The sequence below is a fragment of the Nothobranchius furzeri genome, chromosome 12, assembly GCF_043380555.1.
Source record: "Nothobranchius furzeri strain GRZ-AD chromosome 12, NfurGRZ-RIMD1, whole genome shotgun sequence".
Lineage (NCBI taxonomy): Eukaryota > Metazoa > Chordata > Actinopteri > Cyprinodontiformes > Nothobranchiidae > Nothobranchius > Nothobranchius furzeri.
In genome coordinates, this window is record NC_091752.1 from 37,511,326 (window position 1) to 37,583,414 (window position 72,089).

Sequence of the window (72,089 nt, forward strand, 5' to 3'; positions counted from 1 at the left end):
TGCTCTGCTGGACAGCGTGGGCTCGTCGCTATAATTGCCCCCAGAATAGGGCCAACGGTGTAGAGTTGTCCGTTAAATACTACACATCAGAGCTAATTCTGATACTCACCAGAGAATAAATGTGCTGGGAAATTCAGGTCAGCTTTAATTTAAGTGTCTCTAAACACATTTCCAGATGGAGATTTTCCTCTTCTAGTTAAAGCAAGTCGGGCGGGTTAGGTCCTCAACAACGGCCTGGAAAACGATAGTATAATTTGTCCACTTAGGGAAGCTCCTGTTGCACTAAACCTTTGTTGGAATTAAGGCTCATAAAAGGTGGAGATCCCCAGGGGACCCTGGACTTGTATTAGAGTAGGGTTTCTAGAAAATCCCAACTCTTGACTCTGACCCCAGCATGACTTTACCACCCCCCACCCCCCACCCACCCCCACTCCCACCCCAGGGATGACCCAGTGTGGGTCCATGCAGGTACGCACTGCTTCAGGACAGAGGGTTAAGTGTCCCACAGAAAGCTCCAATTCTTCCAGTTCTATCTACACCACCGCCTAATAGTTTAACTGACCCCCCCCCCCCCCCCCCACACACACACACACACACACACACACATCCGTGGGCCTTAGCTTGACTCTGCATAGAAACACACTTTTTCCCCTTGTTTTTTTTTTTTTTTTCATTGCTGCTGACTTCAAAGTGTAGGTCTGTGACAGGCACTTACAGAGAGAGGCTGTCACTGGCAGACTTCAAAAGCTGCCATATAAAGCCACATTGTCATAACCAGTAACCTGGGCCCCTCGTTATGATGTGAAGATGATATGCCTCCTACTGGCCTCAAGCTGCCTCATAATACCCAGCATTCCTCTTTTTGTCTTTCAGTCTTTTTTTATACCCTCTGGTTTATTGAAAGGGAAATGCAAACTCGAGTTGAAGTTGAGAAGTACATTTCTGTGTAGGAGATGTACATAATTCATATATTTAACGGGTGAGTACTGCACCAGGCATTTTAGAAAAGCTACATGTGTTGATTGTTTCTTTGTTTGTCAAAGCGAGCTTTAAACACAAAAGTATGTACGGTGATTTATTATATGTGCTTTTACACTCAGCATAAATCTACAAGGTATAAGTGGCTTTCTGAATAGCCTTAGGTTGTAGAAATAGTTATTATATCCCACAGGATAGATGAGCTAACTGCTAGTTCGGGTGCAGCCAAGATCAAAGACCATGATTTCCTTACCCTGGCTTTCCATCGGACGTTTGTAGCACAGCATCCACAAAGTGTAATAGGCAGCTGATAGCCGCCATTACAGTCGATAGGTGAGTTTCATGAATCAGCGTGGTGTTGCATAGCTCCGCTGAATGTATGCTTCCGGCCTATTTTACGTGCTACGCTTCCAAAAGCTCCGCGGTTCAGATGGGGTCAGACAGGAAGTCAAACTCGAAAGCATTAAAAACATCTTGCAACTTCCAAAATAAAAGTGTCCTGTTGCTTAATTAGTACAAAAAAAAAACGTCATTACCTGTGAGACCTCTGTGGCGGGAACAACAGAAAACAACCACAGCTACTTTGGATAAGCTGCCGTCTTTCTGTTTGCTTGTTTTACGTGAAATACAGAATTCTGCGTTGATTTTGTGACAGTGTGAGATAAGCTGCTTTGAACGCATTTGCTGCCAATTTGAGTCTGAAATGCTCCCAGTGGGACGGGATGTGCTGCTAAAGTCAAAAATTGCATTTCTATTTTATTACACGCATCCAGTGAAAAGTATGTTTCAGACTTTAGGCTCAACAATTTCACACATGTTGTTTAACAGTTTGTTATAAACCTTTCATTACACTTTATTTTACATGAAATGATCTGTTTATTCACAAGTGTAAGTTCAGTAGAGGCAGATTGTAACATGTCAGGTGCATCCAGCGGTCAAAACTAACAGGGCCTCTTTAACTTTCCTGCCAAAATTACTAGGGGTGAGATGTCTAGTTAGTTTTTTGCTAAATAATGTAAAGAAAAAATAATTTTGAATCAATTGAAAAATGTTTACAATCCTTTTAATTAATGGTCATTAATAATGCAAAGTAAATACATGTAAACTGAGCTAAAGTGCAGTGCCTGTATAGTTAATGGGGAGCAGATAACAGATATACCTTTTGTTACGTGAACTAGCTGTTAGCTCATCAGTCCCAACACATGCAACACCATTTCTCCTCACAGACCATTCAAGAAGCTCTCTACAGCAGGTAAGATGGTGATTATGTGTGAAATTTACATAAAAGGCCTTTTCAAAATGTTGGAAAATCCATGTAAGCGTCTGTGCACGTGTGCAGTAAAGATGTTTGAGTTTAATGGGACCAAAATCAAACATTGTATGACTATTGGAGCACATTTAAATATGAAAAAAAAACTTAAATTTTTTTAACTTTAATATTTGGTGGAATCTCATGAAGTTTGTATGTGAGCCGTTTGAATTGACGTTTTTATTCTGAACTTCTGGTGCATTAGTCTGCAGTACATTTAATCAAGCCAATTTTATTTGGAATGTCTCACTTGTCTCTTTCTGCAGCAATGATAATAATGACATTCAAGTCCTGGATTTTGCAGGTCATTGAGATTCAGGCCACTCAGACCCTGATGAAGATGCACATGTGGACATTTCTCACAAATATTTATGTTTGTCACCATCCCTTGCCTTTCCCTCGTGCTCTGCTTCCGTCTCCTTCCGCCTCAGCACTACGTTCTCCTGTCATGGCATATTAAAAGTGGTTTACATGTGCATGTCCAATGCGATGAATATGGATGTGACCTCTTTCTTTGGCGCTTCGCCGCCTGCCTGCCCTAATGCCAGCTGCCCCCCAGGCGCAAGACACCACTTCTCAATGAGCACAGCATGCATAGGAGACAGGCCTTCACCCCCGCTGAAAACACACACACACATGCACGCACACATGCACATCCCAGACTCTCTCATGCTCTTGTTTCTTTTCTGCCGCATCTCTTCTTTGACCTTTCACAATGTGTTTTACATAAAAATAAGAGAAGATGGGAGGAGAGAGTCTGAAGAGTGAGGTAAATGGAGGAAGCTAATTTCTTATTCATATTTGTGACACCTCTAATGAAACAATGGCCTCCAGCCTTTGTCTTCACATGCAGGAGTCCAGCGCTCTGGGATACGTATATGTGCACATGTAGGTTAATATCCATGTAAAAAATATTCTGCAGGAAAAAAACAAATATTTTTGTGTGTGTATTCATGTATTAAAGGGACAATGTGGAAGTTTAACAACCAATACATGTATAAAAATGTAAAATGTCTTCCTCGTACATTCCCCTGCAATGCCCTGTTCATGTAGAATGATCACTGGCATTTTTACTGTCATTGAATTCAAGTTTATTTATATGGCGCCAAATCACGACAAGAGTCATCTCAAGGCACTCCACATAGTAAACATTCCAATACAGTTCAGTTTATTAAGCCAATCAGAAAAAAGTTTCCTATCTCCTGCAATACTGAGATTTTTGTTATTAGAGAATAACAGAAGATGTTTTCAAAAGAAGTTAAGGCTTTTTTGTTTACACAACATTAAATTTTGCACAATGAATTGCAATTGTGACTGAGATAACAGCTTTTATAGTTTTTGTTTGTTATGGAAGTGTTGTGATATGATTTTTAATTCTTGGATATATTTATTTATTCCTCTGTGTAAACTCTCTGTATTAACTTATTTATATTACTATTCACATAAACAGTGAAGTGTGTGGTAACTTAATTTTATATTAATGCTAGTATGATTTGTGGAGTGTCTGGGGTTTGTTGTTGTTGTTGTGTGTGAGTGTGTGTGTGGGGAAAGTGGTGTTTGTAAAATATTTGTAATGAAAATAGAAGAAATAGAAGAGACCTCAGGAAGAATAGCTCCACACTATGGTGGGAGCTAATGAGGTTCTCATTAAATACAATAATAAATAAATAAATATAAGGAACCCAGCAAATTGCATCAAGCCTAGTGTCAGTGACTTTACAGCATACTAAGCAAGCATTTAGTGACAGTGGAGAGGAAAAACTCCCTTTTAACAGGAAGAAACCTCCAGAGGATCCTGGCTCAGTATAAGCAGCCATCCTCCACGACTCACTGGGGATCGAGAAGACAGAGCAGACACATGCATACACTAACACCAACCCACCCACACATACACATCTACACACACAACATATATACCAAGTAGTGTTTCTATGGTTACAATGAGATTTCTTAGTAAATCTTCTATTAGGTGAGAGATAAACTTTATTGTATTTATCCTAGTGAATATATGATTAAACGGGTAAACTAGCAGTAGCACATCCAGCGTCAAAGAAAGTAAAATGATATTATCAGGAGAAGAAGAATGTTTAAGTGGTTAGCAACAGTGTTCAAGCCAATGGCCCCCTGCATGAGGCCACCACAGCTCAGCAGAACATCACTATAGCTCCTGGGGGAAAAAACACTTAGAGAAAAAATTAAGTTAACAGCTGAAATAGCATGAAATAATACAGTTAAATAGCAAATTGTAGAAGAAAGTAGTAGAGTGGGAATAAGACTTCTCTTAAAGTGTGGTTTATCTAGTAAACATCTGCGTGATCTTCTAGCTTCTTTTCCTTTGTTTGGCGACTTGAGCACCACTTCCACATTCCCGCTAGGCCGCGTTGTGGCACAACTTCTCCGTCCAAGTTTTTTAAGGTCGGTTTATCCTCATTCCTCAGTGGTTTCTCCTCCTGTTCCCTCCATAAGTGGTTTTTATAAACACCATGGATCTAACCCTGCTAATTTACATCCACTAACTCCAGCTGTTTCTGTAGTTTCTGATTCCTCCACCTCACTCAGTATGGCTCTATTAAATTCCCGCTCTGTTAACAATAAGACCTTCCTGCTCAATGATTTAATTCTCTCTAAAAACCTGTGTTGAGGGTCTGACCTCATGAGGAAATTATTATGCAGTGGTTTTCTCCAAAATGACTGTGCTTAAATTGCTCTGAAAAGCAAATAACCACATCAGCGCCAAGAAACTTCATTTCCCATGATGCTTTGCACACGGAAGCATTGTGATGACGTCACCGCCTAATACCAGAAACACGATCTGCGGGAGGCGGGAGCTTGGACAGCTTTCCCGCGACTTCAAAGACTATAAATCATGAATGAGACAAAGAAACCTCGTTCTTTTGCCCAGGATACCTGGCGGTAAGGACACGCTTGTCGAACGCTCCGACAACTTGAGCACGCGGAAGCTCTAATTGCCCAAGATTGAGCCACGCAACCGCTGGAAACCACTCCAACTCCATCGGGACCTGACTGGGAACGAGCGGAGCTCCATCCAGCTCTCAGAGACGCTGTAAGTTGTCAAACTCAGCACAAAAGAAACTTCGTTCTCTTTGTGTCCAGCCCGTGGAGAAACACTCGTGGAGGTAAACAATGGAGAAAGCATCAAACCGATGGATGACGCCAAACTGCGGAGAAACACGGAGAACCGTCAAATCAAAACAGTGAGGGACGCTTCACTGTTCTGGTGATCAGAAAACTCATTTCTCTCTCTCCTTTTCTTCTCCCGTTTCCTCTATAGTCCAGAATAAGCAATAAAACCGCGCTATTGCTTAAAAAGTAGCTTCGTGTCTTCCTCTTTCGTTCCCAAACACGTCCGTCAGGTCATTTTGAAAGAATAAACTGCTTATTTATCATTGTTTGAATATCTTTAAATGTTTCGGCCATGGCCAGGCTGATAAACTAAAAGATATTAACTTGTGATTAATCTTTTGTGTTGTTTCATGATCCTTTGAAATGTTTTGAGTGATTTAAGGTTAAGTTACTTATGATTCTAAGTGCCTTGGAAGTTAAAGTGCAAGTTGCCACCCACACTTTAGCCAGACAAAGGGGTCAGCCATCTTGCATACAGACTCCATTTTAGAAACACACACACATACATACACACAAAACACCTTGAACATTATTTTGAATATACATCCTTTTATTATATCACATGGTTATTATTCATTTATGCCACTGTTTATTCATTTGACAAATTGTTAATTAAACGTTATAAAATTCAGATTTTCGTCTCCAGTAGCTTTGTTGTGTCGAAGAGAAGTCTCTGCTCCGAGGATTCTACGAACTTCAAGAAAGACTGATAAGAGTTTTGGATTCAATTTTTCCCCGGTTAAAGGGGAATGGTGCCCCGTATATCTAAGAATATCTTAATTAATTAATAAATCAGTAAATATTCCCATATTTACAGAATTTATTGAAGAATCCAAAAGTAAGTTAAAGCTTACGAATTGTTCGCTCCTAATAACCCCAACACCTGGATTTTCTGTTTCTGACTGAAGTTTGGCAGCAAACATCTGATTATTCTGGTCTGATTGAACTCTGCCCGAGTGGTTATTCTTTTCTTAGCCAGCCCCGGGGTTCTGGTCATGGTGGAGGCCTAGCAGTTCTTTTCAGAGACCATCTTCCATGTAGCTGTACAACCTCTGGTCACTTTGCTTCCTTTGAACTGCAGCTGATTAAAGTCGGGCGTAAGGACCCGTTCTACTGTGCTGTGGTTTATCGTCCACCTGGTCCAAACAGTTCTTTTCTTCAGGAGTTTAGTGACTTTCTATCCTCCACTGTGAAAATGTCCAGACTGGTGATCATTGGTGATTTTAACATCCACGTTGATGATTCCTCTGATCACTTTGCCATGCATTTCTCCAGCCTTATGGACTCCTTCAGCTTTATCCAGCATGTTTCTGGCCCCACACACCAGGGGGCACACTCTAGACCTTGTTTTTACCCTGAGTCTAATTGCTGACAGTGTTTGTCCTGGGAACGTTTATATTTCAGATCACCATTGCATTTTCTTTAACTTGTCAGTTTCTGCGTCCCCACCTCCTGCTCGCCATATGGTTAGTTCTCGTTTTCTTAGCGAGAGCACAGCTAGAAATGTTTCTGCTGCTTTTGATCCACCCTGTTCCTCTGATAATGACCCAGAATTTTTTAACTTCTCAGTTTAACCAGCACTGCCTCTCCTTTCTGGTCAATATCTGTCCCGTCAGAACCAGATCAATTCCTGCAGTGAACCCTACTCCCTGGTTTAATGACAGCCTTCGCAGCCTAAAGTGCCAATACAGAAAAATTGAGCTCTTGTGGAAGCAAACCCATCTCCACGTCCATCTGCTGCACCTAAAGGATCTTCTGACATCCTTTAACTCTGCAGTCAGAGATGAGAGAGCTGCCTATTTTTCCAAGCTGGTGTCCAAGAGCAAAGGGAACCCCAAGGTGCTGTTTGACACCATCAGCAGCATCGTCTCTCCTGCCTCTCCTACAGCCTCCATCCACTCTGTAGCAGACTTTGAGAACTCTTTGTCTTTCTTTGTGGACAAAGTCAATAAGGTTAGATCTAGCATCTCTCTTCAGCCTTATCGCTGCATCTCCCATCCAACCAGACCCATCTTCCTAGAAAGCTTTGCTCCTGTTTCTTTGCCTGAGTTAACCAAACTAGTTAACTCTATGAAGATCTCTGCATGCCGCGACATCTTACCCTCATCTTTGTTTAAAAGTGCTTTTCAGTCCATCGGTCCCAGCGTGCTCTCTATAATTAATGCTTCTCTGGTTTCTGGTCAGGTCCCTGCTTACTTTAAGAATGCTGTAATCCACCCACTTCTTAAAAAACCGAGTCTTGACTTCTCCCTCCATAGCAGCTTCAGACCTATTTCTAAACTTCTGTTCATCTCCAAGATCTTGGAAAAGGTTGTGGCTAAATGACTCACAGCTGCTCTTGATGAACATAACATCTATGATTGCTTACCGTCAGGTTTTCGTAGAGCTCATTCTCATTCTACTGAAACAGCTCTTCTTAGGATCTGTAATGGCCTTCTGACTCACAGTGATGCAGGGGACTCTTCTGTTCTGGTCCTGCTGGACCTGACTGCGGCATTTGACACTGTTGACCATCACCTGCTACTGGAGAGGCTGAGAGACTGGGTAGGCCTATCAGGAACTGGTCTGGAGTGCTCCTTTTCTGTGGCCGTCTCCAAGTTTAGGTTCTCCACCACCTCCCTTACCCATGGTGTCCCACAAGGTTCTGTGCTGGGGCCTCTGCTCTTCCTCCTTTATCTGCTTCCTCTTTAGCACATCCTGAGCTCCTTCAAAGGAATCTCCTACCATCTTTATGCAGACGACATCCAACTGTACATCTCCTTTAAGCCCCATGAGATGTCTAAGCTGCAGCTGTTATACACCTGCTTACACTCTATCAAAGCCTGGATGGCTGGGAGCTTTCTACAGCTGAATGAAGATAAGACTGATATCGTCATCTGTGCCCCAGACAAGCTGGTTCCCAAAGTCAGAGACTCTCTTGGTCAGCTTGCTTCTCACACCAAACCTTATGTCAGGAATCTTGGCGTGACTTTTGACCCAGCTCTCACCCTGGAATCTCATGTCAGTTCTCTTGTTCGCCCTTCCTTCTTCCATTTCAGGAACATTGCTAAGCTGAGTCCCATTCTGTCCCGTTCTGAACTTGAGACAGTTATCCACACCTTCATCTTGCAGCGTCATGAAATGTCCTGTTTTTTACCTAAAGGTCATGCTCTGTTGCTTCTGCTCGAGTGGAGACATAGTGTCTCTGACACAGGCCTAATCTACATAAGATAGTGGCCAAGGCCTTTCATGCCTCTGCTCATCTCAACTGCTTCACCTCTTTACAGCTCAAGACAAGACGGAGAACTCTCTTGATAAATACATAATCAAACAACTTTTGTTACTGCCAATTATAACGTGAGCCCAATGTTCAATCAATCTGTGAAATGACAATGTTATTACTTGATAGTATAATTCTGTGATCAGTAGTATTTTACAAGTAATTATAATCTTGGACAGCTGCACTAGACACGTGATGACACAGAGTAATGCTAAAGTCACACGACACATTTCCTTTTGTCTGATCCAATCAGAACCTTCGTTTCTGATGCGAGGCATGATTTTCTGTGGTGTTTGTATAAGCCGTCTTTTGCATGTCAAATTCTGATTTGCCAGTAAACCAAAATATGACAATTGTAAAAACTATTCCACGTCACCCTCAGTTCAATTCAAAGCATTCTAGAGAAATTCGGACACGCCATCCGAACACCTCTTCGGCCAAAAGAACCTTGCTCAATTGTTGGCCTGTCCTCCAGAAATCCTGACCACCAACAAATCCACTACAATTTTATACACCGGCTTTATCTTACTCCTAAAAAATTGCATGCGATGAAAATTATTAGAGATCCCAATTGCAAACTCTGTTATTTGGATAATGTTGGCATGTTTAAACACATGTTTTGGGAGTGCCCCCCAGTCATGGATTTCTGGAGACAGGTTGCAGGTAGGCTGTCTGCCTTATTGGGTTGCTCGGTGCCATGCTTGGCGGGGGTACTCATCCTAAATGATTTTTCACAAATAAAGCTGAAAGTGTTGGTGCAGAGGGTGCTGTTGGCCGGGCTTAAGGCAGCAAAGAAAATGGTGGCTACACGTTGGAAACCACCACATTGCCTTTCCGTGTATGCCTGGACGACATTGTTTTTGGACATAGCATATTTGGAACTTTCTGTAGCAAGAGTGCACAGGGCTGGGAGCGCTACAGTTGAGGCCTGGAGAACTGTTATTGATCACCTCCGGACAAATTGTGAGAGTCAGTGTGCAGCAACTGAGGCTCTGGACTGATTTCTTCTTTTTTTTTTTTTTCGGGGAGGGGGGGGGGGTAAATTTTTGTCCCATATTTCTGTTTACTTGAATAAGCGGGTGCAGCTATTAATGTATTTTACATAAGTGGCATGTGACATGTCAAGCTTGTGATGGGGACAGACAAATATATGTGCATGTTATTGTTATCTTTGTTTTGTGGTTCTGATTTAAAGAAAAGTAAAAAAAAAGTTGATCAAAAAAAAAGAACCTTGCTCAATAATCTGGATAAAATCTGTTGCAAGTTACACCTGACCGGTCCCTTCAGAATAAAAGCTGAACCTCACGACCCCTTCAGGGTCTCGCTGACGCCAACAACAACCTGTCGTGACCTAGCATTCTGAGACTAGACTGGTCGGCACCGCTGCTGTTTCTACCGGCTTTGGTACCAAGGAGGGTCCTAAGGACCTCGACATTCTGGATCTAAACGGAGGCTTCCCCTGAGGTACGTAGACCGACAGATGGCATTTCATGTATTATAAATCTCCAACTAAAGTTTAGAGTGAAACATTCACTCCCACTCAGAACTAAATGCTTCTCCGGATACGAGGTTCTGATAACACCATTCCACACATATACATCATTCATATCACGTCTCTTCCCACCTAGTTCATCAGTACACAGAGTGATTAAAGTTAGTCTTGTTTAAATTGTGTAGAAATAAATTTCTTAACTATTATAAACCTGACTCTCTCTCTTTCCTTGGAGTTAATACGAAGTGTCACATAATCCCTGCAATAAAAAGTTCTGATCTTCTGGTTAAAATATTCAAAGATCCATCAGATTGATCTTTCATATTTCTATGGAATCTCACATTTTATGGTTCATAAGTAAGATGTAAGCTACCCATCATTACAAGCTCCTCACGCTTAGACTACTGTTACTCTCTTTTCATGTGTCTGAGCAAAACCTCCCTGAACCGTCTACAGTTGGTTCAGAATGCCTGTGCTCGGCTTCTGACCAAGTCCTCCAAACACACCCACATCACCCCGCTTCTCCTCCAGCTTCATTGGCTGCCAGTCAACTTCAGGGTTCTAGTCTATAGGGCCTTACATGGACAAGCACCATCTTACATTGGTGATCTTCTTAGTCCCTACACCCCCAGCAGGTCCCTTAGGTCCAGTGATCAAAGCCTACTGGTTGTGCAGCACCAGGCTAAAGACCAAAAGTGACAGATCATTTGCTGCTGTGGCCCCCAGACTCTGGAACTCTCTCCCCCTGAGCCTGAGATTAGTGGACTCAGTGGACTCCTTTAAAAAGCAGCTGAAAACTCACTTGTTCAAAGCGGCTTTTGTATGACCTTCTTCACCAGTCTCTTTATTCTGCTCTCCCCACCTGTTCCACCTTCCTCAGGATCCACTGATTTCCCTCTTTCCTATTCATTCTCTCTCTTTCTTAACATTTTTTAATCACAAATGTCTATTTTTTGCTCATTTTAAATAAATGTTTAACCATTTTCTAAATTCTTTTTTATATTTTCACATTTTTTGTTTTTGTGAAGCGCCTCGTGATTTTTATCTTGAGAGGTGCTATAGAAATGATATTTTCTCCTCCTTCTTCTTCTTCTTCGTCTTCTTCCCGTGTACGTCTGTGAGCGCGGTGCCATGCCTTTGATCTTCGGCATTGACCTTCTGAAGCGCCTTGAAGCTTTTATTGATCTGGAAAAGGGGGAACTTTGGGCGGGTGTTGAAGACCCCTTGCCCTTTGTTTTGCCTCCCTACCTTGACCTTCACTGCCTTGCGATTGGTGACCCTGAGCATGGGGAAACCACATGCTCCCTGCCATGCTCAGAGCCTCCACCATCACAACCACAGCTTCCATCAACGCCGCCCTCTGATGTTTTCTCTCACATTGAACAGGTTGTGGACCAAGCTGATGCTCTTACTGGTGAAGTTGAGCGAGACAAACTATGGCAACTTCTGTTAAAATACAAGGACTTTCTTTCAGTCGACTCCTTGGACTGTGGGCTATCCATGAGGTCAGAATTCCCACACCGCCACATGCAGCGCCGACTTTTGTGCGTCAATACAAGATTCCCTGGCGTCCCATGGACCGGTCCAGGAAATCTTTGACAGCCTCTTGGTAAAGGGTATCATTTGACCCTGCAACACCACCTACTCGGCTCCATTGTGGCCGGTAAAGAATCCTAAAGGTAAGTGGTGACTGACCATTGACTACAGAAAACTCAGCCAACAAGTTCCTTTGTCTAGGTGGCCGATGGCACGCCTGGAACAAGAACTTCCGAAGGTGAGAGATGCTAAATACTTCTCCACTCTTGACATTGCGTCTGGATTCTGGACAATCCCTGTTAGCCTTCACCTTCACCAACCGCCAGTACACCTTCACTGTGTCCTTTTGGCTATTACAACTCACCAGCAGAGTTCACAAATCCAATCCAATCCAATCCAATTTTATTTATAAAGCGCATTCAACATGGCATTACAACCAAACAAGGCCCTGTACACTAGAAATGTTAGAGAATTTAAACCGCGTTATACAATCATGTCGGACGAACACAAAGATAAATGTGACAAAGAGTCTGTGAGAATGAGTAGAGCAGGGGGTCTGAGCTATGTCCTACAACAGAACGGTTTGGATCGCCACATCAACTCTGTCTTAACCCTTTAAAGGGCCAATGTCTATTTTTAGACACTTCCACTCACATCATACTGTAAATGGTCGGTGTGCCTTTTCACAAACTCTTAGAATCACGGGACTTCACCCAAACAATTATCAGAAATCAAACTAGTCATGGTTTGTGGCATGGTGCCATTCCACCAATCAGTGTGGGTCTATAACACTCCAAACATTGGTGTGTCTGCAGAACCAAAAAACTCCTCAGTCTCCTCTTGTGTTTACGATCAGCTCTCTAAAACTAGCAATGCTAGGTTTGTGAAACTCTCACATCACAAGGTTGACTAGTGTGTTGTAAATGTTAAGCTCAGTGAAGTTGGTGAAATCCTCGCATGAAAATCCAATCTGCTATATTTGAACATGCAGCCAGAACAAGTACAAAAAAAATTATGAATATTTTTTTGTAAAATCTGTTGTTTTTTTAGAAATAATCTTGATATTTATGGTAACAATAATAATAACAAATATGAAATTGAAAATATTAAGCTGTTTTAAACTAAGATTTCTCTAGAAAACGGAAGATGACAGTTGTTGTGCCAACCAATGTCGCCATCAGTGATGATGATGAAAATGAGGAAGATGACATTGAGGCAGAACCACAATTATAAAACATTCTAAAATATTCAAAAAATCTCCATTTGATCAGAAATAGCATCTATTGTTCAATAATTTCTCAAAAAATTCCACAGTCATCTGTTTTTATACAAATACACTGTATTGTTTAATAATTGTGATATGATCTGTACTTTTGAACAGTGACATAAGTTCTCAAATTTGCTAGATTATTAAAAAGTTTCTTATAATCATCTATATTATTCAAAAAAACAGTTTATTTCACTTGTTTGTGTGTTTTATTTTGGGATTTATTTTACCAGAACAGGGACAGCATCCAAATTTGTTGACTTTGTTTTCTCAGATTGTCTGCATGAAAATGCATTTTTTTTTTTATTGGGGGTGGGGGAAGATGGCGCCAGCATGTTGGACAGCTCATCTGTCGCTCCCGTGGTTGTTATGGTTTTTCTTGTTACTGGGATGTTTTTTCTGCAATATTAGCTCACTTCTTGTGTATAGCCGTGGGGCCCTGCTGCAGCTCCGGCAACCGGCTAATTGTTTGCCACAACCTTATGTAAATGGACAAGACACATCTACGCTACTCTCGGGAGTCCCCGGATTCTTACTCCGACTGCCAAATCTACCTAAGTGGAGGAAGCATCGGAGAAGGGGTAAACAGGCTGGACGGCTGGCGAAGCTAAGATCACCATTGCTTGACGTACCGGATGCTTTGAGGGAGAATCTTGGTGCGGCTGGGCCCTGTTTGCAGCAGTGGCGTCCACCAGGCCCGGTGGTTTCCGGGTTGGTGTCGGTGGTTGGCAGCAGTTGGCTAGTCCTCTCCCAACGTCCTACACGTCTGAGGTACGGCTCGTGGAGAGGAGTCGATCCGCGGAATTTACAAGAGGTGATTTACGAGCCATCAGGGTCTTCATTATCAGATGGGAAGGATCAGGATGTCTCGGTGCCGGACACCATCAGGTTTGCCCTGGTGAATGCCAGGTCTATTATGAACAAAACTTTTATTCTGAAGGAGTTCTTTGAGACTCATGGCCTGGATTACCTATGCATTATGGAATCTTGGCTTCCCAAAGGTGAATCTGCTGCTTTTGTGGAGCTTCTACAGGATCACTGTGCCTATTTTAGTGTCCCGAGACTATCAGGATGTGGAGGAAGACTGGTGGTGATTTTTAAGTCAAAGTTTGCTTGTAAACAAGTGGCTTTTCCATCTGGGTGACTTGTTTCATCAGCACAACGTCAGGTTTCACCCTTATGCGGATAACTGTCAAATCTATTTACCTGTATCATGCAATAACTCAAGTTCTGTTAAACCACTCTTGCACTGCTTGGAGGAGGTCAAGTTATGGATGGCTCAAAATTTATTGTTCTTCAACCAGAATAAAACTGAGACTATCCTGTTCTGCCCGAAATACAAACATGGATGTGCCCAACGGATTGTCTCTCCTTCATTAGCGCCTTTTGAGAAGGCTGTGGTCACCAAACTGGGGGTGAAGTTGGATGTTGAGCTCACACTGGACACCCAGGTCAATGGAACAATCAGATCCTGCTATTTCCATCTCAGGAGAATAGCTAGGATTAAGCCACTGCTATCACGTAAACATCTGGAAACTGTCATCCATGCCTTCATTACCACCAGACTAGACTACTGTAACTCGCTTTTTGCAGGCATCAAGGAGGCCTCAATAGCGAAACTACAGAAGGTCCAAAATGCAGCAGCCAGGTTAATGACTGGCACCAGGAGATCTGAACACATCACGCCTGTCTTGGCATCCCTACACTGGCTTCCAGTCTCTTGTAGAATTTTGTTTAAAGTTCTGGTGTTTTGTTTTTAAATGTTTAAATGAGTTGGCTCCACGTTATCTGGCGGATCTAATCCATCCTTATGTTCACGAAAGGAACCTTCGGTCAGCACAACAAGGACTGTTTGTCGTTCCTAAACACAGACTACAATCTCGAGGGGGGCGTGCTTTCTCGGTGCTGGGGCCGAGGCTCTGGAATGAGCTACATACCTATATGTGTTAAACAGGCCACCACACTCGGCAAGTTTAAGAGCCAGCTGAAAACCCACTTTTATTCTTTAGCTTTTATTCAAGAAGAGTCCTGTTAACGGATGGCTTTGCACATTTTGCTGCCCCACCTAGATTTTATCTGCATGTTTTGTTGGTTTTTAAATGGTTTTATAATGTTTTTTATTTTTTTAATGTGTATTTCTGCTGTGCAGCGCTTTGTTTGGTCCTTGGGCCATGTGAAGGCGCTAAAATAAAGTTTTAGTTAGTTAGTTAGTTGGTTTAAAATTGTAACAGAAATACACTTTGGTTATGGACCGCAATACCACCCATACCATACCACCACTGCCATATAAAGAGATAGTATCACTTTGTTCATACTTACACATCAAAGCAGTTTGGGCCATTTTAATCATACAAATTAATCATTTTAACAAATGAAATAGTAATGGGGGAAAAGGGTTGATGCTTTCAGAGCAAGCCGGCGGCTTTCCTTATAGGAATGTTGGAACACTTTTTAGGCTGCTTGACTAGCGTGTCTACATCAGAGTTCATTTTTTGTCTAATGTATTAGAATTAACCATCTAAATCTGTAAATTGCAGCAGTACGGGACTGACTCAGCTGTTGTTTTAGTTTAGGGTAAGGTTTATTGTCCCTTTAAGTGAACATTCAAAAGAGATTAATGCCACTAAAACTTTATACTGTGTCTTTTAATGATTACCTAAATTTATTCTACTGAATTCAGGCCAGAAGATTTAGAGAGTAAAGAGCTAAATATATTTATTTAGAGTAATTTCACAACACATCAGCGCTTCTGTGAGGACGAGTCTATGAACGACACATTAGAGGATAATTTTTATTAATATTAGAACGTCAAACCCTCACTTGTTCTGTTTAATTGGTGTTCAGGTATCCTTTTAAGACTAATTAGACAACAGTGAAGGTGAACCTGGGTTTGGTAATTAGCACAAAGAGAAGCGTGCAGGCTAATGGTCCAACGCTCCTCTGTGGCACGTGTGATGGGATTCTGGCACATAGTGGCACAAAATCCATCCTAATGGAGAGACAGGGGTCAAAACATTTGTTCCATGATAATGTGCAAACCTTGAGCTGATTTACGACCAGAGTTGTTGTTTATATTTAGAACAAGATGTGAGTTAGTGAGCTCTGTCTGATGTAGAGAGGGGATTAGACAGTTTTGGGGGAATGCATCTACAAATTATTTTAAAATGCCCCAAAGTCTACCATAAATCAATGAAAAAGAGTGTAAAATATTAGAAATACATTTAATATTTTTTCCTTTTATATATACAGTGTCAGTTGTGGGTTTGGTGCAAATTAAGTGTATTGTTTAAATTGAGATGTGCCATTAAATGTTTTAAGTTTCTGAGTTAAAGTTCAGATCAAAGCTTTGAATTTGGACTGGTAGCTGAAACGCTAATTTAGCTAATCAGAAGAAGTGTTGCTTTTCCAAGGCACCATGTTGTTGATCGTACTTTCCCGAGAGAAAGAAAAAATCCTTATTTTTTTTTAAATCCAACGCTCTCAAATGGTGAATGAGTAGGATGTGGAGCAGAAGACAGAAGGAGGGAAATTTAACACTATAGCTATTAATGTCCTTGAACTGTGGTCTTTCCCAAGCTTGGCGAACAATATGGCCTCTATGTAGGTTCGTGACACGGACGGAACAGAGCGAGGATGCTTCAAGTTCCGTGGCACCACTAGACCAACACGGTAACATTGGCGAGCGTCTGGGGTTGAGTCATGAGTCAAGAACGTCATGCCAAACCATGAATGTGTATACATAACAAAGGGTGTTGAACTACTGCTATTCATGTGACTTGGTTCAGAACTGCTCGGGGGTTATTTTGAGGCCGGATGTTCAAGAGGGCAAAAGAAAACCTAAATTTACACAAATGTATCTTCATATTTTCATTTTTATTTACTGATGGAGGAATGCAAACAGTCTCACACACACACGGTTTTTCTGTAGTATCGTTTTTCAAATGGCTTTATTTTCTGGTGGGGTTTCTGAGTTATGAACACAGTGGGGAAAGTTCAAAACCCAAATTCCTTTGGCCGGGATTTATTTTCTTTCCCATTGATCACAGAGCAGTTGCTGACTGATTCTCAGCATAGCCAACATAGCCACTGTGTTTTCTTAGCATTTCAGACATGCAGACAGACAGGGTGAGAAGAGTGAATGGAAATTGGGAGAAAATGGGGCAGGGGAACACCATGTGGGAGTGGGAGATTTTCCTTCTGCAGATTGTCATCAGGAAACATTGACGTTTAGGTCAGAGAGAGTGGTGGCTCGTCCTTAGGGGGCGCTAGGGCGCCAGCCCACCAGTCCTCCGGGAAGAAGAAGAAGAAGGTAGGAATCACAAAATGTTTAAAATGAACATTAAAATTCTGTTAAATTAGGTAAAATAAACGATCGATACATACAGACTATAAGTGCTGTGTGTAATCTGTACAACTACAGATCGCCTCTGTCATTGCGCCCCAGAGCAGCTGTGGCTACACTGTAGCTCATGGTCAACTTTCCTCGTGGGGTCACCCATAAAGACAGTGGGAGGGTTAAAGTTGCGCACATTTTTTCGCTATGTTTTCTTTTATAAATCCCAAAGTTTGCGTGGAAAGTTGCTTACGCAGTTTTCCGACCCCGTTTTGTGCATAAGCAAGCTTTATAAAGGAGACCTCTGGTCATTAAGCCAATCAGTAAAAAGTTTCCTATATAAGGAACCCAGCAGATTGCATCGAGTCACTGACTAGTGACTAGTCTTTACAGTAGTCCTCCCACAGTAAGCAAGCATTAAAGGACAGTGGAGAGGAAAACTTCATTTTAACAGGAAGAAGCCTCCAGAGGATCCTGGCTCAGTATGTTTATGTTTATGTATTTAGCAGACACTTTTGTCCAAAGCGACTTACAAGCTATAATCGGCATGTTGCCCTTGAGACTATCAACAACAACAACAACAACCAATTTCCCGTCAATCGTAGGTGGCAGTGAGGCAGCATGATGAATCATGGAGAGGAGAGAACAAGGAGTGGACAGTAGAGAGGGGGATGGGTGCAGGGAAGGTGCTAGTTAAGAAGATGCTCTCTGAAGAGCAGGGTCTTCAGAAGTTTCTTGAAAGTCGAAAAAGAAGCCTTGTAAGAGATTCTTGTAGTGCTTGGTAGGTCATTCCACATTTGTGGAACAATGCATGAGAAGAGTCTGGATTGTCCTGAGTGTAGTGTAGGCACTGCTAGCCGACAATCCTGTGATGACCGGAGCGGCCGTACCAAGACGTAAGCCTTTGCAAGAGGATTCAGGTAGATGGGAGCCGTACCATCTCGGACTTTGTATGCTAGTGTTAGCAATTTGAATTTGATGCATGTAGCTAGCGGTAGCCAGTGGAGCTCAATGCACAGAGGGCTGACGTGTGCTCTTTTGGGCTGATTGAAGACCAGACACACCGCTGCTTTCTGAACCATTTGAAGAGGTCTCATAGTATAGACTGGGAGACCAGTTAGAAGGGCATTGCAGTAATCGAGGCAGGAGATGACAGTAGATTGCACCAGGAGCTGAGTGGCATGTTGTGTTAGGTATGGTCTGATCTTTCGTATGTTATACAGCGCAAAGCGGCATGAACGAGCAACAGAGGCAAGATGGTCTTTAAAGGTCAGGTGTTTATCAATCACAACACCCAGATTTCGAACTGCCTTTGAAGGAGCCAGAGATAGGAAGTCATTTTGGATTGAGATATTGTGCTGTATGGATGGTTTTGCTGGGATGACAAGTAGTTCCGTTTTAGAGCAGTTGAGTTGGAGATGGTGGGATTTAATCCATTTTGATATGTCAGAGAGGCAGTTTGATATTCGTGCAGAGACAGTGTGATCATCCCGTGGAAATGACAGATAGAGCTGGGCGTCGTCTGCATAGCAGTTGTAGGAGAAGCCGTGTGATCGAAAGTATAAGCAGCCATCTACCACGACTCACTGGGGATCGAGAAGACAGAGCAGAAAAAAGCATACACCAATGCCAACACATACACTAACACCAACCCAAACACACACATACACACGTGCACATACATGCACCCCCCCCCCCCACACACACACACACCACAACATATATACCAAGTAGTGTTTCTATGCTTACGTTGTGATGTCTTAATAACTGATCTATTTAGTAAGAGATAAACTATATTATCTTTATCTTAGTGAATCTATAATTAATTCAAATGGTGAACTAGTAGTAGCATGTTCCATGTCAAATAATGTTATTATCAGGAGAGGGAGAATGTTTAAGTGGTTAGCAGCAGTGTGCCAGCCGATGGCCCCCTCCATGAGGCTACCACAGCTCAGCAGAACACCATTATAGCTTCTTCTGGGTAGAAAAAACACTTAGAGAAAAAAAAGTTAACTGCTGAAGTAGCAGAAATTAATGCAGTCATCAAGGCTCCTGCAAAGGGTCAGGTGTCGTCCCGCACCAGTGCCTTGAGCCTACCAGGTGAACCTGTTGTTTCCAGTGCTGGTGGATTTATGCCAGCTGCTCTGCATTTGCTACAACAACTCAGAATTGTTGAAGGATGCCTGCAACGACATCCAGCCATCGGGTACGATGGAGCTTGATTATTAAGAGCTTTATATGTGAGAAGGAGGATCTTAAAATCTTTTTCTGAATTTAACAGGCAGCCAATGTAGGTAAGCTAAGACAGGAGAGATGTGATCTCTCTTTTTAATTCTCATCAGAATCGCAGCAATCGTTACCACATACCTACGCTATAACTGGTGCATGCGTGCTAGATCCCCCTCCAATACAGAGAATAAAAGTCTAGGGCAAAGTCTCAGCTCAGCTCAGGATGTTCTTCTGGAATCGTAAGAGCAGCTGAGTATACCTCGTGGAGTTTTTTTTTTTTTATTATGGAGAACCAGAAAATGATGGAATGTGGTGTCAGAGATTTGTAAACACTCTCTAGCAAGTAAAAGCAGCCATAAACAGTCAAGAATCAGCTCAGTGTGACATTGGAACAGAGTGGATTTTTTATAACACGGATTTTTATGACCATAAACCAGAAAAAGTAAGACTGAATTTATGCTTTCGGCTTCATGAAATGAGCTTTCTTTGATTTTCATTTAGCAGCTTATTGTTAGCATTGGGTGTTGTTGAGATAGAAAACGTGGATTCTGTGTTTAGATGAGCTTCTTCCCGTTACGCACATGTGCAGTTTGCATATAAGGGTGAACATTAAGCATGATCTTGGAACAATTTTGTTGCTGGAAGTGCTCGCGGACCTGGTCCCATTTTGGGGGGTTCAAGTTGGGTGACGCATAAGAATGGAAATTTGGCGTCCCCTAGTGGTGATATGTGATTAACACATCTGAAAACCGACAGCGAAAATAAGTCCCACAAAAAAAGATTATAATTCACCAGCCGCCACTAGTGGGAGCTTAATATTTAAAGTTTCACATTTAGCAAACCTTATATGGCAAAGTGGAATCCGACACAAATCTTCAAGAGAGCAATGTGAATGTTACCTTTACAGATCTTTTCTCACCCGGGAAAACAAGATCCAGGAACCTGGATCTTCCCAGTCTGTTGCTCCCTGACTTTGGAAAGAACTTCCTTTATTTTTACCTTGACAGTCCGGGTACCTAGGCCTTTTGCTGCTAAACATGTTCCCCAATTTGGGGACACCTGAGCTCAAAAGATGAAAAAGCAACTAAAACCCCTGTAATTTAAATCTGCTTTTACATAAATCTTAGTGTTTCCTTCATCTATATTATAAGCTGGTGTGATTTTGTTGATCTTTAGCATTTTATGATTCTATTGTGGTATTGATTTATGATCATGCAATGATTTCATGGCTTTGCCATTTATTAAAATCAGCTTTTGCATGCATATTTTATGTTTTCTTCATCCGTATAGTGACATTTTTATATTTTAATTATCTTGCATGTATTCTATATTTAGTTGGTTTGTATTAAAGATGATTTTATGATTGTGAATAAGTTTGTGATTTTTCTGAGCTCTATAAATAATCTTTACTTATTATGTGGGTAGTCTGTAGGGCATTTAACTGAAGAGATGATAAACTCACATTTAACTTGTTTTTATTAACTGGTTTGGAGTTAATAAACCAGGTAGTAAAATGTCAGTAGGTTCAACAAAGACGACCTAGATGAAAGGAAAATGGGAAAGGATGCAAATAAACTTGAATTAATTTTCACACACAAGAGAAAATAAAGACACACATTAGAAAATGACATTTTATTTGTTTTTGATCATACTACACAATACTGTATTATCATGTGAGAACAAAATGTTTTTATATCAATAAAGGACCTGCTTATGTTAAAACACATTAATGTTTTGCATTCTCTTTAAGATTATATTAGTTGTTAAAAAGAAAAAAAGAAACTAATACAAAAAGCCTGATCAACTATCTAAAGGAGTCGTACACTTCATACCTCTGCTGTTGTCTCTAGTGTAAATTAATGCCTTGTGAATTGTTTTCAGAGGAAAACTACTCTGGAACTCCTGTTTGAGGAAGCAACAGATTAACAACAGGATTTGGAGTCTTACTCATTAATTTTAACAGTAAAACATCTCACTTCTGATGCGTAAACAACAGCCACACAACTCTTCCTCTTCTTCTGTTTGCTCTTCTTTTGCAACATTGATGTTTTATTTCCACAAATAACACAAGCCTGAATGTGTTACACAATGTTATGCTAATACTAGCTTCTACTAGCTGCGACGCGCTTGGCTCTTCAAATTCAACACGACTCTTCTGGTTGAAGGCCAAGGTGAACGACGCCATCATTACAAATGTCATAGTGTGACGTCGATCTGAGTGGCTTATACTGACCCAAGCATTTCCACGTCTATTTAAATGATAAATAACACGCACTTGTAAAGCGCGTTTCAGAGTCAGAGGACTCCAAAGTATTTTACACTACAGTGTATCATTCATCCATTCACAGACACATTCACACGCTGGTGGTGATGAGCTACATTGTAGCCACAGATGCCCTGGGGCACACTGACAGAGGCAAAGCCGCCGAGCACTGGCACCACTGGTCCCTCCGACCAGGTAAAGTGTCTTGCCCAAAGACACAACAGCAGAATTCTTTGTCCGGAGCCAGGATGGGCTGTCCAGAGCCCGTTTGTGGCTAATGCAGGAACCATTTTACTATTTTCATGTTTAGCCTGCATGTATGAGTATTACTGTGTTTCCTTAAATGTAAGAGAGTTTTGGCTTGCTTCAACACCCCCTAGTGTCTGTATTAAATCACATCGTAAAACCAAACTGTTTCCTGTCCTTCTCGCTGTGCCCCTGCGTTTTAAAACCAGCCGTTATACTGACAAGTGCAATAGCATAATCGCGAGGTCTGCAGCTAATTTAAATTATTTTTCATCTCTGACTTCTGAGATGTTGTCTCTTGCTTGACCCGTCTTCAAGTCAGAAGTTCTTTTTCTGTTGTTAGCTTCATCAGGTGAAAGGTTTTTCTTTGGAGGCTCTGCCATGAGAAACCTCATACAATAGACACCAACCAACCCTCTCACTTCTATGAAGTGTAAACATGGACTGCCATAAAGCGCTGCTTGTGAAATACGTGACTTTGCAAGACTTTTGGTCATGAGTTTGAAGAGGCTCAAGTTACAAATGTGGTATTCTGGTCACATGCAGCGGAGATGGGCTGAGATTCACCCTGTAAAGAGTCATTTTCGCAACTAGTGGCTCCCAAAAATTATTTAAAAACATGAGAAATATTACTTGGAGTACATTTAAGACAAGAATAAAAGTAAATTTTCCACTTCTAATGTTGCATAAGTATTTTATTGTAAGTTTTGAATTTGGACAGCTTTTACATTGTAAAAACATCCATCGTGGTTTGAGCTCTTTGTTTTGCCATTTGTGTTTTTAGAAATGCTTTTTTATTTTCCATGTGGTTGATTGGTTTTTGATATTTTATTTAGTTGATATTTTTGCTTCACTGCCCGGATGCCCTCCCTACGGTCTTCTCACACACCTGTCTCCCATTCTTAATCAGCAAACCTGTTGCCATTCATTAATCACCACCATCCTGTTTGCTTTAACTATGTTATTGATGTGTTTTTTTATTAATCTTTTTTTTTTATCTGTCGGCAAATTTGGATCTTTCTTCAACCAACCATAACAAAAATTACCACATTATTTATAGTGGCTGATTATTGGTGGTGCACACCCCTGTTGTGTCTTTTATTTATTTAATCTTAATAGTTAATTTGCAGTTAACAAAAGAAGTTATGGCTTATTTTTAGTCAAGATGTTTGACAGACACTAAATCAGGTCCATTTACCTATCTTCTCTCAAGCCATAGATTTATATGACTTTGGAACCCTGATCTTTGGTTTCAGCATCATTTAAATTTGGTTTAGGTGGTAAATGATACATCAATTCTTGGTAGCAACCTGTTTACTGATGTTAACAAAATGCTCCCATTGATGATGAGACTGTTTGTTTAAATTATTTAGAACTATCACCCCTCTGTGAGAATCAGATGTATCCATAACCACAGATTATGATCGATATCTGTTTACTAACAAGCTAATCTTAAATCAGGATCAGTCAGATTTATTGGGGGAACAATAAAGTGTGCTACATAAAAATCCACCATGTTTGATGACCAAAACATGGCACCTAAACCGTACATTACATCTCTTTGTACAGGAAACTTAAACACACGTTTGATGAAACTCGTTTTCAATGAATCACATAAAATAAATACAGAATTTCCTGCATTTGTTCATCATGTCACTTCCTCCACCAATTAATCCTCTATTCCCTCAGCACCAGAGCCTCCATCTTCCTCCTTCAATTTCTCAATCCACTCTTTAATAAACGAGCACTGGTGGTAATTGCCCTGTCTGGGACGACGTCATTACTCATTCAGACGTCCAATAACGCTGCAGCACCCCCAACACACACATGCAAACACACATCCATGCACGGACAGGGCGGAGGCTCAGACTGCACATGCAGATCCATATCATTGATCTCCCTCCCACCCTCTCCTCTCATTCCCACATTTCATTTTTCATATTCAATGAGTGACTTGTAGATTTGGCTGCTCGATACAGATATGTCTTAATTAAGACCAGGCCTGGGTTTGCATTGACATCTGCATGGTCTGATCGAGCTGAACTGAGGGAGACAGTCACAAATAAATAGATAAAGTTCAGATTCAAGAACTAGATTTTAAGCTGGAGTGATGCTTGTTGAATTGATGACAGTTTTTCTCATGATGGTAAAGTTTAAGTGGCTTAAAAAATCTGTTTTGAGAGAAATCTCAAGCATGGAAAAGACATTTTATTAATGAGACAATGAAAGAGTTCATGTTTCAGTGTGAATATTCTTCAAGACTGAATCAGCTTTTAGGATCTTTGCTTTCACCAAACGTTCATAATTTATTATTTTCTAAACCGAGGTTGTTTTAAGGTTCTTGAGGGAAAATTCCTAAATGGGTAATCACAATGGTTCAATAGTCAAAACCACTACTTCCCAAATAGACACAACTTTAATCTGAAATCTGTGGACATCATGACTAAAAGCAGCCTGATCCAACATCATCACACAGCACCATGGCAACCAGTCCAAGCTGTATAATACAATTAACTCTTTACTGTCACTGTCTGAGTCTGATGGCCTAATTCTTACTGTAGCATTCTGTACAAACTAACAGAATTTGTTTTAAACAAGATCTTGGATATTAGGCTCTTAGACTTAGTGAAGTTAATTAACTCCGTGAAAGCCAGTGGGCTCTCCCAAGGACTTTCTCCCTTTTAAATTGATGCGTGATTCTGTGACAATGCTTAGTACCGCACTCTTAAACATTGTAAACATTAGTCTTGGCACCAGAGTATTCCGTAAGGTTTTTAAAGACGCGGTATTACAGCCGATATTAAAATTGCACTGGAATGGTTTCACTCATATTTATCAGATTGTTTGATTATTGTCCAGGCTGGGAATTGCACCTCAACCCAGTGCTCTCTGCCCTGGGGTGTGCCACAAGGCTCCATCATTGGGCCACTCCTCTTTTCAAAATATCTCCTGCCACTGGGCAAAGTCGTTGGCCTGCATGGTATCAGCTATCATATTTTTGCTGACAACTGCCAAATTTATGTGGCACTAAATGACAAAAACGCAGACTCTCGGCATGCATGGAAAGCGTAAAGGGCTGGCTAGCTGCTAATGTTCTTAAATGAAACAAATCAAAATCTGACTCCATTGTTTTTGATCCTAGAAATCTATCTTGCTCTCACTTTGCCCTTGATTCTATAACTTTAAATCACAAGTAGTGTATGACGAGTCTTGGGGTAAAATTGGATGCCAACCTCTCTTTCTCAGATAAACTCTATTGTGAGGTCCTGCTTACGTCATCTGGCTCGTCTTAGACCAATTCTGAAGCGGAGGCATTTTGAATCAGTTATTGATGCTTTCATGTCCTCCTGCTTAGACTATGCCAATGCACTCTTCACTGGTATTCCTAGCTCAGTACTAAGTTGGCTGCAGTTGCCCAGAATGCAGCAGCAAGGTTCCTGATGAACACAAATCTACGTAGCCACATCACCCTTGCTCTTGCACTCCTTCATTGGCTCCCTGTTGCATTCCGGGTACAGTTTAAGCTTTTGACTTTTGTTTTCAAAGCAATGAACAACCAAACACCAGCACACCTGTCAGACCTGCCTATGCCTTATGCTCGTACGCGTTTGTTGAGGTCAGCAGATCACCTCTTGCTTTGCACTCCACAGATGTGCTATAAATCGCGGGGTGAGTGAGCATTTGTACATGCTGCCCCCCAGCTGTGGAATGCACTACTGTACGGCAGGCTCCCTCTTTGGCGGTTTTTAAATCTTGTTTAAAACCCACTTTTGTGGGTTGGCTTTTACCTTGTGACTTGTTGGACAGTTTCCATGTCTTACTGCCTTATCTGTGCTTTTAGTGTTTTTATTTTCTGCTTCTTATTTTTAGTTATCTGGTTCAATTTTACTGTTTATCTATGCTTTGACAGTTTTATTTTTTTTTTATCTTTTGTTGTTCTTAGTTTGTTGTAGTTGTCTGTGCAGCACTTTGGTCTGCTCTTATGCAGTGTTTAAAATGTGCTATTCAAATAAAACAGTATTGTATGGTATGATCCCAACAGCTGATGAGTTGTGGTTCCTTCTGTGTCTGTAGTTTAATTCCCTGCAGCACCTGAGGGAAAACGGAGCAGCCTGGGAAAATCAGAAAGTGGGCCTGTGATTGTGTGTCTGAATTCCCCATAAAAGGACAGATTGTTTTGTTCATGGTGTGAAGAAATATTCAGATTATCTAAATTTGTTTATTCATTAACTTAAACAGTAATTTTAAACACAGCATCAGTACATGAGTCCATAAAGTAAAAACTTGATCATAGAATAAAATAGACTTTATTAATCCCACAGTGGGGGAGTTTACTACACACACAATTTCAGAAAAACAGCACATGCCAAAAAGATTGCTGCACGGCGCAAGCCTTCGTTCTGCTTTGCAGCTGATCAGATGTGACCGTAGGTTAACAAGGGCACTTTGCTGCGCAATGTCGCACTTCCGCCTCTGATGTGTTCCAGGCATAAGTGGCTACACACAAAGTGGGTGTGAGTTTTAACTGGCCTGGCACATTGAGAAACATCAAAATTAATCTTTTTGCTAATAGAAAATTCATGAAGAAATTTTAAAAGGGACATGCATGCTGGCACAAGATAGCGTTCATGCATATGCAAAATGACTCGTTGGTGGGCATGCCAGTTAAATAATAAATTAATTATGTACATGTTTAATTGATTCTTCATGCAAATGTAGAGTGTCATGGCATGGCATCGAAATTCCATTGGCTGAGCCTGTGTAAGGAAAACGCTGGAGATGTATTTCTGGAGAAGTTTTTGTCATATTGCTTGAAAGGCTCTTCACATACTAATGGCAACTAATGAATTATATGTTTTGTCAAAAAAAAAATTTATCACCTTTGAAATGCACAATCCTGGAAAAACCTCATCCAATCAACATGAACGTCCTGTTGTCAATGATTGGATCATAATCCATCCATCAAACTGTCCTCTGTTTTCTGTGTAATGGTGTCTATCCACACAGCTGTGTGTTTCTAATGTGTGTGTGTGTGTGTGTGTGTGTGTGTGTGTGTGTGTGTGTGTGTGTGTGTGTGTGTACTTGTGTGCTTCAAGTGCATGAGTGTGTCATGAACAAGTGTTTTCTACAGGCTGTTGTCTTCATTTTCTACAATTCTCTGTCTTTAGGAGGAGCTGGAAAAAAAGGGTTCAGATGCTTCAATTGATTTTTTTTCATAATGTAACTTCCTTTACCTCATAATCCACCTTAAACTGCCATTGTACTTACATTTGTAAAGTTGTTCTTTAAATAATTTTTTTTTTAAAAACTAGTTGAAATTTTTATCCCATTGCGTTTTTGCATTACTCAGAAGAGACCAATACTGACAAAAAGCAACTTTTATTTTCAGTACATTTTATTGAACGGACTTTCAACTTTAATTTGAGTAAAAATTTATACAAGTACTTGAACTTGTACTTGAATCAAAATTCATCAAACCATTTGTACTTTTTTTAGTACTCTTTCCACATCTGCAGAGCATAACAAATGTAATCATTTTGGCAGAGGTTGGTCTTGTAGGTGGCAGTATCTTCGGTAAGGCGTTTCCTGTTTTCAGTGGTGTCCTACGTGTAGCTGTTCTGTGTTTGTGGCTTGCTAAAATTAATAAAATTTCTCTATACTAGGATATCTCTGAGTAATTGTTGTCATGAGCCGGGGTGAGTACTCTTCTCACTTTTAACCATCTCTGAGTGTTTGGATGACTGGAGAGGGAGCGACAGCTGTTCCTCGTCAGCTAATCAGTGGGTCTGCTTCATAAGGAGGATGGTGAACGTGACTCGACGCCGGATGATTACTACTGACTGGTTGGCTTCACCTCTGGAAATGTAAACTGACTGTGGTTACAGGCTGTGCAGTAAAACGTGAGCTCTTTCTTACAACATTTAGCAGATTTTTTAGATTTAACTAGACATTTTTTTATTATCTTCCAAAAAAAAGTTTGGCGTTTATTGACCTCTCTGTAATGACTTAAAGATGTCACAGAGACATCATGCATTTGATAAATCAGATTTTTAGTCTTAATTATAATCAGGACTTTCTTAAACCCACCTGGTGTAAATGTTTTTGTTTTTTCTTGTCACTTTGAACCACAAATAAGAAAACTGCACTGACATGTAAAAAAAAATACATTTTCAGTTTTAAAGTTAACTCTGTTTTGGTTTTTAGACTTTTATCAACCTCGTTGTGTTTTAACACACCTTCAGTTTCGGTAAAACTTTTAACAAAGTTTTAACCAGGTGTTTTAATTTAATCAATCAATCAAAGCTTTATTTATAAAGCGCCTTCCGCAACCCTGTCAGGAAGCCCAACGCGCTGAACATGGTACAGTAGACGTACAAATATAGTGAATAAATCAAAAATAAAAGCAATTCAAAAATAAAAGCAATTCAAATTACAAAATACAAATTACAGAAAAGGTGAAACATTCTAGTACAGGACAGATTGGTAAAACAAGGGATTGAGTGAACCAATGAAAACTGTGAAAGAAATTCAACGTAAAAGAGGGCCGAATCAAACATGTTCAGGAAACGCCAAGCGGAGAAGGTGTGTTTTTGGGCGACTCTTATAGACTGGCAGAGATGGGGACAGCCTAACTGAGGGTAGCAACTGGTTCCAGAGTAACTGTGCTAGGACTGAGAAAGCCCGGTCCTCGCAAGTACGACACCTAGAACGAGGAACAGCGAGTAGGCCTTGGTCAGAGGAGCGCAGAGCGTGTGATGGGGAATGTTTGTTCAGGAGCGTGGCCAGATAGGGGGGAGCACTACCCTGGAAGAAATTGTAAACAAAGACGAGGATTTTGAATTGTGCACGATAGCAAACCGGAAGCCAGTGCAGCTGGCACACCTCCTGTCGGGGACGTAACATAAATGGGGGCTCGTCCAGGAATTCTAACCTCATCAGATCGTGAAGGAATGAAAAATCCCTTGGTGGTGGTATTTTTATGGTGTTTCATTTGTTTTAAGGTTTTAAAACAACATATGGCTGTGAATGACCGGCAGGTGCTTCTAGAGGCCCTGCCCCTGCCGGAGGATCCTCTGCTGGAAGGGCTCTCAGAGCCTACAAGCCTGATCCAGCCAAACATGAAGAGAGGAGACGTTGGATCCAGAGAGGACCCCTGCAGGCAAGCTTAGAGGCTCACCCTCTTTGGGGAGAGACCTGCTTGTTTTGTTCCGAGTGTTGCGGTGAGGAGGGTAGTGTTGGTGTCCCTTTGGGCACCATCTCAGGAGCACCCCAGGGAGTCAAGGGGATGTGCTTGTCAGAGGCATTCTTCCAGGCTCTGCTGGTTTTGTGCTTAATAGGCCCCCCTCCAATATTCTGCATGAAGACTAGGGGTTCAGGTAGCCTGTTTTGTTGTTTTATCTGATGCTCTCTTTGGTTTTAAAAACAGGACCCGTTTTAAAGAAAAAATGTTTAAAAGTTAGTTGTGTTGTGGTTTTTCTAACTTTAATGTTTTTATTTTTTTTATGTGTGGGGGTGTTATGGCCACCAGCCTGGCAGCTGTTCATCCAGGAGCCAGGATCACCTAGCCCCGGTGATCAGCCAGACACCGCCCTTCCTCTTCCTTTCCCCAGGCTGCTGATGAGCACAGCTGACCTAAATCCCTGTAATGAGCCATGCCTGGGATGAAAGCCCACGCCATCCAGCAGTCTGGGAGGCAGTAGTGCAGGGGTTCTGCTGTCCTCCAGGCCTCAGATTTTGATTTTCAACACCGTCGTTTCATGAGTTTTAACAGAAATGTTGAAGCTCTTAGATGATCCAGAGGGATCTTTTGGTATAGTAGTTTTAAAGGTTAACTTGGTTTGATGCAGTTTTATTGACTTTGGTTTTTAAGCACCTTCTGTTTCTGTAAAACTTTTAACAAAGTTTTAACCTGGTGTTTTGATGTTGATAATTTGTTCTTTAAATATTAACATTCAGTCTTGGTTTTGTTTGGCATTATTTTAATAATGTTCTCCAACTGTTTGCTCACTTGTTTTTGAACCTTTTTTTATGACAATTAAACCCATTTTAAATCCATTCTTACGTTACCCCCTCCTTCACATTTGAACCCCTCCTGTCGGGGATGTAAGAATAGTTTACATGGTATTTCACACAGAATGAATGCACAAAAGATGTTTAAAAACTCAACATGGTGAGAAAATTAGAACCTTTTCTCTTCAGTTCATTATTAATTCACTCCCACTAATTCACATGGGACTGGTGTTGTAATTGACATTGTGACTTTTGATAGTTGTGCAAATGTAGTTGGTGTAAATTGAAGTGTAAAGTGTCTCAGTGAAGTATCTATTGCTCCAAAGTCTTTGTGAAAGTTTTATCTAATTTAGTCTCCAATCCCTCCCAAAGTTATCCCACATTTCTTACCCAGCCTTGCCACTGACTGCGTAAGCGGCATGTAAGGTAATAGACTTGTTTTACCTGTGAGCTTTCAACCAGGAGTGTTTCAGATGCAAAAAACATTCCATGCATGTTTTCCTACATGATTTCAGAAGTTCACACGATAGCAAGCAAGGAGAAAGATGGCTGCATGTATCCAAAAAGGCCTGTGGTTTATTTAATGTTCTGTTCACCTCAGCTACGAACGTTTCACAGGAAATGATGTATGTTTTTTACTAGTTACTTGAACTGAACTGGGGATCTGTGCGTGGCTTTTATTTTGAAAGGTTATGGATGTTTTAAGCTGATTTCATGTTTGACTTCCTGTCCGGCCCAATCTGATCTGTGGAGTTTGATGCTTTCTGGAAGCGTAGACCCTAAGAAACAGACTTGAAATGCAAGCAACGCCTCTCTACGCTTCTTGGAAGCATCCAAAACGTGACACTTTGTGGCTGGAGGAAAAATAAATGTGCTGCTCAGTGCATTTTGCAGACATTATGCAATGCTTCTGCTTCCGGTAGAAAAGTGGGGTCACACTTTTTGTGTAGGGATAAGCCGACGCCACAATAACTGTGACCACTTTGGGAGGAAATTTGTTGCACAGATTTATTTGAACATGTTTCTTTTTCCAGCAAAATCACAGCAAGGTCCTGTGAGTCAAGAAAGGTAATTAGAAGGATTGTGAGCATTTAGAGATTTTTGCAAACTTTTGCACTTCTGTTTATAAAGAACATGCTTCACCTTTACTTCCTTTTTTCATTTATCTTATTTCTTAGTATTTCTGGCATCCAGCAATCTGTATAAATTCCCTTCTAATGCAATGAATCCATACAATAAACAATAAGAGATTATCTTCTTTCTGCCAGCTAGCCCAACTTTGATTTTTCCCAAAAAGATATTCATCTTAGCCGACTTATGAAGCCATTACATATGATATTGATTCTCACCACACTTCACATATCTTCACTTTCTTGTTCTTCCCCTCTTTCTCTCATTTTGCTGTGCTCTCTTCATTTTAAAGGCTTCAGGAATGCAAGGTCTCCTTAGTGATTTATAAACATACTCATAATAAATGGGCTGCTGTAGTTTAGGCGGTGATGAAGCATTCTCTCTGTGAGACGCTGCTCTGGCCTGCATGTGATTTAAGCGGCTGACATTTATAGCTTGCAGGCCTATTTTTCAGAGTGACTGTCTGTGTACAGAGCAGCGTTTTACAGCGGCTACGCAGGGGTGAGCCCAGAACTACACTCGTATCTGACACAGCCACTATGAGTTCTTACAGCAACACATTTGGTGCAAAAAAGGTGGATTCTGTACAAGAATATGTGGCCGGAGCCTTAGTTAATCTTTCATCAAGTAAGTCTCTTGGCATTTAATGTGGATTTTTCTGTCTGACAAGTTCCACACAGTTCAAACTCTGGTTTTCTCTCGTGCAAAAGGGAGAAAATATCCCAGCAAGACGTGCTTGAGATATAAAAATATGTTGTAATGTCCGGCCAGGTGGTTATATAAACATGAACGCAAAGCTGAGCTGTCTGGTGCACTGTCTCAACTCCTGCTTTAATTATGGATGTCTTGCATTTGCAAAGTAGGCCCAAATGATCCCTTCAAGAGTGCTTTTTTTGTTTTCACACAACCTCATAACCTATGTACTTGCCACAGCAACGCGAGGCGGATTGCAATCGACGATTCAGAGTCCGATATCACTATCTGTCCAAGATAATAGATGACAATAATGGGAAACTGTCCCTAAGCACTCGTTTGGAGTCTTCCTGCCCATTTACTGATACCCTTCATATTTAATTTGCCTCCGATAGCCAGGAAAACAGACACTTTGAGTCCATCTAAAGGGAGCACATTTACAACAAAAGGCCAGCTGAATCCTCGGCTCACGTTTCCTCCTAACGGTGGCAGGACATAAACCTTCGAGCCAGACCTCATTTTCTCGGCGCCATCTCCCGGACACTGCTACAAAGAAAATCAATAAAGCTGCCCACAATGCTCTTAACTTTAGAGGCTATTGTGAAAATGCCTTTGTCCCAAGAATATGGGGATTTTTTCTCTTCTTGGCTTGACTTTAGGTATCATTCTCACTTCCTTTTAATAGTTCTAATAGTCAGTAGGACTGTGGGCCATGACTTGCAGCTAAATTAGCATCTGGCTCTCTGCTCTGTTCCCATTTTCTTTACACAGGTCCATGACACAAGCGGTCTGTTTTTGTGGATTATGGCCACTCTAACCTAATTCCTCCAGCTGATCAAGAAGGAATAATTCAATTGAGCTGCAGAGATAAAGATCCCTTGAGCCGGGTGAAGAGATCTGCTCTGCTTGTATCAAGTTATACTCACTGGAGATCAGCGTAGCATGTAGCTTGTAGCTACACTGAATTGAGGTTTGCTGTGATTCACGAAGTCAATAAAACTGGGTGGCTTATTGGATCATCCTGATCACATAAACTGTCACAAAATTATCCAAGTGCTCTCGTAGAAAGGCTGGGACAGTTGTGGGATCAGGTCTGACCTTTCTGCTGGTTTATCATGCAAGAACGCATCCCAGATTATCCAAAGACATAAGATTAGATCAAGTGGAGGAAAATCAGATACAACAAAATGCAAGAATTCAACATCTTCGTCATGCATAAATGCAGAGCGACATAAGAGTTTCATCTCCGGGAGTCTGCTGTGGAAAAATCTGCATGTGCAGACATTCTCCCAACAGACCGTCTTCAATCTCAGGCATTCTCAGCATCTATTGCCTTCTGGAATGCATCACTGTGACAGGAGGGATTGGAATAGAGGCTCTGGGTGGAAAAGGTCTTCTGGATTGCCTTATAAGATGGACAGGAATAGTCTGGAATCCCCAAACGGAAATAACCTTAAAATGACCTCATCCAGTCATGACTTGCACAGCCCCTCAACTTGCAACCCTTGACCCATGCTGCCAGATTCTGCAACGCATAAACACAAGAATGGAAACTCTGCAGCATTTGTCTTTATGTCAGGCGCTTTGACTGTTGCTAAATGTTATTTTTTGGTTTTTGTCTATGACAATGCTCAGATTTAGTCTGTGAAGTATTTCATAAAAAAGGATTGCTTTTATCTTAATAAATCCAGCTATTTTCTTTTAGGCCATAAAGGGTTAAGAAACAATTTGTTGCCTCTGTTAGACGCTGCTTCTCCCTAGAGCTGTGCAACATTGATATCCTTACCCCCCGAAAATGAACGACAACGCTCCCAGAAGTGGCACATAAATTAAAGTGGCAGGGTGACTGATGACTATGAGAACAGTTAAAATGGTGTTTGTGTCCCTTTTTGTGCAAATTGCATACACATAACTGTCTTTTGCATGCATATATACACAAATACATAGACATGGTTTGAAATGTGTAACCACATCAGTCCTAAATTGTTCTCCATTCTTAAATGCACCCCAGAGAGCTGCAGAGAGGAGAAATTAAAACAAGGTAGGTGTGCTTTCATGCTTGTATTGACTCTAGTGTGTGCATGTACTGTACTCTGATCCTGCATCCTCTAAATGAGCTCCATGCAATATTAAAGGATGCAAAATTAGCCTGAGAGTGAAAATGTGCTTGGAGCACACTTGGTGACTGACCTACCAATGGCACCTGGGAAATAAAAGGACGGGGAATGCAATCGAAACCCAGACCAGAGCGTATCCATCATTTACACCACAACATGTTAATACTCATAGACCTCCGAGCCGTCCGCTGGGTGTACTGACTCAACCAGAGGGCAAAGTGGATGTAGGGTACGAGTCATATTGGTGACCATTAGCATTCCACTGTTTCATCAAACTTTCAGCGACTGTGAACAATCAGTGTTCCAGAGTGGGGAGTCAGAACTGTTCACAAGAATCAGGACACATATAGCAAACCTAGTAGGTACTGATGATTAAATGCAACACAGTTTAGAACTAGTAAATACTGTCTTCTTCAAAAATACAGCCTTTAGTTTGCTGTGCACTGTCCTATTATGATATGACAACCCCAGACGTGGTGTTCATATGCATTTGCAAAAATGATAGTAATGACATTTTTAAGAGAATTGCTTCTTGAGCTCATTTTAATCAATCAAAGCAAGTTTGATGAAAATTCCACTGTTGATTATAATAGCCTACAATTTAAAACTCTTCTGTTCTAATTGGAAACTGAACAATTGCTTTACCTACTTCACTGACTGTGTTAATGAAAATCGCCTGCACGTTTCTACCAGGACAATAGTCTCATGCAGGCCAACAAATATTTAGGCCAACCATAACTAAATGTATGGAAGTTAAAGCTATGATGTCATCAAAGCTAGCTCCTACTTCTCCTGCCCTTCTGTAAGGAGCTGAAAGACACGCTTCATACCGTGGTAAAGCAAAGGCAACAGAGAGATAAAACAATAATGTGAGTAATCCCTTAGGTCCAGTAAAGACAACACACACATACACAAAATTAATCCCTTTTCGTTCCCCTTCCACCTTTTCCTCAGATGGATTGAAGTTTACAGACTGAATAATTAATTACATGCAGGTTAAGTTAGAGTTCAAACTAGAGCTCGGGATCACATGTGATTATGCGTAGCATTCTAGGATGTGTGCAGACAGTTTTTAGATGGCCATACAAGTGTAAACAAACTGTGATGCAAGCAGTACGTTGCAGAGAGGAAGCAGATTTGGAAGAAAGGAAGTGTTAAACAAGATGTTAAAATCCCAAAAGATGTGGAATTACAGGAACATGTTAAATAGAAAAGTTGGGGAACGTGGACAAAATCAGTTTTGGATCCAAATGAAAGACCAGGGACTGGAGCACAGACGACAACGTGTTGCCGCCGCATTTTCGGCTTTCTTGTTTGTGGTATGAGCAAATGTAAATATCCTGATGAGATGTAAACATTTCATTTGCTGGTTTTTCTAGTAAAACCATCAAAATTGTCACCCCATAGAAGAAGTGTAGAAGGAGAAGTTGTGTTGTGTTGTGTTTCAGTGCGCCCGCACTAGCCTACTGGTATGTGTGTGTGGCCTATATGTGTGTGTGTGTGTGTTGTTTGTGCATGTCACAGTTGAAGAAAGCTTTGATCCAAGCGAGCTGACGAGATGTAGTAATGTTGGATACTTAGTCTCTGTGGTTATGTCTCCAAGCAGGAAAACTGAAAAGTTTGCCTGTTTGCCACCATTTGCTCTGGCAATAACATGTTGCACTCCACAACTTAGCAACAGTGTACCCTGGTTTTCCATTTTATTTGAGAATTACAGGATGGTCAAGCAATCTGTAGCTTCAGTATTTGTTTTGGTTGCTCCATTGCCACTTCTGGCTTCTTCTTCGTTGGTGTGCTAATATGACAGGGGCGCATTCTCGTTGATTGACAGCTCCCTCTTGCGGATACACAAATGTATTCATCAATGTTCTAGACTTACTCAAATGATTTGTGTCACTGTAGAGGCCAGGGGAGGGATTTAGCTATAAAGCTATAAATTATCAAAGGATGCATACATTTCATTATAGGACAGGGTCAGATAGTCAAATCTAATGATCAAATTTACTCAGACTTTTAATACATTTGCAGAGTTCTCTGCTAGGAATGAATGCTTTTTAAGTCTTTCTCTGTAGAAACAGATCTCCGGTACGCCTGTTTGAGGATGTCGAAGTCAGCCAGAGGAAAAAGTAGCTTCAAACAGCAGGATTTGATTGGCTAACAGCAAGAATAGAGCTCCGGGAGTTGACGTCACTTCTCCCGGCATGCAACAGTTCAAATCGAAACGGCGCCATCTTGGCAGGTAGAAGCTGGCAGCTGGACTATTTGTTATTGTCAGAAAACGCAATCAGACGGGAAATATAGTAGATTCCTGTTGTGCCCCAGGATGCAGAACAGACGCGGACGACATAAGGGATGAGCCATCTACAGGATTTCCCAAGATCCGGAGCGCCGCAAACGTTGGATCATTGTAATAAAACGCACTAGTGACCGGGCTAAAATGAAGCTGTGGGATCCCGAGAGTAAAGGTTTTCGCTTATGCAGCGACCACTTCATATCAGGTACTTAAACCAACGTTTCCTCAACTGTGTATGGTATTTATTTTAAATACTTTTATTACGATTTTTAGTGGGCTTCCTAAACTTATTTTGGCGTGGCTTTTTCTGTCTTATTACTCATAGCAACAAGTAAACATCACGTAAAACGTTGCCTCCTGAGTTCTGCATGCTGCCGTTTCCGTGTTTTATGATCACAGCAATTAACCGGCTAAGCTGTATTTAATTTTTAAGCAATGGTTGATCAATTGTCAGATCACACATAAAAAGCACTTTGGATTGCTATTATCTGTCTCACCGAGACAGATCTCAGACAGATCCTGAGACGCTCCTGCCTGACATTTTTATTTTATTCACGGAAAAAAATCAAACTAGTGATTTCTCTTGGCGTTCAGTTTATACATTCAAACAGCACAGCACTCTATTTAAACTACTTACGTGTAAATCTGTTATTTGTCCATCCATCCATCCATTTTCATCCGCGTATCCGGAGTCGGGTTGCGGGGGCAGTAGCGTTGAGAGGCCCAGACTTCCCTCTCCCCAGCCACCTGAGCCAACTCCTCCGAGTAAATCCCAAGGGGTTCCCCGGCCAGGTCCGGTAAGAAGTCAGCTCCGACAGCTTCTGTCGTCGGAGCGGGCAGTAGCGTCGAGAGTCCCAGACTTCCCTCTCCCCAGACGCCTAAAGCTTGGTTTAGCCTGCTCCTCCGGGGGGATCCCAAGGGGTTCCCCGGCCAGGTCCGGGAAGATGTCCGCTCAGACAGCTTCTGGCATTTTTAAAAAGTATCCCAGGGTCACGGTAAGGGTCGGAGATGTTTAGTCTATTTAATTTCTGACTATATAAAACGATTTCTTAGGTTTTAAAGAGTGAAGTAAACTCCAACGAAGTAAAATCCAAGCCGATCCCGTTCATGTTCACGTTTACATCCGTGTTTGTTTAGATTCTTTTACCTGTCAATATGGCGTCTACTAACTGAGAGTCACGTGGGGTCCGGAGCTCTATACTCTACCAATGACTCTGTTTGCTTTGCAATGTTGACAGTTTTATTTACACAAATAACAGAAACCTGAAAGAGTTCTGCTGCATGTTGGAGTTATTAATGCTAACGGTTAGCTTCTACGAGCTGAGACATTCTCTGCTTTCTCCTGGACACTAAATCTACAACAGCCTTCAACATCGTGAGCCAAGATGGGCGAGTCGATGAATGTTAACTCATTCACTGCCAGCCGTATCCTGATCACTAACGGCCTTCGCTGCCACCGTTTCTCACCGTTTTTACAGTTTTTTTAAGAGTCACAGAACGTTGCGTGCTAGCATGATATCAATGCCAAAACAACCAAAACAAAGAGGAGACTCACCTCTTACATCAGGAAGAGTCCGCGTGTTTCGAGCGTTATCCGTTCATTCATAATCCGTTGTCGAATTGTGATCGGCAGACGCTTATCCGGTTCGCGCCTCACTTTTTTTAAAGGAACGGCCCAAAACGATCTCCTAACACATGGATTTGTTGCTTCCTGATCATGTGATCTATGACATATGCGAATGAAGATCGGCTTCAGGGCTGAGATGTTTGTTCTCTCAGCGCGGGGGCTGGTTCCGATGCTCAAACAGTAAAAAAATGCACATGACGACTTTAGTCGTCATTGGCAGTGAATGGTTGGATCTAAAATGACGACTTTAGTTGTCAATGGCAGTGAATGAGTTAAGTGACAGTATGATATAGATCTGTCAAGATTTTCTTAAAGTGATAGTGTGTATTGTCCTTGGTGCTTGGGGGCAGTAAATACCTAAATCTTTGCAAGCAAGCAGTATTTTTGTGTTAGAGTAAGAACTTATCAACAAATGACCATTAAGGTCAAAAATTCCCGGAAGTGCAACAACCTCTAGTAAAATGACAAACACATCAGACTCCCTTTCATCACTGGCAACGAGTATGGGCTTCCGTAGAAGAAAACTTGGTGTCTAATATGGCATCACCCAGAGACTTAGACCTGCTCCCATGTATTTTAGACCTGATTATAATGGTTATATGTTACAAAGCTGTCAATATTTTTCAACACCTGGCATCATTTAATTAATTTTCAGCAACATTTATATTGTTGATGGATATTTCCAGAGATTAATGGTAAAAACTACACATTGTCTCTTTAAGCATTTTTAAGGTACTTTAAAAATATTCATTGATGTACCCCGGCCTTAAAGGTTTAAAAAAAATGCCCCCACCCCCAGTGGCTGGCTGCAGAAGATAACATTTAAAAAATACTGCTGATAGCGCAGAGGGATGTAGGTCTTCCTGTTTTCAAACTGTTTATTGTATTCTGAGGACAAATTTTTTCTACAATAATTTGGTTAAATATAAAAGTAAAGTAAAAAATTTTTGATTGTTTTTTTTTGGAAATTCATGTTTACATTGCCATATCGTAATTAAGCTGACACAAATATTTTTTTATGCTGGTTGAAAAAATGTCTGATATTTCTCAAGCTCCAAGTGAAAACCAGTTGAAATTGTTACATTTTTAGCAGCGTGAGAAGACAATGTCCTGCTTTGTTCTGTTAATTAAATCAGACAATAATTTACAACCATTTAGTCAACTCCTTCGAGCAATAGAGACAGAAATTATTATAGTTTCACAATTGTCCAGCATTAAGTAGCTTTATTCAGGAACCATTCTCAGCTTAACGCTCTTCTTTTTTTACGTTTAGCAAATTAAAACCACGATAGTAGCACTGATGTGTGCAGGCAGGCACAGGACCAACACACTGCAAATAGAAAATGTTTTGAATTATACATTCCTGCCATCAGTGATAAATTGAGAGAAGGATTCATCATAAATCATAAGAAAGCTGCGCTGCAGCAGAAGAGGATTGCATGTTGGGCAGCAGGCTGAGATTTAAGAGTCTGGAGCTGCAGGCTGAACCACGCCTTCATCAGACGCTCCACTCATGTGAATGTATGCATTTGATTTTATCTTGTGTTTGTTTTAACCCAGATGGCAGCAAAAAAAAAGCATAAATCCCTTCCTGTTTTCAAACTGTTTATTTTATTCTGAGGACACATTTTTTCTACATAAATTTGGTTAAATATGAAAGTAAAGTTTAAAATTTTTGATTGTTTTTTTGGAAATTCATGTTTACATTGCCATATCGTAATTAAGCTGACACAAATATTTTTTATGCTGGTTGAAAATGTACATTTTAATGGATGTGAGCACTCTTTAGTATCACAACTAAGAAAACAACCAACAGCTAAATGTTATTCTGCGTGTGAGAAGACAGACCCAGAGTGTTTTTTCCCAAGATTAATTTTTAAGTCGAAACATAAAGAATAGGTGTTTTTACAAAGTGATAATAACAATATGATCTCAATGTTTTTTTGCTTTAAGTTAATTTTCATATTTTTAACATCAGGCCGTTTTTTTTTTACATAATGGTGACAAAATGTTGAATATCCAAAACATGCAAAAGAGGAATAATGTGAACATAACTGATAAACAAACAACCTCAGGAGAAAACCTACAGCACTCACATGTGAGGGAGGGTCAACCTTACACTAAACGACTTTAATGTGTGTACTTGTGTCTGTGAGCTTCCTGCACCTCACGTAAATAAAAACGATGCTGTGATGGTGGAGATAAAACAAAGGTTGGTGGGTTTAAAGGGGGTCCGTTAAAGATTAAAACGTTTTGCCAAGATGAGATATGAATGAAATTAGAGGAGTATTTGGTCTGTGATCAGTACATTCTGATTGTTTCCTTATGAGGCGTCTGCATGATTGACATCTGATTTTCCAAATGTCAGTTAGCATAACAGCATTGGTTTATCTGCTAATGATTTATGTGACTGAAAATATTTTTAAAGAATGGAGGGAAAAATGTGACAGAAATTGACTCACAAGATTTACCTACTGAGCAGTTTTCACAAGGAGGCGAACTCTGTTCCGCAGATAAAAAGGCACATAAAGTTGGCTGATGTGGGCTATGCCTCACTGCATCAATGGTCAGTTAAAATAGCACAATCACTCACTCACACACACACACACACACACACACACACACACACACACACACTAGAGTCGGAATGCTGAAACGGCGGAGTCTCAGAACCCAGAGGTTCTCCTTCATCGTTTGTTGTCAATAAATAAATCATAAAGGTGAAGTCAGACTGCTGTATTTACACAGTGATTAAAACTCATGAGCCGGGGAGCTCAAACGAACCTAAACAAAACACATCACAGCAAATGACACACACACACACACACAATGCACAAGCTAATTTTTGAGACACACAGACATTTAAAGTAGCAAAATGAAAACACTCATGGCGACAGTCTAACTGACATTATGAATTTAAATCCAAAGTTGCGTTAGAAAAAGTTTTAATTGAACTTTGTAAAATAACCAGTCATGTTGCAGCCTGCTCGCACACATTTCCTGGTAAATATGGCAGTTGATAACATTATTTAGACCTTTATTTAACAGCTTTATTGTTTAAACAAATAGACTCAAAACAAATCCTAAGATTCAAATTCAGCTCAGAGGTTCTTAAAAGAGTCTCGTCTCACTCAACTATCAGCTGGGAAATCAAATATTTTGTTTTGAGCTTCACTAATATCAGCATTTTTACTCCGACCCTAATGGCATTTTTATTGATCGGCTTCTTAATGGTGGGGCCATATATTTGACGGCCCTCATTTAAAGTAGAAGTGAGTAATAGCTGTCCAAGGGAAGGCTGTAAAACCATGTGTGTGTGTGTGTGTGTGTGTGTGTGTGTGTGTGTGTGTGCGTGTGTGTGTGTGTGTGTGTGTGTGTGTGTGTGTGTGTGTGTGTGTGTTTTGTCATTATAGAATGAAGCTAAGGGTAGAAGAAGACATGAAGGAGGAGAAGGGAAGAGACTTTTAATTTACTGAGCACATGGAGAGGAAGTGCAACCGAGGCAGAGTGAAGACTTTAGGTAAGAGGGTGAAGGATACGCAGTAAAAACTCAAATCTCATTCCAAGCAGATTTAATTCTTCAGCTTTTCTGCAAACACAACTCGTTTCACCTCCACAAGCTTGTTCATCACCTCTGCTATTGCAAACAAACCTCAGAACCCCCTTCCGTCCCCTCTTTCCTCTCCCTCCCTCTCGATCTCTCTCTCTCTCTCTCGCTCTCTACATCCATCCATTCCGCTCAGGTCATCAGCCAGCGAAGCCACAACAAAGGGGGGCCGTTGCCGCGGTGACCTTGGCTGTGACATCATGTGGCGGCAGAAAGAAATGAAGCCATTAGGCCGAGGCAGCACTCGCCCATAAATCAGACTGTTTCCAATAAGCTGCCTTAATGGTCATCCATCACCCCGCCAGCCAGCGCCCTCCGCACCCATCTGCCTGGGGAGCAGCCACTGGGAGGCAGGGAAGAGGACAGTGGGGGGGGGGGGGGAGTAGTGAAGAGAGGAAAAAAAAACATAGAAGGACGTGGTAAAGATAAGAAGAGTCGAAGAAACAAGATTTGACTGATTAGTTCAAAAGTAATTTAAAAAACAAATGCAAAGTCTGAATAATTAAACATCCTTATCAACACCTGTAAAGGTTCCAACCTCTTGTCTGTACTGCTTCATATTCTGATCATTCAAAATATTCACCATTCACGTATTTATATTGCGTTTACAGTGTTTGATGTCTAATGCTTCCTGTTTTGCCTTTGCTTGGTTTTTCTTTTCAAGCTCACATCATCCACAAACAGACCCAGGGGATCTTCTTCTTCTTCTGTGGTTTTCAAGGTGAAGCAAAACCAGCACTGCTGTTCGAAGCCAGAGTCAGGACATGGGACTGATAGTCCCTCCTACCTACACACTTATGGTCTTCATGTTTATAGATAAACATTTGAACAGCGTATGTGAGCCCATATGAATCTGAGACTTAGTTTATTTTTCAGTCTAAGGGGATGGAGCTGAAACGGCTTACTGCAGCCAGCCACTGTGGGACGTTCAGGTTTCATTTTGGCTTCAGTGTTTTGCATCATCGTTTCTCTGTGTGGTTATTTTTAAATCAGTGATTTACTCATCGTTGGAGTAAAAACTAGATCAAGGTAATGACACATTCATGGGGAAAAGAATAAAACAAAGTTTTCCATGTGCATCAGAAAGAATCAGTAGAGAAATGAAAAAAAGGGACCTGAAATTGGTTTTTGCAGGAAAATGAATTTGAAGGACTCAACAGAAAATCATGCAACCACATTCATGTCAGATAGAAAAAAAGGACTGTCTTGTAGGTAATGTGAGGGACCTTGAACGCAACTAGTTTGTTTTTGTGCACATTTTTACAAAACTCTAGTGTCGCTGGTAACAGAAAGTCTGGTTTATCTGGATGGATTTATCTGCTTTTGAGATCAGGTGGTTTTTATGTTCTGTAATGAAAAGAAAAATCTGTCAAATGTTCACTATAGTTGTGAGTTCTCAACTGTAAGAAATCCACACCTGGTGAGTTTAGTTAGAGTGGGCGTTGTCTTGGTAGGCAAGGTGCCTTGCTTACGAGGACACTGGCCTTCCTTGGCCAAAGAAAACGATTCAGTGGAACAGACTTAGACTCACGTGATGTGAGCCGCGGTCACATGAGGTAAAGTTACATTTTACTTGTAGAACTTTCAATATAAATGTTTAACAAACCTTTTACTTTTTAAATTGTGTGCTTATATTTGTTAAATTAAATATGTAAGTGCAGGGTCCGAAATTAAATTTTTTACTCACCGGCCAAGTTGGCTGGTAGATGATGAAAATCTACCGGCCAAACATATCTTTTACCGGCCAAAATTCGAAATGATTTAGATCTACCTAAAGCATGTTATTCTATATTATGTTGATTCCAAACAGAGTGAAAAAATAAATAAAACTTCAATTAATAAGAAAAACAACTATTTTGTCATTTTTACTATTTATTTATTTATTTATTTTTAGAGATGTTTTTATGAACTCTTTCATTGAAATCTAGTCAGACTCCTTGTTTTCTCTGTCCATGAAGTCTGGCCTCCTGCTTCTGACACCGTCTTTGTGCCAAAGCATTACAGCCTCATTTGGGTCATAGTCCTTGATCTCTGGAGAACACAGCTGCACCATGAGAATATCTGAAAGTGTGTCAGGGCTAGGGTTGTCACGGTAACCGGTGTAGCAGTAAACCCCAGTAAAAAAGTTGACAACAATAATAACCGTCTTGTTTTAAATATATATATATATATTATCTCGGTGGATTACCGTGGCTGTGGTGTAGGCACGATGACCCTTACCAGCCACCGTATCATCTGCTAAAGTTGCCGGCGGCACATGCGCACTTTGTTGTTTACGACCAAAACTTTCTTTAAGCTAAAGCTGAAATAATGGCCAGAGGAGACGACAGCACTCGGGACATTTATTATCCCTCAAAGAAGACAAAGTCGGAAGTACGGGCATTTTTTGGATATTTAAAGAATGCCGAGGGACAGTTGATAGAAGACGGCTATCCTGTTTAAAGCATGAGCAGAACAAGTGTCTGTGAAAGGCAGCAACGCTACGTGACCATCATAATGTAGCCATTGTCTCACGACTCCGCCATCTCCAGTTCACAACTTTTCACAAAATCTTCTGGTTGCCACTGGTCCCGGTGGTTTTTCTTCCAGTTCGACGAGTTTTCTTTTGGAAGGCTGGCTGACTCCAGTTAAAAACTGCCACATTTCACCGCTAGTTTCAACACGAAGGTAACTGCTAACTTGAAAAACTGATTGAATGGGATAGGTGGAAATGAAGTTGGATGCGGCACTGACGTTTCGCGTACGTTTGTGTACGTTGCATGCAGGTGGGAGGAGTATCACAGAAATCCATGGAAGATGACTGATAAACATAACTAATTTGGTGCAAACATTTACTCGCCAGGTGGCAGATAGAGCTCAAAAATTTACTCGCCAAATGGAGCAATTTGCTCGCATTTGGCGAGTGGCGAGTGTTAATTTCGGACCCTGTGTAAGTGAGTTACCACCTGCTAGCCACCAAAGATGTAACTAACCAACCATAGATAACCGCTTTGGATATAAAAAAAAGTACATTACTTACAATAAAAGTGGAAATTTGCCCCGGAGTGCCGGATCCTGATCTACAGGCTACAAGGCACCTCCCATGTATCCTGAAAGCTAAAGAATGGCAGCCAAATGGAGGACAGGTGTCTCTGCAGCACATGAACAATGGAACATGCTGTGGCGGTTGCTGATGATGAATCTCCTTGGCAACCAGGGTGTGACCAAGGCTAGGTTCCTTTGCATTGAGAAACACCCGTACTGAAGTTTTTTTTAAGACATCAAAAAAGTTTGTTTTTGTTGGAGAGAGATCAATTTTTTCAAAATAATAAAGAACACTTATTTCCCTTTTACCAGTTGTAACAAGACTCATATGTAATGTTTACATTAAAACATGAATGATTCAACTGTTAAATCCAACTCACTTCTTGTTTCCTACTGGACCAGCTGTAGTTTATGAATTAAAGCATTTCAGACATTACCCAGCATCACCTGGATATTGGTTAGAAGCTAAAGCATTCACACACAAATCCACTCAGTGAAGAGGAGTACCGTGTCGTAAATCACATGAAAACATCCCTTTGCTGTGGAAAGATGATCATGTGCCAAACCCCAAACCTCTGCTAGCTAATCCTGCTGCAGGAATTACTGCACACACTCACAGTAGTCATGTCATCAGCAACCTGGTAGTGTAACAGGCCCATTCTGTAGTCCACACCACACCAACCTCCTGCTGAAAGCTTCAATCTAACCAACAACAGTGAGCCTACAATTTTAGTTCATCATCCAGACTTTTTCTTGTTGGTTAGTTTTCATTTTTCTCTCTCTTTGTCAGAGTTTTTCTACCTTATTTATTCTAGACATTCAAGCCCCACCTGTCTCTCTAATAGTTTCCTTTCCACACCTTTTTCTTCTCTTCTCACTCTCTGGAGGAATACATATTTGTGTGTGTAACGTGTACGACCCATCATGGCCAAAATCAACTCACCCACAAGTCACTTTACAAGCCGTGTTCTAATAAAAAACCTGTAAATGCAAGCTGAAAAATGATGTGTGTGGTGCAGCTCACCTCTTAGTTTTCCCCGAGTACAGCGGCCAAACAGTGTTTTGGCTAGGCACTGTGAGAGGCCTTATCAATCATTCTGAATGAGCTCTGTAATCGGGATTAAAAGAGCAAAAGTGCAAAAATAGACGTTGAGAGTGATAGTATTACAAGTGGAGCTTTTGGGTCAAATTAAAGACAGTGTGTTCTGAACACCTGAGGTTTTAGTATGTCAGTGTGTGTGTGTGTGTGTGTAAACACACTGATGAGTTAAAAAGTTATGTCTAAAAAATTTTTTATATTCATCAATATAAGTCTGTAATGAATCAAAAGGGTAAATTTTCACCATCAAATTGACACAGCATAACCTTTCATACACGCCAGAGCTGCAAAGTCAAGGTTATACCAGCTGGAGGACTCAGACGCACAAATCAGCCTTTGCTCACTTATTGTTCTTCAACGCAGACATAAATAAACTGTCAAGGACTCCCACAAAAGCCTTATCTTGTTCTTACAATGAGCCGCTTATATCACAAATCACTGTGTTTGATTTAACAAGTTAATCATTGTTTACACTCATACACAATAAGATACTTATTTAGGTTAAAAACATTTTTGTATCTGAAGGAAGATGTGAATTTTATGAGGAATGCTTCGGGAAAGCCTTCCAGACATGGACACTTCTGGTTTGCCAGAATGGCCAACAATTATAACAAAGTAGTTTAATAAAACAGGAATTACTTCCGGAGTAATTCAGTTTCTAGTGGGGTTCCGAACCGGCCAATTCGGAACAAGCATCCTTGAGACATCTCCTTTGACATACAGTCAAAACCTGTTTGCACGCTGCAAGCTGACACAGCCAGACGGCTCCTTAAGAGCCACATCCACCTTGGACGCAGACAAGCATTCCAGCTACTGTTGTGACCTGGAGACATCCCAAGGCTGGATGGGTTGTATCAGAGTTTAATCTACGAAATCCCGGTGCCGTGAGGTCCACCCAACTTCTGACAGTCCGGATCTGCTGGGGGTCTCCACCAGGGTTTGTAGACACAACAGATTGCGTTTGATGCTGTTTTATTAATAATCAACTCTCTAGTTTATAGCAGAAAACAAATTCTTTCACACCCAGATTTCACAATTTCTTTCAGGTACAAAGATTCTGATAAACATCTAGCTTACATCACACCACCTACACATCACAAGCCATCACCGCATATCCACTCCATCACATCTCATAATTCATATCTTGTCATGCATAATCATTAGTTTAGAAAGGAATAAAATTCCTTTTTAACTATATACTTGACTCTATCTGAATTAATACAAAGTGTGTTTATGGTCCCTGAACAAGTAAAATTAACTATAATCTTCTGATTAAACGCTCAAAGATCAACCAGATTGATGTTTCATATTTATAAGGAATCATCACATCTTTTTGGTCATAATTAATTTGAAGTTGTCACGCTATAAAGAGTGACCACTACAAGTCATTTATAGCATGAGATAAGCTCTTTATTCACCATGTGTACACACACACACACACACACACACACACACACACACACACACACACACACACACACACACACATTTGCTCTGGGTACTGAGGAATTCTTTGTGCGGGGTCAAAACTTTAATGTGTGTAAAATGAAAAAAAAATGGAGTCACAATCCACATAAGAGCATTTAGAGAGGATCAAAACAAGTATCTGTATTAGGTATTCTGTATTAGTGGTGCACCCTAATGACTGGATAAAATACTTATTAACACCTGTGTAGGAGCAGCAGTAGCTCAGGAGCTACGGCGGGTTGCCCAGTTATTGGAGGGCCGTAGGATTGATCCCAGATCCTGACAGAGTTCTGATGTTGTCTTCTAGGACGCTTAACCCACCTTGCCTGCTGGTTGTGGTCAGAGGAACCGATGGCAGGGGTGCCTCCAGATTAGAATTGATAATGGTGGCCAGACGGGGCCAAAGAAAGTTTTGGGGTGGCACAGCAAAATGGTTACTGTGTTAACTCTGGGAGAGTTTAGCCTGTTGTGATGCACTGCATTTCTCCTTTTTATTTTTATTTAAAAAAAAACAGTATGTATCTAAAACAACACAAATGTTACAAACACAAACATTTCAGAAAAATATGCTTCAGTTATTTAAAGTTTTATTTCAAATTAATTTAAATTTTATTTTTTTGTTTACTTCACCTGTTGCTGTGTTCACAAAAAACTGTGGAAATGAAAACTTTTGTTTTAATGGTGAGAAACAGAAACATGTATTTTTTTTAATTCTGATTTTTTTTTTACTCGTATAATTTTTTTTTATTATTTTTTACATGTGTCTTGAATAAATAAAATAATTTTTTTGCCACCCCTTTGGAGGGCACCATTGACTGATAAACCTTAACCAGTATACATTTAAAATATATTAACAAATTTAAATTTTTTTAGTATATTTAAATGTGACTAAGAAGAGAACATGAAGGATTGATGCTGAAATCCACCTTTACTGTTCTTATACACGAACACACACACACACACACACACACACACACACACACACACACACACACACACACACACACACACACACACACACACAAGACCTCTGTGGCCACTCTCAGCTGGTACAGAGCCCCATATGCTCTCACTCCTTTTGTTGTTATTTGGCTCCCTGGCTCATTTGACGTGTGGACCCATGACAGTGTCCAGGACTCCTTCCAAGTTTTTTTTTTTTAACTTAACTAGATTATATCTGTGTGAGTGTGTGAGTGTGTGTGTGTGTGTGTGTGTGTGTGTGTGTGTGTGTGTGTGTGTGTGTGTGTGTGTTAACGCTTATTGTGTTTATTTTAGGAAGTGAAGTTATTTTTGACTCAGTTTATACTCATTATCATATATTATTCTAAGGTACCTGAGTTATTTTCCAAAGAATATTTGTTCATTTTAAAGAACTGTTTAAGGATTTAAAAGAATTTCTCATGATTTGTGTTTAAGATGGTCAAGAAGAAGAAGAAGAAAAAAACACTGACAATGATGATACTCACTATGTCATGTACAGCATGAATTAGAAGGAAGATGCTCATTTTGCAAACAAGTATTCTCTCATTTTCTCCAGCTCCATTGATACTCTGCATTTACTGCTCAAGTTTTATAATTTAATAATGAAAACCAGTGCAATGTGTTTTCAAGTTCCCAGAAAGTGTGATTTTCCTACTTCTAAAGGATGCATCAAAACTCTGGCCCTGTGTGTCTGCCCTTTCACCCTAAGCCCAGGATGTTTTCTTCATGGAAACCAGATGTACTTACATTTAAATTCACCAGTTGTCATCAAAAGCATGACCTTACAAATGATTGCTGCTACTGCCTGAAATGTTCCTGCTTGTAAACGCAGTGAGGTGGGTCTTTACTGTGTTACATGTGATTTTTGGCCATCTGTCCACTAAGCATGCCGCCCACATTGCCTTCCCTCATTCTGATGAGCTACAAGGACACATTATCTCCTCTTAGCCCTTCGCCACTTGGCAACTGCGAGAACCATAACAACCAGCTTTTATGAAACCCACTTTAAGTCATAGCTCTTATTGCTTTTGGAACTCTCAGGGATTTCCGAACCTTCCTCCCTTTCTGGCTGCGCCGAGCTGCGCCCTTTCCAAGACCTCCTCCTCTAAAAGTCTTTGGATTTCATTGCTGTAGAAATGTATTCAGGGAGACATTTATCATGAACCGCCTGCCACCAGAGACTGCACTGGCGGTCATTTTACAGGCCTGATCAGGGAAAACAGGAAAGGGGAACTTCACCATAAGAGAATGACATTTACATGTATATTTGCATTTATTCACAGCTGTTGCTGAAAAGAAGCAACCCCGAGCGACTGAGTGGGAAGAAAAGAAAGGTCACAGACTGTGCATGCATTAAGGCTTTATTACATTTGTGTATTAGCATCACTACAGTCAGGCACGCCTAAGGTTTTACCTTCAGTCCAAGTGATGAATGTTTAAAACTTTTATTCTAAGAATTATGTAAAAAAAAGAAAGAAAAGAAAATGGCACATTTTTTCCAATGTCTTTCATTGTCTTTTGTTTTGCAATCTAACTTCTGACCATATTTTCAAACCTTACACTGTGTATGCAAGTCATTTGCAGGGTAATAACATACAAATGTATTATAGGTTCACATAGCCATGTGTTGCACTCACTGGATACAAGTTAAAAAGAGCTGTTTTGTGGAGCGCTCAGCTGCTGCGTGTACACGCGCCACCATCTTGGTTGTCGGGTTCTCTTATTTTTACATTAGTTCATGTAATATGAGGTTCTTATAGTGGCTGATCTTGAGGTTTTGGTTTGCTTAGAGATGATATGTTCTTGGGTATTTATCCCATCAGATCCCAGCTGACCCCAAGCTAAACTTGAGTTCAGCAGTCACTTTAGTTCTGCACTCCAGGTTAGCCTGTGGTTTTATTTTGACTTCCATTCTCATCCAGCTTGTGTTTTGTGTTGGGTCATCTTTTCTGGTTATGAGAAATTTAATAGAAAATAAAACTGCATTATAGGGCCAAAGGTGAGACCCACTCGCTGAATCACATCCGCCTGATCTCGCCACAACCCTGGCCCAACACGAGAGCTCCATTCAGTCCCTCCATGATCAGCAAGCAAATACCAACCAGCATTTGTTCCAACTGGAGAGCCTTATCCGGCAACTCCACGAAAAAATATCTCCTTCCTTCGCTCCTGCGCCTTCATCGGCTGCCCAAGAAACCCCTGTTCAAACGCTTCCACCACCTCGTCTGCACTTCCGGGTCCCAGAATCCTCCCCATCAGTCACCTACAGCGGTGAGCCTGAGCAGGTAAGGGGTTTTCTGTTTCAGTGCATGTTAAATTTTGAATCCTACCCTGAAGCGTTTTGCACTGATCAGATTAAAATTTCCTACATAATTGGTCTGCTCCGGGGCCGTGCATTACAATGAGCGGAGGCCAGAGGCAGAGACCCGTCTTTCATTAAAGGTTCACTGCACGATTTTCTGTCAGAATTTAAACTAACTTTTGACCACACAGATACCCCAGCAGAAATATTGAGGACATCTGGAACCTTAAACAGGGTAAACAAACAGTTCAGGATTTTGCATAGATTTCAGGACTTTGGCCACTACTTCCAGTATGGATGCCGACTCATTGAAGGGGGCATTCACCCAGGCTCTCAGTGAGAGAATTCAGGACCAGCTTGCCTACTGTCCCGAACCGGAGAACCTGGAGGACCTAATCAGTCTTGCGGTACGGATAGAGAAGAGGTTTAAGACTCGACTACCACGTTCCCAGCAGTGTTTCCAGCCACCTCAGCCCAACCGGATGATCCACTCACCGCCACCTGTCAGCCCAGCCTCGGCCCCAACCAACCAGGAGGAGCCCATGCAGACAGGCCGGGCCGGTCTGACTCCAGAGGAGAAGCAGCGTTGGATCACCTCTCGGCTGTGTCTTTATTGTGGGCTGTCCGGACATTTCCTGATCAACTGCCCCGTTCGTCCAAAAGGAGGAGCCCACCAGTAGGACTGGGAGTATTGGTGGCTGGAAACCTTGATTCTAAAATATCTCTGTGCCTGTTAACCTGTTCCATCCTTTTTAACCAGCAGAGTGTTCCCGCTAAAGCCCTAGTGGACAAGAGCCTGCTTGACCTGAACATCGTGGACCAACTTAAAATCCCCATGACTCCCCTGTCCAACCCCATCAGAGTCTCATCGCTGAACGGCAGCTCCCTAACCACTATTACTCACCAAACAGTACCCTTCAAGCTGCAGGTTTCGGGTAACCACCATGAAATATTGTCGTTTTTTGTTTTTCCCTCACCCCAATCACCTATTGTCCTGGGGCATGACTGGCTCACTACACACAACCCTCACATTGATTGGAGGACCAGCCAGATAATTTCTTGGAGTCCATTTTGCCTCTCTCACTGTCTCTTTGCTAACCTGTCCTCCCAGGCTCCGGCACCCGTACCCCCCACTCCTCCTGACCTGTCTCTAATACCCCCTGAATACCACGACCTGCAAACTGTTTTCTGTAAGGACTGAGCAGCCTCACTACTACCTCATCGACCGTACGACTGCTGCATCGACCTCCTCCAAGAAGCCACTCTACCTTCCAGCAGACTGTATAGCCTGTCCAAGCCTGAACGAGAGTGTATGGCCACCTATATCTCTGAGTCCTTGGCTGCAGGCATTATTTGTCCATCCACTTCTCCACTTGGAGCAGGCTTCTTCATTGTGTCTAAGAAGGATGGATCCCTGCGCTCCTGCATTGATTACAGAGGGCTCAACCAAATCACGGTAAAAAAACAAATATCCATTACCCCTGCTCTCTTCAACTTTTGACCCAGTCCAGAATGCAACCATTTTCACTAAACTGGACCTACAAAACGCCTACCACCTCGTCAGGATCCGGGAGGGAGATGAGTGGAAGACGGCCTTCAAGACTCCCCTGGGTCATTTCGAGTATCTCGTCATGCCCTTCGGCCTTACTAATGCGCCCGCCATCTTTCAATCCCTGGTAAACTCCATTCTAAGTGACTACATAGATAAAGTTGTTATTGTATACTTGGATGACATATTGATCTTCTCCAGCACCCCATCTGAGCACTACCAACATGTCCGAGCAGTCCTGCAACGCCTCCTTGAAAACCACCTTTTTGTCAAAGCGGAAACGTGTGAGTTCCATGCCCCTTCAGTCAAGTTCCTGGGTTTCATTCTGGAGAGTGGTTGCTTACGGACGGATCCCGAGAAGATGGAAGCAGTTCGACAATGGCCGACCCCTGCCACTCGCAAGCAGTTGCAGTGGTTCCTCTGCTTCGCCAATTTCTACAGAAGTTTTATTCGTGGCTACAGTCAAGTGGCCTCACCCCTCACCCAGTTGACCTCCACTAAACGCACCATCGTCTGGTCCGAGGCTGCAAACAACGCCTTTCTTGAGTTGAAGGACCGTTTCACTCAAGCCCCCGTCCTCTCTTGCCCCGACCCTGCTCGCCAGTTTACCCTTGAAGTGGACGCTTCCGATTCGGGTGTAGGTGCCATTCTCTCCCAAATCTCCCTCTCTGATAACCAACTCCATCCCTGTGCCTTTTTCTCTAGAAAACGGACCCTGGCGGAGCAAAACTATGATGTGGGGGACCGGGAACTGCTAGGGGTGAAGTTGGCCCTTGAGGAGTTGCACCATTGGCTGGAGGGAGCTGAGCACCCCATAGTGATCTGGACTGACCATAAGAACCTTGCCTATTTCAAAGATGCTAAAAGACTAAACCCCAAGCAATCCTGCTGGTCTCTGTTCTTCACCAAGTTCAATTTTGTCATCTCCTTTCGACCAGGCACAAAGAACGTCAAACCCAATGCCCTATCCCGACGATATGCATCCGACAAGGATCAATAACCTGCAACCATCCTTCCCTCATCCTGTGTGCTCGGGGCAGTCACCTGGGAGATCACACAGAAGGTCCTGGATGCCCAAGGAACGGACCTTGGCCCAGGTAAGGGACCGCCCCACAAGCTATATGTGCCCCAGCAGGTCTGAGGTGCTGTAATCCACTGGGCCCACACAGCTCAATTCTCTGTCCACCCGGGAGTGGCCTGCACCCTCGCCCTGATCCGCCGGTCCTTCTAGTGGCCATTCATGTTCCAGGACATCAAGGAGTACGTCAAGGCTTGTCAGGTCTGTGCCCGTAATAAATCAGAGAACCAGCCTCCCATCGGACTACTCCGTCCCCTTTCCATTCCCTCTCGTCCCTGGTCTCACATCGCCCTCGATTTTGTCACCGGTCTATCCCCCTCTAAATGATTCTGAGTCATACTTACCATCATTGACAGATTCTCTAAGGCTTGTCATTTCATCCCACTAAAGTTTCTGCCTTCCTCCTCAGTAACCGCTGAACTTATGATCAAGCACATCTTCCTACTTCACGGCATCCCGAATGAGATCTTGTCTGACGGAGGCCCCCAGTTCCTCTCGAGAGTCTGGAAGGAGTTTGCTGTCTCCCTGGGAGCCACGGTTTCTCTGAGCTCCGGCTACCACCCCCAAACTAATGGCCAATGTGAGCGGCTCAAGCAAGAGCTCGAAGCCATGCTCCGCTGTGTGTGCTCCTCCAGTCCTTCCAGTTAGAGCACCCAACTCCCCTGGATTGAGTACGCCCACAACACCCACACTTCCTCAGCTACAGATCAGTCACCTTTCGAATCGTCTCTGGGCTGTCAACCCCCACTTTTCCCTTCAGATCTTCCTCCCACTGTCACAGTACCCCAGTTTATTCGCAGAGCAACAAGGACGTGGATCCAGACCCGTGCAGCACTCCAGCGAACGGCTGATTGCAACCGATGGTTGGCAGACCGCCACCGTTGTCCCACTCCTCATTACACTTGTGGGCAACATGTCTGGCTGTCCACCAGAGACATGAAGTTGAAGGACACTAGCAAGAAGCTCACTCCCCGGTTTATTGGTCCCTACTCCATCAGCAAAGTCATCAACCCTTGGTCGGTCCATCTCTCGCTGCCCTCCTCCCTGAAGGTCCACCCTATTTTTCACATCTCCCTCCTTAAGCCCATCTCATCGAGTCCATTGTGTCCTTCTCCAGCCTCTGCTCCTCCTCCTGTTCGTCTGTCTAACGACGATCTTGGTTATCGTGTCCAGCACCTCCTTGAGGCCAGACCCTGCTGTCGGTGCCGCCAGTTCTTGGTAGATTGGGTGGGCTATGGTCCGGAACATTGGCAATGGATCCCAGCGTCTTGGATCGACGACCCGTCCCTCATCCGGGACTTTGATGCAGCGTGGGCTTCCTCCTCCTCCTCCTCTGCTTGGCCGCCGGGTGGCGGCCTTTGAGGGGGGGCTACTGTCACAATGGGTGTAGCTAACTTCTCCATGAGTTTTCCTGTTTGCAGGTGGGCGCGCCCGGAGAGCAGCTGCTGCAAATTCTCTCATCAGCTCGCAGGGAATTTAAGGAGCGGTGTGACAACTCACCAGTGCCGGATGATTACTCACATTGGGTAGTATACACCAGCTCTAGACCTGTTTCTAGTTGTTTGCATCCTGTTCTGCCTGTTAAAGCCTCGTCATCACCTGTCCCGTTCCTCCATTCTCCCGCCCAGGTACTCTCATCATCTGCCTGTTACCAGCTCGTCAACCTGCACTCTCACCTGTTACAACAACGTGCCTCCGGAGCTCCTGTCCACCCACCACACCGCTTCTCCCTTTGGCCGTCTGCTCTCCTGCGCTCACCTGCCCGCTCCTGGAACCAGTGCTCAGCTCTCAGCCTCCTCCAACAGCTACCACTCAGACCTGACATGCCCTCCTCTCAGTGCTCCACTACCTTACTGGAATCCGTAAGCCTCCATTCTAATCACACCTTCCCCGTCTGCTTAACATTACACATTCTTGTTCTCTGTCTCAGAACGCTGCCAGAACCGCCCTCCTCCGACGTCTCCCCAGCCTCGTCAAACTCAATAAATAATATATTATTTTTACTCACCTTGTCTCTTCGTGATTCTGCATGCCGTGGGTCAAAAGACTCGATCCGAACATGACAGTCAGCACATGTGACTTAACTGGTAATTTACTCCCAGCATCTTTCAAGATGTACAGTGGTGTGTTTTAGATGACTTTATTCCTGGGAGTGGAGAAGAACAATATTAGGTTCTGTTTAATGGTGGATGGCATAAACACACCGTGACCTTTGAAATCCCGATGTATTGCGTTGCGTGACCTTGCTAGTCCAACAAGGAGGAGTGTCTGAGACTTCCCCGATGTGGATTGACATGTCGGGGAGCACACCAGTAAACCATTCCCTGTTTCTGACGTCTCTTTAACTAGAGGTTGCTATTAATGAGTACTGATTTTTGTGATAATTTTGCCTAATTTGAGATGTGAAACCAAAGCATGAGATCTGAAGTTATCTGAAGTTGTAAAGAGATGCTGATACAAGCACTTTCATGTTACTGAGATAGACAACCAACATATCAACGTATTTTCAGCAAAATGCTTATTTTTAGAGTCTTTTTGAAATACCGTTGTATCTAGAGCTGGGCGTACACCGTGGGTGGAGGCTGAGGCAAGTTTGTGTCATGGGGTAACAAGATGCGATTACCAGCTCACGACCAGCTCCCATTCAGCACTAGTGCGGTTGCTATAAATTCAAACGTGTGTCATTCTGCTCATCCCTTGTGAGGGTATTGCACTGGTAAAGCAGCATGGTGACCCAAATGAACCGGAACCACTCACACAGTACATGTGTCAATCTTGCTGCTGGTATTTTCATGTCCACCCATGTTTATGAGGCAGCAGTACCTCAGGAGGTAGAGCGGGTTGCAGATTCAATCTCCTACCAGAAAATGCTGCTGTTGTGTCTTTGGGCAGGACACTTAACCCCCTTGGCTGCTGGTGGGAGGGGTCGGTGCGCCAGTGTTCGGCAGGCCTCGCCTCTGTCATTGGCCCCAGGGCTGCTGTGGTTTCAACGTAGCTCGTTATCACCAGCGTGTGAATGTGTGAATGACTGCTTGTGTTGTGAAGCGCCTTGGAGGGTTGTAGAACTCTAAGAAGGCGCTATACAAATACAGGCCATTTACCGTTTCACATGCCGTTTCTTTTTTATTGTTTACACTTTTCTTTGTACACGATGGAATGGATTGTCAAGAAAGCCTGTTTGCTGTTCTTGTCAAATAAAACAGATCCCAAAACATGAGGATCCCATAAATCCCTGTCCAATCCTCTATAGCAAGCCAAAAGGACAATAAGCATCAAGACCAACACAACAGTCTCCAGGGCCTCTGGGTTTTTGAACTCAAAAGTCCAACATGTTGAGATAAAAACTACTATTTTTGCACAATGTTAGGTCCAAGGTGTCGCTACATGTACACTGTTAGCAGTCTGGTCCCATCTAAATGCTGGGTCGTACAGTGTGAGAATGCTTGTGACTCGTCAGCTTCGCCCTGCGATAAGGCCTAGAGTTTAAGATGGAATTGTATAAGACAGAAAAAGTTGCACAGAGTACATCTGGCGTAAAGCATTGGGAACTGAATTGTTATTACATTGTTGTAATTAGATATTAACATTTTAAGTAGTTAAAGACAATGTTTATGTCCCCTCCAGTGCTAGTGTAAAACCTCCCCTGCACAAAGTCAAAATCAGGGACATGTTCAGCCTTAGAATCATTTACCTTAAAAAAAATCTTCTGTAAGGGTTTATCTACAACTTTTGCCCATCACGGTCACAAAAAGACCCCAAAAGACTTGATTATTCCTATAAAGTTAGCATTTTGCTCCTCGTACTGAATGGCATCTTTGTGAACTATGCAAACATTCAGTGACAAACTGAAAAGACATGATGACATTTCATTGGCTTTTCTTAATAAACCAGCAATAAAAAAGCTTCAAGAAATGCAAAATGCCTGCTGTGTTTAAGTGTGAGACGTGATGCTCATTTCTCTCATTTAATGTGTTAGATTACATAATTACTGCTTTCCAAGGAGGAACTACAGCTGTGATAATTCCCTGTTAATTACATGGGCTCACAGCTTTTTTCCAAACATTTAAATCATTCTCCCAAATGACATTTCTTATCTCTAGAGATGATTACGGCAATGATCCAGTTATGCAGCAGCAACAAAAAAAGAAGAACCCAATGAGAAGATTCTTTAACAAAATTTTTATTTTATATATTTCATTGAAAAACAGAAATTATGTCTTATTTCTTTTATTCCCCAGCTTTAGATGTTAGTGTGGTTGCACTTCTATCAACAGATATTGGCAGTATAAAGTGATAAATGATGGCGACCTACTCATGCGTGCACATACAGTATTCATGCACATGAATATTATCAGCTTTTAGATCCACACATATGCACATAAAACACTCCTCTCCACCAGGTTCTCGGCAAAATTTCATTTGGCCGAATGCAGACGCTGGCCTTGGAACACCCCCCCCCCCCCCCCCCCCCCCCCACACACACACACACACACACACCTCCAAACTCCCCTTCATGTCCCTCTCAGGAGCCAAAATGGCGTCCATAAATCAAGAAGCTAGATGTAATCTGCAGTGTCCAGAATGCACGGGGCGAGGCTGTGGAGCATAATGCGACTGGTTCTCCATTGTCATTCAGCAGCACATAGAGCCTTGCTCGCACCTGATAAGGGTCTGCTCAGAGTGAGTCATAAATCACAGCCAGTGCCAACGGTTCCTATACTGATTTCACAGAAGGAGAGAGCACGTGAAAGGCACAAAGACAGGAGGAATCAAGCACAAAGAGTTTGAAGAAGGGGCTTTAAAATGTGTGCAGTATACAGATAAAGATGGGGATGAAAATGTGACGATTAAAATGGAACTGGAGAGGAAGGTGTGGAGAAAATGCTGAAAATGGGAAACAGGGAATGGGAGTAAGGACAAATGGGTTTACACATGTGAGTGGGAACAAAGTTTCTCTGCTCAAACAAAGGTAAAAATAGAATACTCAGAGTTCGGCTCATGTCTCTGCAGAAAGTCAATTTAATCCTCAAATTTCAGCTAAGTCTGGAAAAACACAACAATGTAGTTAACTCATTTACTGCTTTGACTTATGTCGTCAATTGCATTTTTTTAATGGTGTGGGCGTGGGAATAACGAACTGGCGCACCTTGAGAGTAAACATCATAGCTCTAAAGCTGATCTTCACTTGTGCATGTCACACTTCACATGATCATAAAGTAGACAATCCATGGATTAGGAGATCATTTTGGTACGTCGCTATAAGGAGCCTAAGTCACTTCCGCACCTTGGGTCCCCGGAAGAACAAAAACATGAATACAAGTCAACGGGGCTAAAAACGCTGTTTTCTAATCCGCTTTGCCTCACGTCCTGGATCGCACATTTGTTGTACTGCAATTTAAATGAAAAGTAATGATGAGTGTTTCGACCATGCCAGTCACATACTTTGCGAATTATTAGCTTGTAAAAGTTCATAACTAGCATGACTAAAAACCAGAAATAGGTGCGTTGCATGTGTGACGTCACCACATAATCTCCTCTCCTCAAAGTAGCTGCTACTTACCAACAGATTTATGGGCTCGACACACGGGAGGCGACAAACGACCGCGATAAGCAAAATTTGTCGCTGTCGCTTTCATTACCTGACACACGGGGAGGCGACCCGCGGCAGCGGCCAGCGGCAAAGCCGTCTACGCGTTCTGTTCCATGGCGAAATCGAAACTTCCGTTGTTTTGTTTGGCTGTGTCAGGTTGGAGGGAATTAAGGTTATTTAAGCGGTTCAGAGTTAATAAAGCGGTAGATATGATGTTTCACAAGGTGCTGCTAGAGTTATGTGAAATCTTACTTGTGATTTTACTAAATAAAACATAATAATAATCAACTTCTCCTCCATGTTTGCTCGGAGATGTACGGAGCATCCTGTCCGCTCATTGGTCAGTGAATGAAACCTCCGTTGATTGGTCCTCATCCGAGCGACAGCGATGAAAAGTTGAACATGTTTCAACTTTTTGGGATTGTGTTGTTGGGTCGCCTGTGCACGACACGTGCACGAGTGCAAAATTTCACACGCACATTTTTCGCGTTTCGCTTAGTAGGAGGGAGACCCGTGATTATCGCTTCGTTGCGCATGTCTCATTGAAAATGAATGGAGGAGAGGCGATGTTGCCTCCCGTGTGTCGAGCCCATTATGGTGGTTCTTTCCTCCTGTGGGAAGTTTGCTGAACTTACAGCCATTTTCTCTCAGTGTTCTCCGTGTCTGGTTCGATTATACCACTTTAGTGAAGCGCATTTGTAGTCCTGGACTTATTTTCACACAAAACCTAAAATATTGTTTCCCCCGTTCCTAAATAGGCATGTTCTTGATAGTAAAATGCATCTTTAAAATTCACGAACATCATATGTGAAATCCATGGCACAAAACAAGCGGAATTAGAAAATAGCGTTTTTAGCCTCATTGACTTCTTGCATTCATTTTTTCATTCTTCCAAGGACCCGTGATGGAGAAGTCACTTAGGCTCCCTATGCCTAAAGCGAGGAGCTAAGTGAAAAAGTTTCAGCAGCTCACAATTTCACAACAGATTGTGAAAGAACAGAAAAAGCTGGAAACACGCTTATTCTTTCTGATGTAAGATGCAAGTCTACTCTTTCTTTTGGTAGTTTTGATGTTTTCGTGGTCATAGAGCACAATACTCGGTGACTTCAAAAACAGTAAAAATGCTCCAAAATGCAGGCAGTCAGGGGCTTTCTGATCAGATAAAAGCTGTCAGTGAATGAGCTAATTATTTGATCTCATGGATCTTTTGTTGAATCATACGCTCTGTTCCCCAAAACTCAAACACATCCCCCAAGTGTTAACTCTGATCCTAAACAACTAAACAGAAGTCTAATATAGAAAAATGTATTTTCTATTTAACAACAACAAAAAAATAAACACTAAAGGAAATTAAACTTAAAAGTATTCAGCAGATGGCACCACTGTGACTCTGTTGAAAAGGTGTCTGATTAAGAAAACAACGTTGTCATATTAATAGCAATTTACAATGTTTGGCCATTGTGTTCAGCCTTTGATTGTTTGTACATAAAAGATGAGATGATTGCTCACTCTTCCACGATGTGGTTTACCAGTTCTCTGTGTCTCTTGTCCACCTCTGGTAAACCAAAAACCTCAGAGTCATCTGCATATTTCTGCCAGTGGCTGGACTCTGACTTGTTCTGAGAGGCTGAGGTATAAAGAGTTAGGGGGAAACATGAAAGAACAGTGCCTTGTGGTGCTCCTGTGCTGCTGACAACCTAGTTGGAAATAAAACCCTTCAGCTTCTCAAACTGAGGTGTGTTTAGTCATTAATGCAGAAGCCTGTGGAACTGTACATGTGCTAAGGTCTTCAAGAGTTTCTTACATGACAGTCAAGGAACAAGGTACCAAAGAAAAATGTTACTATCAACTTAAAACATCCGCCCAGGTCAAGAAGCTTGGACAGTTCTCTAGATATTTGAATCCATTCTCTTAACCTCCATCCATCCATCCATCCATCCATCCATTCTTTCGCTTATCCAGAGTCGGGTTGCAGCATAAGCAGAGGCCCAGACCTGCCTCCCCCCAGCCACTTTGGCCAGCTCCTCTGGGGAATCATAAGGTGTTCCCTGAAACATAGTCCCTCCAGCGTGTCCTGGGTTTTCCTTTAGGCCTCCTCCTGGTTGGACGGGCCCAGAAAACCTCACCAGAGAGGTGTCCAGGAGGCATCCTAACTAGATGCCCGAGCCACCTTAACTGGCTCATCTCAACTTGGAGGTGCAGCGAGTCTACTCCGAGCCCCTCCTGGATGACCGAGCTTCTCACCCTACCTCTAAGGGAGAGCCCAGCCACCCTGTGGAGAAAACTCATTTTGGCTGCTTGTATCTGTGATCTCGTTCTTTCAGTCACGACCCAAAGCTTGTGACCAGGTGAGGGTAGGAATGTAGATCAACCGGTAAATGGAGAGCTTTGCCTTCTGGCTCAGCTCTCTTCACCACGACAGACTGGTACAACGCCCGCTCCATTGCAGACACAGCAGCAATCCGCCTATCCAATCTTGCGCTCCATTTTTCCCTCACTCATGAACAAGACCCCGAGATACTTAAAGATTTTTGGCCAGAGACAAAATTCCTTTGAATGGCATAAAGAAGTATTAAACCTCAGATAAAAAAGGTTTTTGGATTTTCACAGCTTGAATTTAAAGAAAATCTGATGCTTTTGACTAGCACAGCAATAACAGAAACTAGCTTCTGGTCTAAGCCCTGGACAGCTGGTGATGTTACACAAGGAGATCTGCTGAAACTGCTGTAGGACACAACCCCCCAACTCCGGTGTTTCTGCGTTAGCGTTACAGCAGAGAACAATGTGTCATCAGTCAGATGTAGCTTCTGAAGCCTCTACTAGTCATTCAGATTTGTTTTTTCTCTGGGATACGGCGACGAGAATGGATATTGGAATACCGGAGAAGTTCAATCAAACTCCGGCCCCGCTGGCTAGATATCACTACCAGAGGTGCAGACATGTTTTGGACCGTTTGACTCAGAAAATCTGCAACCCAGTTTAAACACTGGGGAGGATTCTGTTCATCTTCAGAACCAAAATCTGTACTTTTATATTTTATTTTTCATTTTTGTGCTCAATGGGACCTCTAAACTGATGAGTTCTCAGCTGGTTTTAGCTCCACCATCTGTCTCAATATAATTCAACAATCTACAGATAAATAAAATAATGTGCTGCCAGTTTTTACTGCTGTGTGTATATGTTGATATAACGAAGTAAATTATTTAACCGATAATTCACCAGAAAAAATCTTCCTGATGCTGGAGTAACTCGCTAGCTCAGCTCGTTGTTTACATCTATCGTTGAAATATGGAGGTCATCTTTTAGATTATATCTGTGTGAGTGTGTGAGTGTGTGTGTGTGTGTGTGTGTGTGTGTGTGTGTGTGTGTGTGTGTGTGTGTGTGTGTGTGTTGTAGCTTTCCCAAATGACTTGTTTTTTCCTTACCAGAGCTAACACCGTTAGCAGTGGTGCTGCAGTCATGCTAATGGGACTCTTCTGGAGTCAAGGAGTACCGGTGTGGGTCTAGATGGATTTATAGTTGTAGGTCATTATTTTAGATCAGACCTACATTATTTAAAAATGCGTGTAGGACACAGACACATGGCTCAGACCTTTTGCTGCAGCTGTAAACGCAATTTTCTGTCAAAATTGAGAGCACGAAAGTAAACAAAATGCAGTTATTCACAATACAGCAGCTACCTTGTTTTACTTGTTGGAGTGACAAACACAGTTCTTCACTCTCTGGAGGAGAGGATTTGATTTTCTGTAATCATTTATGACAAAATTCCTTAACAAAATGAAAAACTGAACCCAGTTCATATTTATATAGATAGTAAAGAGTAGTTATACTGCATTTCTACAATTTTAATGCCAAGTTTGGCCAATACCTTTAAACTCCTCCACTTGAGGCAGGACCTCATCCCTGACATAGGATTTCAATTCAAGACCATGGTCTTGGAAATTGAGGAACATTTCACTCAACCTATTGCTTGTTTCTTAGAAGGTTCTCTGAGCAGAAATGAGCAATGGAAGGAAAATGATTTCATTAAGATGTTGTGGATGTTTGTCACGCCTTGCAGGGATATTTCAGTTCATAATCTTTTATTTGTGCCACTGCTGAGGCATGATAACAAACCACAAATGCAATTGTGTTTACTTTAGTCATTTCCCCTTCTAAACCCTGTCACAACAGACACGTTGTCTTGGCTACACATGACATTCAATTCAGACTTGTTGGTTTCCATTGGAGACTACAAACTGGAAGCAGCACATGCTTCATATCAGACAAGTTTTGTTCTGAGGGGACTAGAGGCATGATTAAAGAAACCAGTGTAGATTATTAGGACAGAATGGAAACCAAAACAGGATAAATAAACAGGACGACAGTCGTTGTATCCAGCACAGCAGCTTGAGGTTGGCTGAACAACAACACATGTTGTTCCTGGCTGTTTGCTGAGTAAATGATATGCTGTGATTTACCAGCAATACTCTGTAAAGGACAACTTGGCGATGCAAAGTGATCCAAACTGTAGAGTAACCCTTATTGATGGCTGAATTTAGAGTCAACCTAATGTTTGTGATGGTTAAATGATGGTATTTAAATCTAATTTCACATAAACAAACCATATTAAGAGAATGATGATTACAAAACAGTTTACCATAATTTCTAAACCACTCAGTTATCAGCCAAATCCTGACCTGACTGAGCCTCATGTTGACATTCAGGTATCGAATATGTAAAAATAAAAAATAAAAAATCATCATGATTCAAATAAATAAGTTTCTTTTTCCACTGTACATGGCGATTAAGAGCCTTGTGCCTCCTAATCATTCTAACCTCACAACTCCACCTCTAGTGGCAGGTCTTACTCAATGTAGCTTCTGTTCAATCATCCCCTTATTCCTTATTCATATGCTAAACCATCATAGCAGAGCCCCTTTGGCCAAGCGCACTGTGAGATAGATGTTAACATGTGTAATCCCCCAAGCAACGTATTCTCGGCGGACGCCCGCCCACCCCGTGGGATTAGCCCTCTGAGAATGGAGGGGCTGATGGGTGATGGTTGAGAGAAGCTCCTCTCACTTTGAAAAACTAACCCTCTCACTCGGAGTAACGCTGTGATCACCGAGGGTAAGTGTTTACTCAGCGGATTTAACCGATTGTAAGGAGCGATGGCATTTATCAATCCTTTCTGGTCAAAGCTCTGCAGTGGCTGCTTTAATTTGTGCTGCAGAACCATAACACAATCAAGTTAATGTTAACCACAACAGTTATTATTAGTTTATAGTCATTAAAAGTGATTTCATTAAAGTGTTTCTGTATGCCTCTAAGTCATAATATTACAATATTCCTTAAAGGGAAAAAAAGTTAGAGGACCAGATTTGCTTTCAATTTTATATTATGCAGCACTTTGAAAAAAATATATAAAAAATTGATTTTAAATAGAATCTTCCAATTAAATCTAATAGTTGATTTTTTATATCATATAAGATATGCAAACAGACATGCATCCTCCCTCAAGGACATTAACAGAATGCATCCCCCCCTCACGGACATTATCTCATTCGCTGCCATTGATGACTAAAGTTGTCATTTTAAATCCCACTGTTCACTGCCAATGACGACTAAAGTCGTCATTTGCATTTTGTTTTTTTACTGTGTGGGCATCGGAACAAGCCCCCACATTGTGTGAACAAATCCCAGCTCTAAAGCCGATCTTCATCCATGCACATCACAGATCACGTGATCAGGAAGCAGAAAATCCACGTGTTAGGAGATCGTTTTGGGCCACTGCTGTAAGAAAAAGTGAGGCGTGAACCGAAAAAACTTCTGCTGATCACAATTCGACAATGGATTATGAAAGAACGGATAATGCTCGGAACGCGCAAATTCTTCCTGACGTAAGAGGTGAGTCTACTCTGTGTTTTGGTAGTTTTGGCGTCAACATCATCCTAGCGCGCAATGTTCTGTGACTCTTAAAAAACAGTAAAACGCTGAGAAAAGCTGGCAGCGAAGGGCTACACTGATCAGGAAACAGCTGGCAGTGAATGAGTTAATGGAATGCATCCCCCCTCACGGAAAATTGGCGGTATGCATCAACCCTTCACGGACATTGGCGGGATGCATCCCCCCCCTCACGGACATTGGCGGAATGCATCCCCCCCTCACGGACATTGGCGGAATGCATCCCCCCTCACGGAAATTGGTGGTATGCATCAACCCTTCACGGACATTGGCGGGATGCATCCCCCCCCCCCTCACGGACATTAACGGAATGCATCCCCCCTTACGGAAATTGGTGGTATGCATCAACCCTTCAAGGACATTGGCGGGATGCATCCCCCCCCTCACGGAAATTGGTGGTATGCATCAACCCTTCACGGACATTGGCGGGATGCATCCCCCCCCCTCCTCACGGGCATTAACGGAATGCATCCCCCCTTACGGAAATTGGTGGTATGCATCAACCCTTCACGGACATTGGCGGGATGCATCCCCCCCCCTCACGGACATTAACGGAATGCATCCCCCCCTTACGGACATTGGCGGTATGCATCAACACTTCACGGAATTTGGCGGGATGCACACCCCCCTCAAGGAAATCGGCGGGATGCATCAACCCCTCACGGACATTGACGTCAAAAATGTTCTGATTGTGGAAAGACAGATGTGACATATGCACTGTATTGGTGCTATTAAATAAAATGTATTGTTGTTGTTTGTTTTTTTCATAGTCAATGAAAATGTGAAAATGTGGACTCTTAACCCTCCCACTGTCTTTATGGGTGACCCCGCGAGGAAAGTTTACCATTGAGCAGCATTGAGGTCCACGTGGCAGGGGTGAGGTGGTGCTCACTCCTCACCCCTGCCACATGGACCCAAGGGATAAACATCAACCCTGCTCAATGGTCAACCTTCCTTGCCGGGTCACACCCGTTAGGACAGTGGGAGGGTTAAAATGTTTTGCCAGCTTTGACATTTTTGGTTTGATCAAACATTGGCGTTTTTTCACTGGAATTAGACGGATTTGCTGGTGGATTTGTGACTGATTATATATATGTAAACCTGGGTGTCTTAAAAAAATTCAGTGCAGAAATTCAGAACAAATAAAATTCTTGTGAAGAGGTTATATTTTCAGTTTACCTTGCAGCAGAGTTGTAGAAAAAAAGTCACATTTAAAGCGACAGAAAAGGTTATGTAGTAAAAGATTTTGTTCCCATTATAAACCCACAGACCAACGATGAAAAATACTTTCAAAGAGGGTTGGAAGAGACCTTGAAAACCACACGATTTTAGAGTGGAGCAGTGCAGATAAATATCCCTAAGCCGAGTAAAATGACTTCAGAATAACGTATAAATGTCTGACAGTGTTGTTCAATTTAAGCTACCAAATTCCTTTCTTCCTCTCTTTATTATCCTTCGTCTACTTTCGCCTGAGATGTGAAATTAGCTGAAACATGAGGACAATTACCAGTAAGGCCCAGTATGAGGATGGGGATACTGGGAAAATAAACCGATCACAGACCTCTGAACAAATCTGGTTTACTTTACAAATCTTCCTCTGATCTCCTGCCAATGTTTCCTCCCAGAGAAGTGTCATGTTTACACCTTGAAAATTGCTGGATGATCAAGAAGCAAAGAGACTCGGACTCATTCCCTTCCTTTGTTCTGTCAGAGGACGCTCGGCTGAGCATCACACCTCAAAAGTAACATTAGAAATAGATAATTGGATAAAAATATGCAGGTCAGTCTTTTGAAGCCCCCGTTCTGTCCCGTTTCCAGTAGATCTGTGGGAAAAGCACCCAGTTAGCCATCTTCTTCTGTGTCTGTTTGACACTGGATCCTTTTTCTTTTTTTAGCACCAGAGGCCGCCGAGGCGTTTTATAGCTTTTCTCATTACTGAATTTTCCAAACAGTGTGCGAGACGCAGTAGTGCATGGTTGAATTATTCAGGGGTGCAGGGGATAAGGGCTCAGTGTTATACTGCACGGCTGTAAAAGGCTCCTGTGGGACACATCAGAGGACTGCCATGTCAGAATGTAAACTGGCTTCTATAACACACTAAGAGATGGAAAAGAAGCTAAGATAAAAGCATTTTTTCCCCCTGTAAAAAACACAAGAAAGTAAAATAAGCTCCTTAAATCAGTTAAGTCCAGGTTTCAGTGAAGTCCAAAGGACAGAAAAGTTGCATTAAACTCAAATTTAGGTAGAATGGATTCAACAAAAGTACCTATAAAAATAATTTCTGGAACAGGTGAAGTGTTAATGAATTATTAAAGTTTTATTGGTTCCAATGAAACGTTTGGACACGCCTACTGTCTGCTTTATGTAACCTATACGCCAAAACCTGACCGAAAAAGGAGAAAATCACTCAACCTGGTCTTCATTAGGCTCCTTGGCAAATATTTTACCTTGAAAGAATAAAAAAGGTTAAAATAAGTTCTGCAATCTACCTAAATGTCCTGAATGTTTTAACACATGTGCCTTTCTTACAACTGCAAGTCAACATTTATGCAATGAGAATGGCTGTTATTGAATTTTTTAAGGTTATCTTTGGTAAACTTCCTGATGTCCACACTTTGCTGTGCTCTGAGCGTTTTATTTTCTGCTTTCCTCTGATATTTCGGTCTACTGATATGTGATTAATCACCTATTTATTCTAGGTTTTGGTTTAAATTGTTGAGATTGAGCTTCCTCAATAGAAATCCTGAAAATGTCCCTTAATGAATGGATTTTCAATTATTTCCAAGGTGTATTTGTCACAGAAATGACAGGATCACTTGTCCCTTTAAACACATGCTCATTTATAAAGGCTTCTCTACTTAGAACAAAAACAGAATTTATAGCTAAAAATCTCAGCTAATCTGAGGTAGTTTTTTATTATTTTTTTACTGCATTTTAAGAGAAAACACAAAAATGCTAAAAGAAAATGCGTCTTATTAGAAATATAGAATAAAAATAAAACATTTTCCCAACAATTACATATTTTTCTAGAGCAAGATTGATCAAGTCTCGCAAGTCAACTAAAATAGTTATTTATTTATTTATTTATTTATTTATTTATTTATTTATTTATTTGAGCACTAAATAGGATTTTACTTTAATAGTGTTTTAAACACAGAATTTTTATACAGCTGTGCAAATCGCCACCCATCAGTACCATTCAGACTAGTAAGTATTTACACTCCCAAGAGATAGCTCATAACATATTAACCATAAGCTATTAATCACATAGATGTGCTTATGGCAGTCCTGCCACCTATGAGTTATGTTCAAGTAGAAAAACAAACATACACACACACACACACACACACACACACGCGCACACACACACACACACACACACACACACACACACACACACACACACACACACACACACACACACACACAGACACACACACACACACACAGACACACACACACACACACACACACACACACACACACACACGAAGAAGCAGTCCTTTCTCATGCTCCAGTGAGTTCGCCCCTTGTTAAGTTAAACAGCATCACCTCACAGACTGATTTTACTGGGTTAGAAATGGTTCATTATTCTGATTCTGTTGTCTGAAACAAACTTTTATGAGGTGAGAACGTTATTTTTGGTTTGTCTCTACAATAATGGCCTCCAGAGTCACGGTTAGGTGTTTAAGCTGTGCTGACTGCATATGGCTTCAGCCCTGCACAAAACCAAAAGTGGATGCCATATGTGAATGCATTGTGTCCTCAGTCTATACAACCTCCGTGCTTAATGGCTAGAACAATTATGCATTCCTGCTCTGATCTTGTAGCACAGAAGACTTGGTTTCACTCCAGCATGATTCAATCAGCTGCAGCATGCCTGCCGTCCCTGAAAAGATAAATTATGCTATTACTGCTCTGAACTGGAGCACTGGACTCCTAGAAAACAGCTAAGCCACGCCGCACTTTAAAGGAAACATCGATAACTACCTCATCTTTGTTAAGGATAATATTGTTAAGCCATCCATCTTTGCATGAGGTGCCACTGCAAATGAAGAACTATGAATAGCCATCTTTTCTTTTAAAATAATTTTAAAAGACCTGAAACATTTCTATACAAGTTTGGGAACAGCCATTGTGATAAAATGTTATAAGTTAAATCTGATGTAAAGTGATTATAATCCACACACATTAAAGGTCACGTTTATTGTTATTAAAGAGACATTTTATGTTATGGTCATCTGTTCTTTAACTGGCAAGTCAGACATTTAGTACAGCAAATATTTGTCCCTGTAGCTTATTGAAATACGCTCTGAAATTAAAGAATAACTTCACACATTTTCTCATCACAGTGGTCTGTAGTGAATAAATGAATGCTTTGTTTATGTTTATGTATTTAGCAGATGCTTTTGTCCAAAGCGTCTTACAAGTGATAATCAGCATGTTGCCTTTGAGGCTAACAACAACAACAACCAGTTTCCAGTCAGTCGTAGGTGGCAGTGAGGCAGCATGATGAATCATGGAGAGTAGGGAGCAAGGAGTGGATGGTAGAGAGGGGGACAGGTGCAGGCAGGGTGCTAGTTAAGAAGATGCTCTCTGAAGAGCAGGGTCTTCAGGAGTTTCTTGAAAATCGAAAAGGAAGCCGCAGTTCTGGTAGTGCTTGGAAGGTCATTCCACATTTGTGGAACGATGCATGAGAAGAGTCTGGATTGTCCTGAGCGTGGTGTAGGCACTGCTAGCCGATGATCCTGTGATGACCGGAGCGGCCGGGCCGAGACGTAAGCCTTTGCAAGAGGATTCAGGTAGATGGGAGCCATACCATCTCTGACTTTGTATGCTAGTGTTAGCAATTTGAATTTGATGCGTGCTCCTAGCTGTAGCCAGTGGAGCTCAATGAACAGAGGGGTGACGTGTGCGCTTTTTGGCTGATTGAAGACCAGACGCGCCGCTGTTTCTGGACCATTTGAAGTTGATCGTGTAGGGGAAAGCTCTATCGCTCCTGTTTCAGGAAGTAGAAGTGAGCCAGAGGAGAGGTGAGCAGGACAAGGCACAACGTTTGTGTATCATCTCCACATTTAACACAAGAGTTCTGCTGTGTGGTGGAGTTGCTAATGCTAACTGTTAGCTTCTGCTAGCTGAGACATGCTCTGCTGTTTCCTAGATGCTAAGCCAACAACAGCCTTTCCCATCAGGAGTCAAGGTGGGTGAGTCCATGATGGGTAATTTCCACTGTGATGTAGATCTGTCAGGCTTTTCTAATCCGAGTGGGTTCCTGTCTTCTCAGGGTTCAAATCTCGCTCGGGTCATACCAAAGACTTTTACAATGGGACCCAATGCCTCCCTACTTGACACTCAGCTGAGGGGTTGGATTTGGGGATTAAACCACTGAACAGTTCCTGAGTTCAGCCACTGCTGCAGCTGAGCGCTCCCCACAGGGATGGGTCACATGCAGAGATGATTCTCACCAGTATGTGTGATGACTAATGGAACTTTCCATTAGATGTTTATGCAGGACATACGGGTAGGAGACTATTTTCTCATTCAACCTGCATGTTACACCCAGAGTGACCAATCATATTTAACCATAACATGCATAAATGGTTTCTCAGTGATGTTGGTTTTTAAAAAGCTGACAAACTAAAACAAAAAAGGGATGTTTGAATAACAGGTTATCTCTCGCTATAATAATTATAACGTCAAAATTACATTATTATTGTTATTCTGTTTTTAGACCCCAATTTTTACATTTATTTTTTAATGCAAACAAATCAAACACTTTTATTGCTTTTTGTTTTTGGTGTGAAAAATGAAATATTTCTAAATTCTTATCAAAACGTGGCCAGAAACATCTTGTTGTTTCTTATGAATTCATTTAGATATTTTTTAATTTGGCATCTCTAAAGGAACTTGCTGCCTCGTATAATCTCTCTGTGGTTTAGGAAATTTGACCTGACAAGATCTAATTCTTCACACCTCTGCTCGTTTCATTTTGATGCTAGCATGTGATGGCGACGCACAGCACGACGGCGCTCACATTTCCAATAATGCTGGCACAACGTGGCTCTGGACTATTTATATCCCACAATGCCAAGGCCACAGTGGTGGCATCTGTCTTCTCCAGCCTCTCTACCTTTTTCCCTTCCCTCGCTCTCCTCCTCCATCCTCTCCTCTCTTCTCCACCCTCCCTCTCTCGCTCAGATGTAGCATAAGACCCACAGCTTGGCGAGAGACGGTTTGAACGTCTGCCAGCAGACACACACTGCTCCGGTTATTTCCATCTCTGAAGGGTCAACGGGCAGATTTTGGAGAATTTCTGTTAACTTTACTTAAAAAAAAAAAAAAAAAAAAGGTCAAAGAGGAATTTAAAACTTTTTAAGCAGAAGGAACAAGGCCACAATGTCAGCTTTCATGCATATTTAAGAGACTTAAATATATCCACATCCACATTAAATGATCTAAGACACATAATTAATTTTCATTTCCAGAGCCACTCTTCTGTGACGGTATTGTTCTCTTAGTTTTCTAGCACCAAATGTTCTCCCTTTTCCAGAATGTGCCAGGTAAAACTCTTACAAATGAAATGAACACCGGCATTTACTTAGGTTTGAATGTTGTCAACTGGACAATAAATCATTTGGACAACAGAGTAAAGGTTTAAGGATTCAGTTTGCATTTATTATGAGAAACATTTTTGGACAACTGTTTGGCTGCACACAGCGCTCGCGTTTCATTAGTTTCACTTGTGCTTTAATTGATCTTTATTTCCCCTGATTATGATGATAATTAAACACCAGGTAGCTGTTTGAGCTACCAGCCATCTGCCAGGCTGTATGATGGGCAGTGTCAGCGTGGGTATGTGGGTACAAGGCTACCACCGAGGTGCACTCTGCCAAGAACCCAAGCCTCAAAACGTCCAATCAAGTGTGCTGCTCTAAGGTCAGACTGATTCAGATGATTTGTTAAATAAAAAATAAAAAAAAACAGAACAGGTGGATTTTACCATCAAAAATTATAGCTACTTTATAAATATTGTAATTGCATCACATCACTGATTAAGACGCAGCTACTTATTTGATTATTCAGGAATTAAACATATGTGGATCGCAATTCCTGCAGGACTTAAGTTGTTTTTGAACAATTCGTTTGATTTTCTTACACCATCCATCACCGTTTTCAGCAGAGCTCTCCTTTGTAGTGCATCTGGTTATATTTAAAACCGTTACAACTCATAGTTCCATAAGCATATTTATCTAAAATCCCCAAAGGACACTTCATCACTGGGCAGAATTGGTGCCATCAACTCTTAACCTTTTCAACCGCATAAACGAAGGATCTGAGAAGCGGGCTAACATGTGGCTTGGATATTTGGTAGACTTTACCCCCATGAAAGTATAAACAGCATCTTCCATAGCTGCTGGCTTTCTCTGCTGCAATGATGAATTTCAAATGGCACCAAGTTGAACTCAACTGTCGGAAATAGCTGCTTGTGAATCAAACACATCAATAGTCATTAAGTCAA

The 72,089-nt window shown here is 41.8% G+C and overlaps 1 long non-coding RNA gene across 1 annotated transcript; it reads left to right on the forward strand.

Annotated features, from left to right (window-relative positions):
* The first annotated feature begins 27,872 nt into the window (after window positions 1–27,872).
* LOC129166848 (uncharacterized) lies at window positions 27,873–31,409 on the forward strand. The gene is made up of 3 exons (XR_008565744.2): window positions 27,873–27,956; window positions 29,058–29,432; window positions 29,585–31,409. It is a non-coding gene; the product is annotated as an uncharacterized lncRNA (long non-coding RNA).
* The last annotated feature ends 40,680 nt before the right edge of the window (window positions 31,410–72,089 follow it).